This window comes from Pinus tabuliformis, chromosome 8 (genome assembly GCF_031772625.1).
Source record: "Pinus tabuliformis cultivar Carrire ecotype Pingquan chromosome 8, CPIR1, whole genome shotgun sequence".
NCBI lineage: Eukaryota > Viridiplantae > Streptophyta > Pinopsida > Pinales > Pinaceae > Pinus > Pinus tabuliformis.
The window spans coordinates 676,537,169-676,609,257 of record NC_142294.1 but is presented as its reverse complement, the minus strand read 5'-3'; the positions used below and the strand labels follow the sequence as shown (position 1 = coordinate 676,609,257).

Below are 72,089 nucleotides of genomic sequence, written 5' to 3'. Positions count from 1 at the left end.
AAGATGCTACATCTTGTCCTTTGTCACTGCTACCTTTATACTGATTAGAATTAGGACAAACTGCATCATCCTGTTCTTCATCACTGTTGCTCTCATAGTCCTTAGAATCAGGACTAAGAGGACATTGTGATACTCCAATGTTTTGAGAATCATCATCCTGCGCTTCATCACCGCTGCTCTCATAGTCCTTAGAATCAGGACTAAGAGGACATTGTGATACTCCAATCTTTTGAAAATCATCATCCCGTGCTTCATCACCGCTGCTCTCATAGTCCTTAGAATTAGGACTAAGAGGACATTGTGATAATCCAATCTTTTCAAAATCATCATCCCGTGCTTCATCACCGCTGCTCTCATAGTCCTTAGAATTAGGACTAAGAGGACATTGTGATACTCCAATCTTTTGAAAATCATCATCCCGCGCTTCATCACCGCTGCTCTCATAGTCCTTAGAATTAGGAGTAAGAGGACATTGTGATACTCCAATCTTTTGAAAATCATCATCACCGCTGCTCTCATAGTCCATAGAATTAGGACTAAGAGGACATTGTGATACTCCAATCTTTTGAAAATTATCATCCCGCGCTTCATCACCGCTGCTCTCATAGTCCTTAGAATTAGGAGTAAGAGGACATTGTGATACTCCAATCTTTTGAAAATCATCATCCCGCGCTTCATCACCGCTGCTCTCATAGTCCATAGAATTAGGACTAAGAGGACATTGTGATACTCCAATCTTTTGAAAATTATCATCCCGCGCTTCATCACCGCTGCTCTCATAGTCCTTAGAATCAGGACTAACTGGACACTGTGACAATCCATACTTTTGAAATTCATCATCATGCTCATCATCACTGCTGCTCTCATAGTCCTTAGAATTAGGACTAAGTGGACACTTTGACACTCCATTATTTTGAAATTTTCCATCATGCACCTCAAAACTGCTGCTCTCATAGTCTTCAGAATTAGGACTAAGTGGACATCGTGACCCTCCATTCTTTTGAACTTCACCATCACATTCTTCAAAACTGCTACTCTCATAGTCCTCAGAATTAGGACTAAGTGGACATTGTGACACCCCATTCTTTTGAACTTCACCATCATGCTCCTCATCACCGCTGCTTTCATAGTCCTTAGAATTTGGACTAAGTGGAATCTGTGACTCTTTAAATTCTCCATCCCCTCTTTCATCAGTGTTGCTCTCGTAGTCCTTAGAATCGGGACTAAGTGGAAGAATTGACTTTCTATTCATAGTGGAAGGATTCCCACTATATTCATCAATATGAATAGAGTTGTTACGCGATGAAGATGTTGATGGTGTATAAACCGAAACTTCACCATCAGAGCAATCCATCACTTTCAAATAGAAAATGTTGAATGACACAAATGGAGTCTCCTGAGCGTATTATATAGCTTAAAGAATGAAATATTCCCTCCAAAAATTTTCGCGAAAATATTTCCCTCCAAAAATTTTCGCGAAAATATTTCCCTCCAAAAGTTTGTTAGATTTATTTACCTTTATTATTTTATTCTACAATTGATTGAAAAACATAAACTAATTTATTTTTATGAAATAAATCACTAAAATTCAAATTGTAAATCACAACTTGTACATTAATTATTCTAATAGTTAAAGTATATCATATTTACTTAACAATTTCTTTTTTTTCTAATTTTTATAATATATTCTCAAACATATTAATCCCACATTCAATCCGTTGTAAAGCAACTCTACAATATTCTCTCTATACTAATGTAAAACAAATTATCCCACATTAATCGTATGGAAAAACATCTTCGTAATTTCACTTATATAATAAATTTCGCTATCACTATTACTCGCCTCACATCTAGGTTTTCTGAAATTCCTTGAAAGACTCGTGAATTTGTGGAGCAGCGATATTGCTATCAACAATATATACAACGAAGAATTGTCGCAATTGAAAGGCAAGTACAATTATTTTTTCAAAATTTTCATATTAAATTACGCTAATGAAAAATATATTTTTTTTTAAATTAAAAAATTTTCCAAGCCAATTTTTTTTTTTATACCACATGGTGAATCGGTAACTGTGAATCGGGCTGGGTGGGGCGGGCGGGCCAGGTGGGCTGGGTGGGCCGGGCGGGCGGGCCGGGTGGGCTGGGCTGGGCGGGCCGGGTGGGCTGGGCGGGCCGGGCAGGCAGGCCGGGTGGGCTGGGCGGGGCGGGCGGGCGGGCCGGGTGGGCTGGGCGAGGCGGGCGAGCGGGCCGGGTGGGCGGGGCGGGCCGGCCGGTCGGGTGGGCTGGGCGGGACGGGCCGGGTGGGCCGGGTGGGATGGGCGGGGCTGGGCGGGCGGGCGGGTGGGCTGGGCGGGGCGGGCGGGTGGGATAGTCGGGGCGGGTGGGGTGGGCGGGTGGGCGGGGCGGGGCGGGCGGGTGGGATGGGCGGGGTGGGCGGGTGGGCTGGGCGGGGCGGGCGGGGTGGTCACCGTCCACCCTGCCCATCCCCCCCGCCCGCCCACCCGGCCCATCCCCCCCGCCCGCCCACCCGGCCCGCCCACCCCGCCCATCCCCCTCGCCCGCCCACCCTGCCCATCCCACCCACTCGCCCCCCCAGCCCATCCCACCCGGCCCGCCCGCCCCGCCCGCCCACCCCGCCCATCCCACCCGGCCCGCCTGCCCCCCCCACCCGCCCGCCCACCCCGCCCGCCCACACCCCCATCCCACCCGGCCCGCCCGCCCACCCGCCCATCCCACCCCGCCCGCCCGCCCACCCCGCCCACCCCGCCCGCCCGCCCATCCCACCCGCCCGCCCATCCCACCCGGCCCGCCCACCCGGCCCATCCCACCCGGCCCGCCCACCCCGCCCATCCCACCCGGCCCGCCCACCCCGCCCATCCCGCCCATCCCACCCGGCCCGCCCACCCCAGCCACCCCGCCCATCCCACTCGCCCGCCCATCCCGCTCGCCCGCCCACCCGCCCGGCCCAACCCGCCCCGCCCCGCCCAAGCCCGCCCCGCCCCGCCCACCCCCACTGACCGGCCCGCCCACCCGGCCCAGCCCGCCCCGCCCCGCCCACCGCCCCCGCCCACCCCGCCCGCCCCACCCGCTCGCCCGGCCCACCCGCCTGCACAGGGCCACCCCCGGGCCGCCCCGCCCCGCCCGAGGGCGGAGCGTCGATTCCCGGAATCGACGCTCCGCCCTCGGGCGGGGCGGGGCGGCCCGGGGGTGGCGCTGCGCGGGCGGCGCCGCCGGCGCAGCGCCACCCCCGGCTGCCCCGCCCCGCCCGAGGGCGGAGCGTCGATTCCCGGAATCGACGCTCCGCCCTCGGGCGGGGCGGGGCGGCCCGGGGGTGGCCCTGTGCGGGCGGGTGGGCTGGGCGGGCGGGGTGGGCGGGGGGGGTGGGCGAGGCGGGGCGGGCTGGGCCGGGTGGGCGGGCCGGGCGGGCGGGGTGGCCGGGTGGGCGGGGCGGGGCGGGCGGGCGGGCGGGATGGGCGGGGTGGGCGGGCGGGCGGGGTGGGCGGGCCGGGTGGGATGGGCGGGGTGGGCGGGCCGGGTGGGATGGGCGGGTGGCGGGTGGGATGGGCGGGCGGGCGGGGTGGGCGGGCGGGTGGGATGGGCGGGGTGGGCGGGCCGGGTGGGATGGGCGGGGTGGGCGGGCTGGCGGGCGGGCGGGGGGGGCGGGTGGGCGGGCGGGCCGGGTGGATGGGCGGGGTGGGCGGGCGGGCCGGGTGGGATGGGCGGGGTGGGCGGCCGGGGGGGATGGGCGGGGTGGGCGGGCCGGGTGGGCGGGGCGGGCGGTGGGATGGGCGGGGTGGGCGGGTGGGCTGGGCGGGGCGGGCGGGGTGGTCCAGACCACCCCGCCCGCCCCGCCCAGCCCACCCGCCCACCCCGCCCATCCCACCCGCCCGCCCCGCCCACCCGGCCCGCCCACCCCGCCCATCCCCCCCGGCCGCCCACCCCGCCCATCCCACCCGCCCGCCCCCCCCACCCATCCCCCCCCCCCCCCCCCCGCCCACCCGGCTCGCCCACCCCGCCCATCCCACCCGCCCGCCCACCCCGCCCGCCCGCCCGCCCCGCCCGCCCCCACCCGCCGCCCTACCCGGCCCGTCCGCCCCGCCCACCCCGCCCGCCCCGCCCGCCCCACCCGGCCCGCCCACCCCGCCCACCCCGCCCGCCCCACCCCACCCGGCCCGCCCGGCCCGCGCACCCTCCCCGCCCAGCCCAGCCCGCCCGCCCGCCCCGCCCGCCCATCCCACCCGCCCCACCCGGCCCGCCCGCCCGCCCCGCCCGCCCCACCCGGCCCGCCCACCCGCCCCACCCAGCCCACCCGGCCCGCCCGCCCCGCCCAGCCCACCCGGCCCACCCCGCCCGCCCGCCTCGCCCAGCCCACCCGGCCCGCCCCGCCCAGCCCACCCGGCCCACCCGCCCCACCCGGCCCACCCCGCCCAGCCAACCCGCCCAGCCACCTCGCCCGCCCGGCCCGGCCCGCCCGCCCACCCCGCCCCGCCCACCCGGCCCGCCCCGCCCAGCCCACCCCGCCCAGCCCCGCCTAGCAATTTTTTTTTTTACTAATTTATGTGTTTTTTTTTTAAGAAAATGGCATCAAGAAAAATTTCTGTGAATCTTTCTGGAGCAAGGAGTCTTAAAGGTGTATCTTCAAAAAGCGTTGGTGAACGAACTCCACCTGAGCTCATACCTACAAAAAACGTTGGTGAACGAACTCCACCTGAGCTCATACCTACAAATATGTCAACTGTTTTAAGTGATAAGAAGCTAATCTCAGATTGGAAAAGTTCAAAAGAGGTGAAATTTCCATCAAGAGCCTGGTATGTGAAAGAAAGAGAGAGCACAACTGTGAATATATATCTATACATTGATACACGCAATAATACTGAAAATTTGGAGGTGATGGGAAAAGTCATAGATATGTGTTCGGTACCAAACACTGAAGTTGTTTACGTACTTACAAAAACTGCCAAGTCACATGAAAGGATTAAATACCGACTATCATATTCATTATATGATAGGAGAGAGGTATCTACAAAGTTGTGTAAACAAATCGTAAATGATATGACACAAAACACGGTAAGTATTGTTATTTGTATTTTTATTTTGCGTTTTGAAAATGTCTCGCTATATTTTTTAACTTTGATTATATTAACATATGATATTTTGTTTGGCAGAATTTTGTTGAAAGCTGTTCAATTATGGTGGGAGGCATTCATTACATAGAGAATGATATCATGAACGTTGTCAGCCATTTTTACTCAGTGTCAGAGGAAGATATGCAAAACATGGAAAATGTAGTAATTGATGATGCTACAAAACTACATCCAAAGAATCAGAAAAAAAGGCCTCTGGTGGATAAATCTAGCAAGGGTAAACAAGTTACTTTTGAAGACGATGAAGTTGACAATGAAGCATATGTTGCCATTACTGAAGATGACATTGAAATTGTGGAAGGTCGTAAAAGACCAAAAGTAACAATGGCCAAGAATAGATCTCTTCAGAATGTTAAGACGAAAAAAAGTAGAGTTGAAGATCTTGAAGTAGTCATTACCAGCAGTCAAGAACCTAGTGAAACTTCAAAAGAAAGCAGAGAAATCATTACACCAGGAGCTGATTTAGGTGATGGCATTATCAAAACAAAACAAAATGCCATTCGACAGAATTTGACAAAGAGAAACCTAGTTGATGGTGGTCGTACATTTCAGTTAAATGTGACACAAACCTATAAGGCAAGTGAAGGACAATGCCAATATCAAGTCAGAAAGCCGCACCATCTGCATGTTCACAACTTGAAGACATTGATGAGGTACAATCCATATGCTCATGTGGTTAGTTATGTGCTTCTTGTTGATCCACTTCAAGTTCCCAACAAAGAAGCATTTGATAAGTCAAAATGTTTTGAATACAATTATTATGTGCTTGGGGGGAACCATTCTGTTGAAGCTCAAAGACAATTGATGGAGGAATATCCTAATAACCCACGTTTTGAAACGATGAAATGTATCATTTATGCTGGTTTAAATGAAACAGAAGCAAAGCTAGTGGCATGGGATCATAATTCAGATAATGAATATAGGATGTCTATGACTTTGGTCCAAAAGGTTAGATTTATTCATAGTGAATTCCTAGAAAAATGTGGTGGGGATAAGATCAATATTACTACAGATTTCCGAAAGGAATGTTGTATGGAAATAGGCTATCAAATTGAAGATAAAGGCAATTCAAAAAATGGAAAAGACAACAGATCTAGCGATTTATTCAGAGGTGTTGATAACATTTTCCAATTGGCATTTAGAACTGGAGATATTTGGAATTTGATTGATGACATTTTTAGCATGTGGGAAGACATTGGCATTAAAAACCAGAAGGTCAAAAAGTCTAAGCCATTGATATGTAGCAACAATAAATCAGCGCCTGAACTGAAGCAACTTCCAGACGATATGACCATCACGCCTTGGAGGGCGATGCAAGGAGTGAAAGATGAAAAAATTGTCAAAACAATATTATCTCGTGTGAAGTCAGGGGAATTATCATTGGAAGAAATGTCTGAAGAATTTCAAAAGTAAGTTTGCTGAATTATTTTTACTTATTTCCAGGATTATAGTTATCTTTTAACTAAAACATGTTGTTATTGGTAGTATTTGTTATACATATCAGTATATTAACTTTTTCTTACTTTATCTATGCAGTCACAAAGTTTACATGAAAATTCAGGAACAAATGGTTAAATTGTTGAATGAAGATAGTTGGGATGATGTTGTACGCAACTATCCAGATTCAAGTTCTACATCAACATTGAAAGCTTTTTATCTTGCATTTAAAAAGGTAACTTGATTTATACATTCAGTTTTAATCATCTGTGTACTATTTTTAATTTAAATTAAAACTTACACATACATTTGTTTGTTTGGTAAAAGATGAAGAAAGAAGATAATGGAGCACCAGACAGTTTCAAGACTTTTATTGAAAAAATAAAGATTGAAAGACTGAGAAAGCAACGTATTAAGAATGTTGAACTTGATCCAACTCTTAATCATTTCATTTGGAATGGGCTAGACACTATTCAATATCAAGTAATACAAGGCGACTGTGAAGACATTGTGAAACTCATACCAAAAAGGGATTATGCCCTCGTTATTGCAGATATTCCCCATGGTTTCAATATTCCAAACATTTGCTATGATAATGACCCTTATACTTATCAAGCTTTTAATAAAGTGGTGGCGGGATTTAAGGAAGTGACGTCATCACCATTATGGAGATTTGTGACATTTCATTCAGACACACAGTTGGCAATGTTATTGTCAAGCTTCAAGGGGAAAACAAATTCAAGGATGCAGCTTACATGGTAAGATGTTTAAAGGTATATTTGATTAATGTTGAAAAATTAATTTATGTACAAGTTAATTGAAATTTTACTATTTTATGTTACAGGCAAAAGTCAAATTTTCTTGACAATGAAGATCAACAATTTATAAATGACTGTGAGTTCATTCATATTGATAGTTGGGCAAAAGATGATAGCCATATGTCTATGATTTTTAATCGGGTGGACAAAAAGAGTCATAGCCAAATACTGTCTTATGATGCTGTTGTGAGAAAACTAACATATGAAGACAAAGAAATGAAAGGAGAGATAGTTAACATTTATCAGAAACCACAATTATTGATTAACTATCTTATAGACATATGTTCAAATGAAGGAGATTGGGTTCTGGATTTATTTTCTGGCTCAGGTACGTTTTGCCACATGGAATTGAATTTCAATATGTTCTTTTTTTTAATTAATATGTCATTGTACTAATTTACTTCATTATTTTTTTGTGCTTGATAATTAGGTACAACACTAGCATGCTGCCTTCAAAAAGGAAGAAATTGCATTGCAATTGAGAAAGATCCATTACAATGCAATTTCATTCAGCAAAGAATTAATGCTCTCCAATTTCTTCCAGATGCAATGCAAGAAATTGGGTTGAAGAAAGGGGACTTTAGTGAATCACGTGTGGCAAAAAAGGCAAAGGAACCCCAACCACCATTACATGGAATGTATGGAAAGACACATATTGGGGGATTTGCAGACATGAAAGACCCATTAGAAGAGGAAAATGAGCAAAATGAGCAAAATGAAACAGAAAATATTGTGGAAGAGGACAATGATGAAACTCTAGAGGACGAAGAGTTTGGATTACGTGACATTCTTGATTAAATTTAAGTTATGCTTGTAACTCAAGCTTTGCAATGTTTTGACTTTGACATTTTATGAGAAGAATAAACACTCAATTAGGGTTGTTATACGTTCAATATTGGTAATATGTGATTTTTGCATTGATTTTTAAGTTAATCATTTTTTTTTGAAAAAAAAGTAGTTATTATTATCCTTTTGACATGAAATTCATAAAAAAAACTATTATTTGACCATTTTTAGTTAATATTTTTGTATAAAATTTGTGATTTTGACATGTTAATTCTAGCAAAAAATTATCAAAACGTTTAGTTTTTTTGTTATATTTATGTTAAAAATGGTTATTTTTTATGTCCATTGTTAAAAAATGTTGTTTTTTAGAAACAATTATTTCATGTCGATTGAAAAATTAATTAAGGGGGTTGAAAAGATGTCTAAATATGTAGATTATCTAAAATTCAAACTATCGACTTTATAATTTAAAAACGCAAAACAATAACAAGCCCACTAAAAAAAAAAAAAAATTAAGATAGAGAACAAGAAAATATGAATACAATGACGACTTCAAAAACTATCAAATTTAGAAAATAATTTTTTACATTTCACACACTAGAAAATTTAAAGTCAAAAAATAGGTCTTTTAAAAAAAGGGTGTGATGCATAATACACACTTTTTAAAATCAGGATGAAAATCACTACCATTCACCGAGCCTCACCCACTTAATGCACATGAAAAAAATTAAAGTTCCAAAAAGCATGTTCTTAAAAAAACATGTGTATTCTGCATCAACACTTTTGAAAATCGGGTCATTTTTTTGCCACCTCTACAAAACGGGTAACAGTATCAGTTCCCGTTTCAAAGTTTACATTGTTACTCTTAAAAAGTGAAAAAGCAAGTTGTGTCTAAGCGTCGTTCTAAAAATTATTTTAAATGGAATATAATCACCTTCTATTCCCGCGTTGATGTGTAGGTTGAGAACATGGAACGCCCCAACCAAGGAATTCCACATGATGGAAATCCTAGTCCTTTCTCCTCTTGGGGAGAAGTTGGTGCGCCCCACATGGCCACAGTGTCGCTTCCAGGACTGACAATTGGTCTGCCTATTTGGCTATTCTCAACTAATGTAGTTCAGAACACCATGGTTCCTGAACAGTCGAGTCAACAGTTAGATGAGTCTAGAGCTGCCCACTGGCCTTCTACTTCCCATAACTCTTCCTCCAATCCTTCATCTTCGAAAGGTGGGTCTGGAAAAAGCCAAGCTCCCATGGAGAAGAAGGAAAAGAAGAAGAAAGAGAAGAAGAAGAAGGAGCCTAAGGTGACTGGGGGCAAGCAAAAGACATCTAACAAAAACCCACACACAGCACAGATCGGGCCTAAATCGCCATGTGTCATATGTAGAGGAGATCATTTCCATAGAGATTGTCCCTGTATTCCCCGGATACTAAGGGACTGGTCCCCTCGGTTGCACAATTCGGGAGCATCAACCTCTGATAGTCAGGTTGAATGCTTACCGTCAACCAGCGAAAGTGAAGGTTCAAGACAAAAGGGGGGAGAAAAATCCCCCTGTAGACTATGTGAAGGCGATCATGCCATCCACCGTTGTCCCTTCTTAGACGAAGCGAAAAGAGTTTTGGAAGATCGTCCGGTTTCACCGTTGAGAATTCCTCCTGGATACAAAAAACTCGTGCCAAGTCCTTCGTTGGTTGAAAACACAGCTGGCCCGCTCAAGTGGTCAGCTGAAGCATCAGTCATTGAAAATGAAACTACTGAATCCAGACCAGGCGAAATTCTAAAGGTCGATACGGCAGTTGAACCGGTTCTTCCTTCAGAGGTGTCATCATCAAATGACACCGTCACTGAAGATTCATCTTCAAATGACACCCTCACTGAAGAGAATAAGGATGACACCATCCAAATTCTTTTCATCAACACAGATTCTGATGAGCATCAGGGCAATGTGCCCATTCCTTTGTCGCAGGAAGGAACATCGTCAAGATCGTATCCGGCCGTGTATTCGGTCCCACCACCAAGCAACCTGGTTGTGTCCTTTGATTGGAGCCAACTAGGCAGACCCCGGTTGCCAGCCAGTATACCATTCAGAATCATAGTCCAAATCTACAGAATGGTAATGGCTGGAACTATCATTGATGAAGGGGCGTATGTGAGTATCCTTTCCTCTGTTGCTTGGAAATCACTGGGTTGCCCGGCGCTTTTGCCTGAGATAAGAAATCTCTCAGGCTTTGATAAAGGAACCAGTCGACCGTTAGGGATCCTCCCCAATGTGCCTGTTACATTGAAAGGGAAGACCGTTCAAATGAACGTGATGGTCATTCAAGGACCCTTGGATTATAACCTACTCCTTGGACGAGACTATATATATTGCATGGAAGCTATAGTCTCCTCACTCTTTAGAGTAATGTGTTTTCCACACGAAGGAAGGGTGGTCAAGCTCGTAGACCAACTTTCATTTCCAGGATCACGCATCGCAAATAGTCAAATACCAACCCTCAATGGTCTATTCACTCAAGAAATGTCTCCACCCCCAGTCCTCCTTCCTGATGAGTGCGAGTGATTCAGAAAGATGGGACTGGAACCTAGGGGGCATGCATCCTGGTCTGCTTCGGGCAGAGGAAACCCTGGGTATAAGGTAGAATTTCCGCGAAAGAATATGACTAGTCCATACCCCGTCCGTATGTGGAAGAGGGGTTGTTCTGGGATAGGATTCTTTTGTTAAGGTTACTTGTTTGACAAAGGTCATTCACCATTGTCTACTATGGGAGACAGTGCCGAGGAATGTTTTCGTTTGATGGTGTTAACAAAACAATCTTTGGGTAACCAGAAAGAGGCAAGCCTCACCCTTTAAAACAAAGGTTTTATCGGATAAGTAGGGGCAGCCTTGAAATTATATTTTATACCTGGGGGCATGCAAACCTTTTGGAGTGCAAGCTAAGAGTGGTTATTTATCTGTTTTTGGGATTAGTCGTTTCCGAACTTGCATGAAGAAAGGATGAGAGGGAGCATAGCTTTGGTAAGGCGCAAGCTCTATAAAAAATGGGATCTTTCAGGAGACATTTCTTATCTTATGATTGGTATATCGAGCAGTTTTACCGTAGAATTTATGCTCATTAAAAAATAGAAAAGCGAGAATCGAGTAGTTTTAGCATAAAGTTCATGCTCGTTAAAAAATAAACGCAAGATTCGAGCAGTTTTACTGTGGAATTTATGCTCGTTAAAAAATAGAAAAGCGTGAGCAAGGGTTTCCACCAGAGTTCAAGCTCATTAAAAAATGAACCTATCCCGGTAAATAACCATTGTGATCGTAAATTTATTAGCCATAAAAAGCCTTGGTCGTGTTTGTACTTGCCACCTCCATTCCATTTGGCTGATCGTTCACCCCCATATGATTGTTTACCCATTTTGAGGAACAGCTGCGAAGAGTGATTTCATTTAGCCATCCTTGTGACACTGCCGTGATTGGAAAATTCCAACCTGTACCTGGAATCTGCTGCTATCCCTGTTTATCACTCGTTCCTCAAAAGACGAGTCTTCTTTGAGCTCTTTTCAATTGACTCGTAAAATATGAAAATTTTGCCGAGTTTTGGCCTTCCAGCTCGTTAAAAGGACCGGAAGAGCTATCCCTTCTCTAGATTTTAATCTTTTTGGACCTGAGGGATTATTGCACAAAAAGGTCGAGCGCTTTTTTTATTCGGCTCGTTAAAGTTATCGAAAACTCATCCCTTCTGTATTGTTTTATACTTTTTCGGACTTAAGGGATTAGATGACGAAAAAGGAATTTTGGAGTTAACTTTCTGTACCTTTTCAGACTCTCTAAAAATGAAAAGGACCGAGTTGTCTTTGTCGCTAGACTCGTTAAAATGATTAAATAGCGACAAACTTGTCTTTAGACGAGAACGAGTTTCCCTATCGCTAGGCTCGTTAAAACATAGCGATGGGCTTGCTCGAAGGGCAGGTTATAGAACAAGCATATGTTATCCTCCTCAAGCTTGACAAAAATAAAGAGGTACTGGTCAGAAATGACTGGGGAAAAATTGGGAGAACCTCAAAGCTTTAATGGTAGAAAGTCGCTCTTGAACATGACACTTTGTCCTCCATATCACATCGGGTTGGGTTGTTTCATTCACCGGTCTCATCACCATGGTCTTCGCCAAACCATCCGTATTTGGGGTAATGCTACCGATCCATCACATCAGTGTCGTTATATGTTCAAGAGATTTTGTTCAGAAAGAGTCAACCATGTCCCATCCACTGCCATACATTATCCTTCATCCACCCATGATCGCCACCCTGAATCATATCTCACAGATTCTTTTCACCTCCACTAAAATCATTAGCTCCGTTCCGTGTCATTGATGTGGGATTCATTAAGGCCCTCCTTTGACCGATCGCTTCTTGTCAACTTCAGCTCATTATCCAAGAAGTTGATCTAGGAACACCCCCCCCCAGTACTTTGAAGCTTGCATGCCTCAATGGCAAGTTTCTCACTTCCGGCGACAGGTATACATCAATGACCTTCGACCAGAAGATTTTGTGTGGTTTTCGACGCCAAATCCTATATTCATACCACGTGAATTGTACTGTAGTACCTTGAGGGTCATTATCATTATCGGTGATTCCTCTCGCGCTTGTTAACGGTTTACATTATTGACCGGTAATCAAGCGATGTCTTTCCATGTTCGACTTCAGTGCAATTCTCACATGGATCGACTTGTACTTAGAGTGAAGATCGAACGAGTTTGAAGACCCCGGATCTAGTTTCATCCATCTGGGCTGCGATATATATTCAGGAAATATAAAGACATTTGATATGTACATCATTGCAACAGATGATCATCCTACTCAAAGGATGATAATTTCAGCAGAGAATTATCAGTCTACCATCAGACGATCATCTGTTATATGTACCAAAATGAATTTATAAAGCTGAGCATGGGAACGCCCGCCTCAGCTAGATCATGAAATCAGAATGAAAAATAATGTATTGTATTGTATTTTATTGCAGGACACCTCTCAGCGATTGAATGAACTTCGGATCCTCTTGATAAAGCATTTCACCCGATAAACGACCTCATACTTTAGGGGGAAACTGTTATAGAAATTTTTGTGCCTAACAGCATGAAGCATGAAATGTCAATAATCTGAGGGATCCAAAGTCCCTAAACATGTTGTTCCTACCCCTAGAGGAACAAGGTCAGCAAACCACGGCACTGAAAATCAGTTCTCCACCTGAAAACACTCAAAAAAAAGCTATTTCTGGATCATGTCAGCTGCTCCACTGAGCATCTGCGCTGAATTTCAACTGCTCCACTCTGTACCTGCGCTGAATGTCAAAAACAATGAAGGCTACCTGCGCTGGGCGAGATTGGCCAAGTGGCACAGTCATTCTGCAAGGTGTCAATTGCCCAGGAAGCTTCCAAAATGACACTTGGATCAAGGAATTCGCCTTGTGATGAGTAAGAGGGTCTTGATCTCCAAGTGGAAGCAAGAATCTCCAAGTGGACTCAAGAACTGAAGAATAACTGAAGTGGGAGAGGACACTAGTCAGCTTCATGCCAGCCTCAAGCTGACTCATCCTTTCTCCAAAACTCCTATATATAGAGCTCTCTCATGAGGTCTAGGGAGGCTGGAATTTTGTGCAAGTAAGGAAGTGCTGTTGGTTTGAGTATAGAACTATTGGGTGATTTGCTTGAAGGAGGTGAAGAGGAGATTTCTTTCTGCTGGGAGGTGTTGCTGGATTGGGCCTATTATGGTTGTAACACTCTCAGAACTTTACTTCTTCCATTAATAAAGTATTTGAGGTTCTTCTATATGCATGTGTCTCAATGGTGAATTGATACTTGTATATTTGATTTATGCTAATCCCTAAATCGATTATGGATGTATGCTTCTTGTAGTTTCCTTTTCTTGTTCTTTTACAGGATCTTTGTGTAGTTGGGCCGGTGAAAGGGCAAGGAGCTAGGAGCAAGCAACAAAGAGGGAAGATTGGATCAACCATTATCGGAAGACAACGGTTAGTGGATCCCCTTTCTCTTCTCTCTCTCTCATCTCATAAAGAAGTAATCTTGAATAACTTTGCATTCAGTTGTTGCTGAGGTACTATCACCCTTAGAGTGGGATAGGGTCATTCCATATTGGATACTTTTCCCAACAACACCTAATAAACATGAAACACAACCTATTATGTACATTTATTCATGCCTACATCACCTAGCCTAGAAAATAGTTCCATTACATAGAGAATCTTGACTTTGACTGAGTCAGACTAGAAACTAGAAATTTACACAGTGACATTTTCCAAATAAAACACAGAAAAGTGAAGAAGTGTAGCGCTGACTTTGAGATGATTTTTAGGTGCCTTCCAGGGATCAAAATGCACAACTTAGAGAACAATAGACTATCCCTTCAAGACTAGTTTCTAGAACAGTTTTAATTTCTTAATTTGGACCAAGGGAAAGCCTTCAAAAACCCATTCTCCCAAGATCACTCCAAAAGCGTAACACCTATCAAAAAATGGTCCAAAATGCTAGTTTTTTGTCACTTTTTTGCCTTTTTCTCCAAAAATAAGCCAGATCTACAAAATATGAGAAAATGGGTTTTTTGAGGATGGCAAGAGATTTCCAGAAATGTAGACCTTTCCTCAAATGGAGGCCTGAGGAAAAAGCGCAGTGCCAAGGCGTTGCGCTTTTGGCAGGGTCAAAATTTTGGGTTTTTCTGGACAAATATGGCTCAAGATGGAGTGATATGTATCTAACCATAAGGATTTTTGGAGACTGAGAGAGGTTTTGTATATAAGGATGTTTCGAATACAAAAATCTCACAGTTTCTGAAAATTCATTTTTATTTTCTCGGAATCCGTGCCACCAAATCATGACTAAAACAGGGAAGTAACTTGAATTTTTTTTATTTTCTAACATAGGTCTCCAAGAAAGTTTCATATTTCCCAATATATGATAGTTGTGTAAAACATGAAGGAGGTTTTTGTCCATTGGTATATTATTGACAAAAACCTCTTCCAATTTTGTCAATTTCATCTACATTTGTTCATAAACACACTTTGAAGAAAAACTGTCCCTATGTGTCGCAAATGACCTCTTGATGAGTTTGTGAGGCACTAATCTCTTTGATGTTAGATGTATCGACTCTTTAGACATGTCCTCAATTATTTTACTTCTTCTTTCTAGTATGTGTGGCCTCTCCTTCCAAGGTGAAACCCTAGCTCACTAGGAGGAAGAATTAGGGTTTAGTTTTAAGAAAACAGGGTATTTGAGACAGTCTTGTAGATGGAGGGGAATGAAGGGGTTAGGAGATTTCTAAATTCTTGGGAAAATTTTGTGTGGTAGGGATAGATTTTAGGCAGTGTACGAAGTTGGAATTTCTTGAAAAGAGTGAGGTAAAGGTGTGAAAAAGTCCAAAACACAATCCTAACCTAGAAATTTGCAAAAACGCAACATTGAGCTAGGATTTAGGGAAAATGAGGGGAAATGAAGGGAATGGGTATGGAAAATGGTTGGGAGGTTTATATAAGGTATTTCTGGGGTTTATGGAACATAAAAACTAGGAATTTTCTCACTGCAATGAAGCAAAAGCATTTGGAGACCAAAATCACAGTGAAACCCTAAGAGAGGGATTTTCACTGAGTTCTTCGAAATGAAGGATGCATAAGAGGTGCCAGATGTTTATTTACTTGCCAAGGAGATGCTTAATATTTTGAATGGTGAAACGGAACCACTTTAATGCTTTGGATGGTCCTTTGTAGCTTGAAAGTTTATTTTTTCTTTGGTAGTGGCATGACATCATATGTCCCTTTGAGAAATGATCAGACGAGGTAGTGTACTGCAACATTGTCTTATATGAAATAAAACATTACCTTTACCTTTATTTTTCTTTCCCTAAGTTGCTAACTCCCTTTACCCACTGAATCACATGACGGACATTTTTTTGTTTTGACATATGGTATCATGATAACACATGGAGTGAAACCCTAGACCATGACCTAAAATGAGGAATTTAACCATTTCATGACCCAAGACACTTAAATGAATATATGATACCTCGAAGAAGACAATGACCATGATGAGTGATGAAGACCATGAGTAAGTGAAGGGAGTAGCAGTGACCTAGACACAACAACCAGTGACCAAATTTTGATTTGAAGATTCATTGAAATGACAAAAATTTGACTTGACACGTTAACAACACCTTGTAAGAGCATATTTGATCACTGGTGAGAGGCTGAACTAACTGACACTAACACCATTTAAATAAAATAAGACCAACGTCATGGGACATGTGTTCCAAGCTGAATGGTGGGAAAATATTTTACTAGGCATCACTTGTGGTTTATTAATGTCGATAGAAAATGGAAAAGGCATTGGAAATGGAAAAGAGGCAATAAATGGCATTTAATTTAGAAAATAAAGGAAAATAGGAGAAAAGGAAGGTGAAGAGACACAAATATGCATGCAAGGGAAATTACAGAGAAAATGAAGGAAAACGAAATAAAAATGAGACATCAATGATAAAAAGGCATCATAGAAACAACTGGTAGTTTCTGGACGACTTTTGATCATTTTCAGAAATAGGGCTCTAAAAGAAGAGAGAGGGAGCACTTAGACACAAGCAAGGAAGCAAGCAAAGGACAAGTAGAGGAAAGCAAGGGAGCACAATGAAAAGTGAGAAGAGTAACTACCATAGGAAGACATTATAGGTAACATGTTGCATATGTGATTTCATTGCTGAGATTTGGATGCATGGTCCGTGCATGGGGTTATTTTATTATTTTATTGTCATTAGCATGGGGTTTGCCTAGATTGATAGAGGTTTCAACCTTGCCTTTCCATTTCCTGGATAGCCATGATGTAGTGGGTTCTCTATTTTGATTAAGCTTTGGATGACTGGTAGACTTGGATCTTGGTTGAGGTGGTCTCAGGAAAATTACCAAGGGTCAAGGGTGGATATGGGATTTCTCCTTGAAATATTCATGGAGGGACTGAGACATGAAAATTCCTCTGGAGTTAGTGAAGGAAGTCAGAAGCATCCAATCTTGTTTTTGTATTAGTGATTTATGGATCAGTTTACATGAAATCGTTGTGGCTAAGGGTTGAGGTATGGTTTGGCGTCTGGAAGCCCTACTTGGTTCTATTTTTGTTTAACCCACATGATCCCACATCCATGCTTGGAATATGTCATGGGGATGATTGGATAAAACAAAGATTTGGTTTAGCCCAATATATGTTTGTGTGGTATGTGGAAGTTCCTGACTTGGTAGGAATTTGCATATGTTAATATGAATCATTTTCATATTTTGATCAATGAACACACGTATTGGTTATTGTGTTGATCTTGTGGATGGTTTGTCATGGATTCTATTCTAGTTATATGTTGGTAAAAGGCATGGTTGAATGATGTGCTTTTCTATGGATCTTGTTCATCATTTGATAAGTTATTGAATGGTTGATGTATGCATGGGCTAACAAGTGTTGTTGCAACTAGTTTGTGAGGGCATTGAGCCTTCTTGATGATTCTCTCATGAATTTAAGAAGATCATGATCAAATATGCATTCATGAACTGTAGCTACTATGTTTACCATGTGTTTGAAAAAATGTTTATCATGTAATTGACATGTCTCGGGTAATATCTAGCTTTAGTATTGGTTTCTTAGACTTCTTTTTATCCTAGACTTGATTTTGAAAAGTTCTGGGTGGTGGCCTGTAGGGTATCCTTGAAAAAGTAGCACTGATTTCACAACTGCACCCTCATAAATGCAAAACTTCGGCTGTAAGCACATGGAGGAAGGCTCATGCATGCAGTTGAAGCCTTCCAACCACATGCACAATGTGCCAATCCTGTGGTTTTGGTGTAAAGCCTGAGAAAATGAAGTTCCAACTCAGGGATTGATCAGTAGTGGTGATTGTTAGATACTTGTGTGATCTGGGGCCCCTGAGGGATGGCAATAAGTTTTCAGTTAGTAAACCCCACTTCCATAACTGAAACTTGGAGGATGGGTCATATCATAGTAACACTCACCTCATGTTTATCTTGAAGAGACTGTAAAAGTAGGTAAATATGGGATGGGGTGGTTACACCATATACCCATATTGGAATTCCTTGTTGCTTAGAAGTCACTCAGTTGATCACTATTCATGTCCATTACATGTGGCCCTCTTCAACTATCTTTCACCAAATCCTTGCCACCTTCAATCGAATTGACCCAAGACCCTAAGCCTTATGTACGTAAATCAAAGGCTTGTTATAACATCGATAAGCAGTGCAAGAGGAAAAATAAGAGATAAAACTGTAAAAGAATAAAAACCATGATTCCAATCACAGAGGAAACCCACACAAAACAACATGGTCATGTACAAATCTAAAATTAAAATTATTTTAGTCATGAAAACAATAAATTAAAACCACCTCTTATAGGAATTAACATAAAATAGTCCCCAAAATCAATTTATGTCCCCATGAATCTAGTGTTCATGGCACTTGCAGGCATCACATAGGTGCACATAAGTATACATGTACTTATGTACAATGGGGAAGTAAATGCTAAAAATTTGGATAATTGGCTTCGCCCGATTGAAGTCTTTTGCAAGATTTAAACGATTAAGGATGAAGTGACCAAGATCTAACTTTCTTCTCTTCATTTGGAAAGTGTAGCTCTCATCTGGTGGGAGGCCAAAACTCAAGAAGACTTGAAGAAAAGTGGTAAAATTATCTCTTCTTGGAATGATTTTGTAGCTACATTAAGAAGGAAATTTTATCCATTAGCTTATATGCGAAAAGAAATTATGGATTGGAGATTTTTTAGACAAGCTAAAGATAAGAGCATTCAAAGTTATACAAATGAATTTAGAAGAAGATCTTTAATCTTGGTTGTAGATTTGTCTTCACAAGGCACTCTCCTTAAATACATAGGTGGATTATATAGTTATTTGAGACATACAATTCTTATGTTTAATCCCACAAATCTATATGAAGTATGAGTTAAAGAAACTCATTTAGAAGCAAGAGGGATGAATGTTCCTCAAGAGAATAGAAAGAATCCATTCAAATATAGAGACAAAGAAAAGGAGAAATTTAAAGGCAAAGGAAAAAATAATTCTACAGTCAAGAAAGAAGGAGAGAAACTCAAATGCAATCATTGTTCAAAAGAAGGCCATGATGAAGACCATTGTTGGAAACTACATCCATAAATGAGACCAATTAAGTTTAACAACAAGGGGAAATAAAAGAATGCTGCAACAACTCAACAAGATCTAAGATCTGATTCAGGTAATGAGACCAAAATCACAACCATGGGAATGAAATGTAAAACCGCTATTGCAAGTACTAGTTCTTATAGTAATCCTATTGAGCCTCAAAATGATAAAGAAAGAATTGATATTTTCCATATTAGATTCATTACAAAACGTACCAAAGTTGATTCCTTATTTGATAGTGGATCCCATGTTAACCCTATTTCTGAAGCTATTGTCAAGAAACTAAACTTAGAAACTACACATCATCGTAAACCTTACCCTTTGGGTTGGGTATGTGACAATGCCAATTTGCAAGTGACAAGAAAATGTAAACTTAAATTCATCATCACTCCAAACTTTATTGATTAGGTAGAGCTTGATGTTTTACCACTTGACATATGTGGAATTGTTTTAGGGAGTCCATACTTGTATGGTTGAAAAGACATTCTATCATCATGAGAAAAAATATCATATTATTAAACATGGAATTGAGTATATTTTTAGAGCACATTGCAAGAAGATGAATTTATCTCTTGTAAGTGATGGTCAAATGAAAAGGCTTGTAAATGTTAGTAAGATTTTTGTATTGATGATCAAATCCAAAGATATTTTTGAATCTGAAGCTTTCCAAGGATGTGATGCAAAACTCAAGCATGATTTGTTTGAAGTTGTTAACACATGATAATATGTTTCAAGAACCTGAAGGGGACCCACCTAAAAGAGGAATGCAACATGAGATTCAATTGCAGTAGGATGCACCTCTTCCAAACATTGGCATGTACAGAATGCCAGTTTTGGAGAATGAAGGAATCCAGAAGCAAATTCAAGAACTACTTGACAAAGGGGTCGTTAGACCAAGTAAATCTCCTTATGGGTCTCCTATTGTCTTGGTTCCAAATAAGGATGGTAAATGGTTCGTGTGTGTGGGTTTTAGATCTTTGACAAAAATCACAGTAAAGAATCACTATCCTCTAGACCAATTGAAGGATGTTGTTTATTTAACTAAGTTAGATTTGATAAGCGGTTATCAACATATGAGAATTTTTGAAGGTGATATCTGGAAGACTTTTTTCAAGACAAAAAAATATTTGTTTGAATGGTTATTTATGCCATTTGGGTGTTGTAATACATTTGAAACATTCATGAGAGTTATGAATGACGTGTTGAGACCATTCCTTGATGATTTTGTCATAGTCTACTTAGACGATATTATGATTTTCAATAAGACTCATGAAGATCATGTCAAGCATGTTAAACAAGGTTTAGATGTCTTAAAGAAAGAGAAATTTTATTTGAAGATGTCTAAGTTTTATTTTGGGAAAACCTCTTTAGTTTATTTGGGTCATATTGTTGGAGGGGGTGAATTAAAGATTGATCCCTCAAAAGTTGAAGCCATTGTGAATTGGCCTAAGACCAATAATGTAATAGAGGTTATGAGCTTTTTGGGAGCATCCCAATATTGGAGAAAGTTTATTGCTAACTTCTCATCTATTGCAGCTGCATTACATGCTTTGACAAGTGTGAAACAGGTATTTCAGTAGGGAGGCAAACAACAAAAATCCTTCAATACATTGAAAGAGAAGATCAGTACAACACCAATTCTTGCACTTCCATATCTTAAGAAAAAAATTGAGATTCAAACCGATGCAAGTGATTTTGCCATGGTAGCAGTTTTGATGCAGCATGATAAGCCTTTCGGTTATAATTTTGAAACCTTTACCAATGTAGTAATTAACTATCAATTTATGATAAAGAATTGTATGCTTTGCTACAAAGCGTGAAGAAGTGGAAGCATTATATGATGGGAAAAGAAACAATTATTCATATTGACCATCAATCTTTGAAATATTTACAATTGTAAACCGAGCTACAACAAGCAAGGCATTTCATATGGATGGGATTTCTACAATAGTTCCATTTGGTAATTAAGTATAAGAAAGGTATATACAAAAAATTTGCAGATATGTTGTCAAGGCCTATTGTTAATGCATTTGTCATTCTTAAGCATAACTCAATCATGCATGAAAGTTATATTGAACAATATGCTCAATATGACAATTTTAAATATGTTTATGCAACTTTGATTCAAGGCAATCATGTTGAAGAGTTGGATTATCATGTTCATAACAAGTCGTTGTTTCATCTTGGAAAGTTGTGTATTCCACAGGGTGAAAGAGTCAATAGCATAATGGAAGCTCAAACTTCTCTTATTGCTGGCCACTTTGGTGTAGGAAAAATAGTTTCACAATTACAAAGGTATTGTTATTGGCCTCACATGAACAAGAGTGTTTCAAGATATGTAAGAGGATGTTCCATGTGTGCTACTAGGAATCCTAGCAATAGAAAGTTGGGTTTGTATACTCCACTTCCTATTCCTTCTCGTCCTTGGGAAATTATTTCTATGGATTTTGTAGGAGGACTACTTATGTCTAGAAAAGGCCATGATTATATTTATGTTGTTGTGGATTGTTTTAAAAAAATGTGTGTGTTGATACCATGTAAGAAATAGGTTACAGATAAACAAACCAAAAATATGTTCTTCCAAAATGTATGGGTACACTTTGGGTTTCCTACTTCTATTATTTTTGATCGATATTCACAATTTATCGGGAAATTTTGGTAAGGTTTATGGGAACTCATGGACACCAAGTTGAAGAAGAGCACAACATTTCATCTACAAACTGATGGCTAGACATAAGTGGTGAGAAAAATAATAGCACATATCCTTTGTGGATACTGCAAAAAGCATCCTAAGCTTTGGGATGAACACTTACATTACATCCAACATGCCTACAACAGAGCTAAGAATTCGTCAACTCAAACATACCCATTCAAAGCATGTTTGGGATATTTACAAAAATACCCCTTAGATTTTAGCTTTGGGAAATATGTTGCAGTGGATGGACACAATGATATGGATAAGTCCAAGCACTTCATTGAATAGATTTAGTTGGTGAATTAGATGGTACAAGAACAATTGGAGAAGAGTCAAGCCAAGTACAAGGTGAGAGATGATAAGGATTGTGTTGACCACAACTTCCAAGTGGGAGATCAAGTTTGGCTTAATATAAATAAGGAAAGGCTCCAAGGTGAGGGTAAAAATATCAACCCAATCAGATATGGTCCATTTAAAATCTTGAAGAAGATTGGTAATAGCGCCTTCTGATTAGATTTACCACCATATATGCAAATTTATATTGTTGTAAATGTAGAAAACTTGAGATTATATGACCCTACTATGATTGAATATCAAGGAGAGAATGTTCAGATTCCAACAATAGAAGATTTATCTCCTAAATACTTAGAATAATTGTAGTAAGATACTATTATTGGCAGGAGGATAAGGACCCCACACAGAGGAAATGTGGAGTACCTTCATGTGGGGCTCAAAGGAACTAATCCAAGTAAGGTTATGTGGATTGAGATCAGAAGGGTGAGGGAGCTATACCATCACCTAATTGTTGACTAAAAACAACCTTTTGGTGGTCCAAAATATTGTAGTGGGGAGGAATGATCTAGGGGATCAAGGAAATGCACAAAACTGAAAGTGATCTAAATCACTCAAAACTAGCACCATATCGTAGTTCTCGTCGTCTTGAATCCAATGTCGTTTGAATCACCCCAAACCAATATCGTATGCTCAAGCTACCATGTTTTGAAGTTTTGGCCAAACAACTAAAAAGCCAAGCAATAAGGTTGACTAAGATATTGACTGGGCACTCTGTGTGTTGACGTCAACATATCACTGGGCATGCTCAATGATCGGTAAAGACCAATCCCGTTCCACAATGTGGTAGTACTATACATGATTGGTTGGTGCATTTTTACTAATTGAGTGTACATGGTACGGGGCAATCACAGAGTGACACGTGGCCCAATCCCAAGGTGTCATGGTGGTAGTACTATACATGATTGGTTGGTGCATTTTTATTGGTTAAATGTACATGGTACGGGACAATCAGAAAGTGACAACAAAGTGACACGTGGCCCAATCCCAAGGTGTCACATGACACTCCAGGATAGGCCAAAATGGGTTAGTTGTGACCAATGGACCTCGTTAGAGTTGAACACAAGACTTCATCCGAACAAACCAATGACTAAACCAACAGACCACATAATTGAATTTGTTATATTATATTTGACGATTTTATTTAAAGTCTTGTCAGTTGACCGGTGGCAGGAGGGGCAGGGAACATGGCCCCAACCCCTGTCCTATTAGCGTAACGTGGCCAACACTAGTGGCGGAGGGGGCACGGAAAGAGCTAACCAGCCTGCCATAGGGCATTAAATGCCTGTTTACATGCAGGCTGGTTAAAAATTTTGTGGTGGGCAAAAGTCACAGTCATTCTTCCACAATATGTATTTAAACAGCCTGCAATTAACCAGCCTGCATGTAAGGAGGCATTTAATGCCCTATGGCAGGCTGGTTAGCTCTTGCCGAAAGGGCACACTAGGTGGTACGTAGCCACATCAGCCCCACTCCCATGATCTATCATTAATTAATCACTATTTCACAACTAATAGTTAATTATCATTATTTCATAACTAAATTATAATAAATTATCTCAGTATTTAAAAAAATAAAATAAAATTATATTTACAAATATCATTATCAACATTTTATTATAAAAAACACATATCCATAATTTATTGATCATTTCACACGCTCATGGTTTAGCTCTAAGGTGCATTGCATCGTTAAAGATTTCCAACCGAACAGACTTAAAAAGCTCAAATAACTTTTGTCTTCAATGATATCTGAACCAAGAAACTGTTCTCCAAGATTAAAACGCGAAATAAAAGAGAATGGGCGTGTGATGTGAATAGATTTGATAAGTATGGAAGTTAGATAAATAGCGTTATGTGAGAAGTTGGATGACGATGTTCAGAATTTGAATCCTTCAAAGTCTAAAAAGAAAACTAATGCCTTCCGCCGATCAACGCAGCATTGATTGAGTTATCTAAACGCAGCATTGATCTTATCCACTAAATAAAGATTCCTCAATTGATACTATATTTAATGATATCATTTTCACGCAATAAAAATTCGCTTGATTGATGCTGCACTTCAAAAAAATACCAAGTCAGTCAATATAGATTCGCTGGACTGATGCCGCCTTTGAAGATTTGAAGTTTTTATTAATGGCTACAGAAGCTACTCAAAGTCTCTATCGCTTCGGGAGCTATTTTAACCATTTTCAACTCTTCTTTGAAAGGTTTTAGCTTCATGGGTCTGGTATTTACCTAGCGAAAAAGATTATAGATAAAATTATGAAATATCAAAAATATGTTTTTTCCTTAACTATTATGGATAAAACTTTATACTACGTAAAAAGACAGAATCTCGATGAATACGAAACTTTGCTCTGAAATTTTTATTGGTTGCATATAAACTCCGTAACTGGGAAAACAAGATTCAACAGGTATATATCAACTTTCGCTACTGTATTGATGGTGAAGTCATTTTCTTACCATGATTTCAACAATAACGTGAAAAGTCTAAATGAATGAAAATGAAATAAGTTAGAATTATCTTACCTGCTTTAATAATCTATTTTCAAATGGTTTTAGATGTCGGAAACAGGATGAAAATAGTTCATTCTTATATTATAGTGATGACATATTTTAGAATATTTTAAAAATGGTCTATCAACTTAGTTTTATTGTTAAATTTTCAAAATATTCCAAAATCTTCAATAATTTAACTCATATACTAAATATTATAAGTTATATTTTTTTTTTCTTATTTTCAAATGTTACCTTCTGTGTTAGCGATTCAATGTACATGGAAAAGTGTACGGAAGGCAAATGATTTTATTTAATGTAGTGGTTAATAATAGATTTTATTATACAGAAGAGACAACATCAAACTATATTATGGCATGTTAAAAATAAATTTATAGGAGTTGAGTTCAAATTTGATATTATCCCAGCAAAAGATTTCAATATAAGAGGAATATTAATTTTATGATGTCCACTTGTATTGTGATGTACTTTAAACGGAAATCTCAATCATATTATAATTTAAACGGGAATCTCGCTTCTTATGCTGATTGTCTAGAGTGTGCAAAATTATATTTGCAATTATTATTATAAATTAATATTATTTACGGCATTTAAATTTATTTGTCAGCAAATATATATTTTTTTATGTTGTTGTGTTTATATAGGAGATTATAAATGAAAAGTATTTTGTAAATTAAAATTTGTTTTTTAGAGAAGAGTGTTTGGTGAAAATCACATTATAATTCATTTAAGTGTGGTTCATCGTCAAGACAAGTTGAAGACCTAGATCATGGGTACAGGTTAAATAGAAAGAGCATATCATCCCATCGGCTATATTTGAGTGGGTCAACGACTATATGTGAATGCGTTGGGTGATTAGGTCGGACCAAAAGATAAAGACAGAGAAAATTTAGTTAATTAATTAATGAGTAATTTTTGTTATATTTATTTCTATTTATGATTAAATGTAACCTTTTGTATTTAACAAAATCAATAACTAATTAAAATTATATAGATGTATTATTATAAGAAATAAGGAGAATTAATTATTATTATTATTATTATTTTTAATAATAGAGTTTTTAAAATTTTAGTCTAATTATTAATAATTATTATTGAATAAAAGGAAGTTAATCTTTTTAAAATATTTTTAATAATAATTATAAATTGAATGTTAAAATTTAGTTTGAAAATAGTGTTTTTAAAAAAATTAAATTAATTAATTAATTAAAATATTATATGAATACAATGTGTGATTATTTTGGCAAGTGGTTTTAGTAATCAATAATATTAGTGTGGGATATTGTATGAAGCTTAAAAATTTTCATAAAAATTTTGTTACATTTTTTTAAATCAATTTAGATTTATATCATGAATTAAAATGGATCTAGGATGGTTCAATTATTATTTACAAATATAAATATAATTCTTAATTGCATGTTTTTTATTTTATTTTATTTTTATCATGTCAAAATGTTAAAGATTACATCTTTACCATAATAGGATCAAATGTTCACATAGGAGTTAAGTTTATTCATGAACTTCAAATATAAATAATTTTTTAATAAAAAGTTAATGGAGTGAGGGAAATCTTGGATAAAACACAATATCACAATGTTAGATGTTACCTAATATTTATTACCATCCCCACTAAATAAAAAGTGGCCATGGGTGGGGGAAATACTAATTAAAATGTAATATTAATACATTTTACCTAATATTTTCCCTCACACCCTAACTTAAATATTACATTTTAGTATTATATTTTAACAAATATAACCTACTAAGAAGTGGATGGAGGTAAGCAGAAATATAAGATAAAATGTAATAATTACATTTTCCCTAATATTTCCCCCACCTTGGATCATATCCAGACAAATTTCCAAAGCTAACATATCCATAATTTTTTTTTACTTTTATAGACTACATGGATTCAATGCCATAATTTTCTACAACTAATTATGTATCTAAATATAACATCAAACTAAGAATTTGCCCCTTAAATGGGTTATATTCCACATGAATACCATGGGTCATTTTTATTTTTTATTATTTTATTTTTTATTTTTTATAAGGTTATTTTTATTTTATTTTCACAAAATATTAAAATGTCTACATTACTTTATGTTACACATTTCTAGCATATTATAGACATTGTATCTCAACTCAATGAAGGAATTATGTATATAGCTGGTACTAAAAAGTAATTTTTAATTTCAATTATTTTATCTCACTATATAAAGTCTAATGTAAAATAAAGGTGAAAATTGAAGTATATTGTTTATGACCAACATTGATTTTTAAAGTAATGTTATTAGTTTTTTTTAAAGCAATGTTACACACAACATTTGTCTCATATATATATGTATATATATGAATGGTAGATGTTGTGTGTAACGTTGCTTAAAAAAATCTAATAACATTAATATCCCTAGTACTAAAAAGTAATTTTTAATTTTTAATTTCAACTAATTTATCTCACTATATAAAGTATGATGTAAACTAAAGGTAAAAATTGAAGTATTTTATTTACAATAGACATTGATTTTTAAAATAACTTTATTAGTTTTTTTCGAAATTTACATTCAAATTTATACCCAAAATTTACATTCAAATTTATTTAAAGTCAATTTGTAAAGAGTATTTTGACATATAAATATATCTATAAAAACTATTTTTTAACTTTGAAATTTGACCTAAGAATTGGCCTTTATTTAATGTTTTACATATAAAGATGTAAAAAAGACATTACTGACGGACAAACATATGACAAAAGCAAAAAAATAAACCCAAATAATATAGTTTTCATTAAATAATATTGATAAATTTACTTACATTGATAGATAATAATTAATAATCACTATTTCTATCAATAATTAATAATCACTATTTACTATTTCACAATTAAATTAGGACAAATTATCTCACTATTTAAAAATAAAAAATAAAACTGTATTTACAAATATCATTATAAACATTTTATCATAGAAAACAGATATTCATCATTGATCATTTCACACGCTCATAGTTTAGCTCTAAGGGGCATTGCATCGTTAAAGATATCCAACCAAATGGACTTAAAATGATATCTGAACCAAGAAACTGTTCTCCAAGATTAAAACGTGAAATAAAAGAGAATGGGCGTGTGATGTGGATAGATTTGATAGGTATGGGAGTTTGATAAATAGCGTTATGTGAGAAGTTGGATGACGATGTTCAGAATTTGAATCCTTCAAAGTCTTAAAAGAAAACTAATGCCTTCCGCCGATGAAGTTGCTAAGTAACTTAAATTCATATATATATATATATATATATATATTATTTTTTTTATTCTTTAATATTTATGTGAAAAGCTCTATGGGGCTGCGAGTAATTTCTCTAGTGGCTTTCGAAATCCTTTCAAAATGTCTGCTAAGTAGATGGTAGTAACACGCACCGCATGTTGGGATGTGCTTTCGCAATGTTTGTATAGATTGCTGGGACGCTGTTGATTGACGCATCATAGGTCCAGATTTATCTCAATATAATATAATGTATTATGATTTATTATAATTTTTTTTAAAAGAGATTTTTCTCGAAAAAAAAGTGTTGTTTTCAGATAAGAAAATTATTCTGTACACATAATTTGTTGGTTAAGAAAATATCTCAACTACACATAAATTTATAAAACAAAATAAAATCAAACTCTTATAAATAAAAAAAATCACAACTAAAACAAGTAAGAACTACTTATTAAATTATAGATAAAATTATGAAATATCAAAAATATGTTTTTTCGAAAAAACTTTCTTTTAAATAAAGAACCTGAAAAGACAGAATCTCGATAAATACAAAACTTTGCTTTGAAATTCTGATTGGTTTCATATAAACTCGGTAACGGGGAAAACAGTCTTTTCCTATAAGATTCAGTATGTATATATCTACTTTCGCTACTGTATTGATGGTGAAGTCATTTTCTTGCCATGATTTTCAGCAATAACGTGAGAAGTCTAAATGAATGAAAATGAAATAAGTTAGAATTATCTTACAAACGAAAATAATTGACCAGGTTGTATCTCACAACCGAGCATTTGAGCTTATATAACATAATTCTAACTTATTTCATTTTCATTAATAACGGTCAAGGCACCTAGTGATATTTGTTGCATTCCCTGGAGATCAATTTGTTTGATAACTATCTTGGTTTTTAACGTGTTTTTGTATATGTATTCTTCTACTAGGTTCTTTTTGTGAAAATATATTATAGTTGTCTCATATTTCTTAACTGGTTAGTCAGTCTCGGAGATTTATACTTCTTTGAAGATGTTTTTATTGTTTCATATAGTAAATGTAAATGTAAGGAATCTTGACCCTCTCCTAGTTTTTATTAATAAAAATGCTACCATATGTTCTGTTGAAAATAAATAAATATTATTAATCAATCCATGATAGAATGAAAATTTAGAAGTCTCCCAAAAACACTTAATAACTAAAATTAAATATGCAAAAATTTCTAACAAAAAATAAAATTTCATATCATCAAATGATTTTGAACCATGCTTATCTTAATTATATATCAATATTTGTTATAACAATTTATACACATTTTAGTGGAACAACTAACTTCTGCTATCAAGGTATCTATATTGCTATGAATGAAAATGAAATAAGTTAGAATTATTTTATTGGGTGGATAAACTTATTCTACAGTTTAGTGTTACAAGTTGTCTATTAGTTTTTAAAATTGAATTGAAATTTTGCTATGTTCGCCAAAATAAAAATTATAAATAAAAAGAATTAAATAACTATACAAAAAATTTAAATAATATGTAATCATAAAAAAAATTGAATTGAAATTTTGCTCATATCCACCAAAATAAAAATAATGAAATTATATCCCTCTCTATTCATGTTAAATCAATATTTTAGATAGATCTATATTGATATAAACTCAAATTCTCTCACTTGCTGTCTTCTAGGAAATTTGGAAATGACCCAATCCACTTATTTTTGGAACAAAAAAGTGGAGAGAAGATCTGATTTGTGATTACATAGAAGGATGGATCAATTTTGTTCAGGGGAATGGAACCTTGCAGAAGAACAAGGAAGACAAAAGGATGGCTCCGGGTATCACTTACCCAACAGGGTTTTTTGATGGGGCTTCATAAGGACTGTGGATAAAATTTTCTAAAGATCAAGAATTCTCGATACACTGGTATGGCAGAGAGGGATCAAGTATGAAAGCGGAAGCTATTGCCTAGTGGGGGTTAATATGGTTTACTAAATTCATGGATATCCCACAAATACAAATCTATGGAGATTCCACATGTATTATAAAACATATTTTGAGAAGGAATAATATACAATAGAACACCCTCCAAGGCTGGTTAAGTCAAATACAAAGGCTATGAACCACACTCCAGCATTCTACCATACAACACATCACCCCAGACTACAATAAAAATGCAAATAAAATGTAAAAAAAAAGCTACTCGATATACAAGATGAAATGCATATTCAAATAAAAATGAAGACAAGAACAATAGAACAGTGCCTAGATAATGCACTTCACACTTTGTCTTAACACATAATTATTTTTTAACAAACTTTTTGAATTTTTTTTTTTTTTATATATTTTGTATATGGTCTATGTATTAAAAAGACATATAGATGACTACTGTATATGGAGACAATTTTAGATACAATACTTGGAAATTAGCAATTTCTGTTTCATTCTGTGATTCAGATACGATAATATAGGGATTGGGAGAAGCAGTCAATAATGGCATATAGTAAGCTTCCCGATCAGCCAGAGATAAGCTGATCAGTCAGGCATATGGTGCTATTATTTAATCGTAGATATATAGTGTTTTATATAATACAAAATAAACAGTTTTTTCCTGCTAAAAAAGAAACTCAAATGCTCAGATAATAAATACAACCTGGTCAATTATTTTGGCTCCCGACTCACAAGTAATACTATGTTGATACATCTATAAAGGTGTGAAGCTCGTGTGCACGTTGTGATCTAACAAATAAACTATCATCCCCCGGATTTACCGCCTTCTTAGGTCAGACGCCTTCCAAATCACGTTCGCAAGTCATTGTCCAGCAAAACGCCATAAGAGGCACTCTAATCATTCGTATATATGTCAGACCTATATGATCTATATGTCTTTCGTATTTTCCTTTTATGTAGAGGGAATAACGTTATATGGATTACGAGTCTGAGACTCTAAATGAACGTATTTTCAGGTTTGTTTATATTTCTTATATAAATACATCATGTTTTTTCGTTTTGATGACTTATTCTTACTGTTTTTCTTCAATAATTCACCAGCTTTTAACTTCTACCACTTCAATGTACTGAAAGAGTGTTAGACCTGAATCATGAATTTTTATTATTAGTAAGATTGTTTGAAAGTTTTTCAAGTAGGTTTTTTTTTTAATTTTTCTAAAATCTTTCAAAAATTTATTGAAATCATAAATTTGATGGATAATCCATGAACAATCAAAGTGCTCTATAAATTTTGAAATGCACTATATTTATACATACAATTAAAAACTAATTTAAATAATACAAATGATAATTTCAACTCAATTTTTTTCACAAAATTTTAATACCCTAAAATCCAAAAAATCATAATAAAACAACTCCATTTTTAAATATTACCGTCTGTGTAACGATTCAATGTACATGGAAAAATGTACGCAAGGACCATGAATTTATAAAATTTTCCTTTTCCTTATTTCAAATGTTTAGAATAAAGGAAATTGACTGAACATATGTATCTTTAAGTTTCCTTTCAAACATGAGGTTTGGTCGTCAACATAGAGTATTATATTCTCGTATATTAATTATTTTTCATGTTTGTTTTTTTATTTAATGTAGTGGTTAATAATATATTTTATTATATAGAAGAGATAACATCAAACTTTATTATGGCATGTTAAAAATAGACTTAAAGGAATTAAGTTTAAATTTGATATTATCCCTACAAAAGATATCAATATGATAAGAATATTAATTTTATAGTGTCCACTTGCATTATGATGTACTTTAAACGGAAATCTCAATCATATTATATGTGATTTAATTTAAACGGAATCTCGCTTTTTATGCTGATAGTCTAGAGTCTGCAAAATTATATTTTATTTATTATTATAAATTAATATTATTTACAAAGTTAAAAGTTATTTTTTTTTTAATGATGTTGTGTTTATATAAAAGATAAGATTATTATTTAGGTTATAAAATAAAGGTATTTTTTAATTTTATTTTAATGAAGTTTTTTTGTTTTTTTATAAATAATTATTATTGAATAAGAAAAAACTAATTTTCATAATATTTTTTAATAATAATCATAAATTAAATGTTGAGAATTATTTTGAAAATAACTATGTTTTTTTTAATTAAATTAAATAATTAATTAATTAAAAAAATGTTATATGAATATATGCTATATGAATATCATTTGAGCATATGGTCTTAGTAATCCAAAGTATTAATCCAAGATATTGTATGAAGCCTAAAAACCTCTATAAATTTTTTGTTACATGTTTTTTAAATGCATATATGTTTAATTGATAATAAGCAGGTCTTTCCCCTATTGAGAGCCTAGCTATGCTTAGGTTTCTGTTGTACAAGCACAAAATTAGTAACATAAACGATCATAGACTTCCTAAGCTAGCTTTAAATTCTAGCCAAAACCACCTAAGGCTCAATCGAGGGTGGCATAAAGACACAAGGGCCTGGTTAAACTATTGGGAGATCAACAAAAATGATGCATTGCAAAACATAAATAACATTAAAGATATTGTTACTTCTAAGTTCAAAGAAAAAATGTGGTGTGAGAAAGACTTAGCGGCTAAAAGAAAATTAAGTTATTATAAGAAGGTCATCAACCCCACCCTAGAAGATCAAAAGTATCTCTCTATTTTAACTAGCTCAAAGAAGAAAATGAATATAGCAAAGATTAGAACGAATTCTCATGAGCTCCATAGTGAAACAGGTCGTTGGGCAGTTCCTAAAACGCCATGGACGGAAAGGATCTGCCATATATGTAAGAATAGGAACATCGATGATGAAAACCACTTCCTCTTAGAGTGCCTTGCGTATAACCACATTAGATCTCAGTTTCACAATCTTTGTTACAATACTGACCTTCCTAGCCTTTTACAATGTCAAAATTATAGTGAGCTCGGGAGGCTTCTCTCCAAGCTTTTTGAGCATAGGAATAAAATCTTAAATCAAAATAGATAATTTGTTTCTTTAGGTCCGATAGACCATTATTTGGTCTCAGCGGACGTTAACCATCATCATCATCATCATCAATAATAATAATTTAAAATAAATTTATAATTTAGTTAAATTTTGGCAATGTGAGATGTATTATGAGGTCAATTCTATGATGTCTAAATACATCTACCAACTATTTAATTTACATGAGTGCGTTAGTTATTAGGCGGTGTTGTCACTCATCATTACATAGTGTAATTATTTAATTTTTTGTGTTAAAACCTATAAAGAATCCATAAATGATCAAATAACTAAAATTTAGATTCAATATTGCTACTGTCTAATTGTTCTATGTTTTGGAGGTTTTCCCAACATATTTTTTTGGTTAAATTTGTCAAAAATTTGACACGAATGTGTTGAAATCAAGTTTGATTAGTGAACTCTGTACAATCTAAATGTCCTATTTTTTAACTTCTCAGTAGACTATATCCATTTATATATTAAAATAAACACAATATAATTGAAAATTATTTCACAAAATTTCAACTAAAAATTTAAAAACATCTCCAAAACATAAAATAGTTAGGAGAGTTCATTGCAGGAATTTCAAAATTGGAACACTGAGTTTAGAGTGGGAATTTCAAGGGTAAGAATTTCATTTATTTTTTTTGTAAATAGACCACTTCTATTAATTCATGAAAAATTTACATTGTGGTGAGCACAACTTCAAATCAAAAGAGGCATCACTCCAATCTATTTTGTTGTCCAACATATATAGACAAAAAAGCATAGACATTAACAAAAGAAAAATAGAAGACCCAAGATCGATGGTCCAGATGGACCAAAACTGCCCAAGAATTAGAATACATCCCATGCTCATCATTAACTATCCATGGTACCTGGAGCTAGGTTATCAGTCTCACCACTGCCAGGGTGATGAAATGATTCATGTACATGGGACTTCATATGCGCCATTCTCCCTTCAAAATTTTCCAACCACTCTTGGAGCCAGTTATGACCTCTATGAAGGGAGAAAAGTTGGTTTAGAATATGCCACTGATTATGTTGTATTTCATTTATGAAACTAATCACCTCATTGTGGTCATTATGTCTATCTCGAGCCATTTTTTCAACTGCTATTATCACTTGATGAATTTGGGCCTCCAAGGAATCAAAGGGCGGAGGGAGGTCCAGATGCCTGGGGGAGGCATATTGTCGCTGCTCCAACTCCTCCCCATTATCTTGCGGTGCAACATGATGAACATCTCCCTGTACCCTTGAGTCCGCCCCTCTCCAGGGATATCCTCTTTGACGAAGCATGGCCTTGCTGTTGAGGATATCTTTGGGCCCCCACCTCCTCATCCAACCAAAATATGGACTAACTGCACAGATGCGCCCTCTGGTCTAGAAATATAAACCCCTGCAACAGCCATGCCCCACTTCAGTTTTCCACCATAGACTCTCTGAGTAAGCCAAACACTATTATCTGCCACCTTAGGGGCACAAGTATCTCCCCCCTCCAAGCTGTTAAAACAATGCCCCTCCACGAACAAAAAAACACCACCTAATAGCACATTCTCCCGCCGATAATGTTGAATGATACAATTGACCACCTTTACCTTGTCACATGGCTCCTTTCTCTGCCCACCCTCCTCTACAAGGCCCCAGAACGATAGAAACCATAATTTAAAAACAGGACACCAGGAAATCGAAACCAACAAACTCAAGTGAAAGAAACTACTACTTGAACAATGTTGCCAAGGCGACCGAGTCACAAAGACCCTCTTATCCACACCAAAACCTAGAATAGGGCCCAATCCAAACATAACATAAAAAACATACCAACAACTAAAACCAACAGAGAGTAACAAAAACAGATATACTTGCGAGAAGGCAAAGGTTGCTAGCCTAGTACCCAAGCATAATAAGAACCCAACTTTGCGCATCACAAACCACTTAACTAATATGAAATTTGTCTTGTGCTCTGTAAGTCGTCACAAACCAAGGTACCATATAACGATCTACATTATTTTAGGAGCGAACACCACACTAATCTTCCCCCATCCATTGCTTGCTTTACACAACGATCAACCACAGAACAAGAGTAGCTTGAGTGCAAATCCTCCCTGCTCACTTGACCAAACTACATATTGAAAATTTAACAAGATGATGGAGCTTAGTGAAAAGAAGTCACCTTCACTAAGTGGGCCCGCAGGCTATTTTTGGCGCAAAGTCTAGTTTTAGACATATGGATCATGGTCTATGAGTTGCAGGATGCTATTTGTGGATGATTGGTCATGTTGGTAAAAATAGATGGACTTCTATTTCTAGACATGTGGGCAGAGACTATTTTTAAACTGCCAGGTTAAAAATAGAACAGTCGAATATTATTAGCTCTTAATAATATTTGGACTATAAACATTATCTTATCCTCTTGTAGCACTTCAGTTCGAGCTACAGATGTGGAACATGCAACTGCCAGAAGGAAATACGCTTTTCTTATGGGTTAGTTGAGCTATTGCATGATGGACTTCAGTTAGAACTCAAGTGATTGAGTTTGGTGGAGTTGATTGAGGAGTTGATGGAGTTGTGTTTAGTTTGACTTGGTTAAACTAGTTGTATTTAGTCTAACTGCAAATACACTAGTGATGAGTGATGTGACTTAATTATTAATTAATTCACTAATTATTAACTCATAAAGCAACGAAAGAATACATCAGTTAACTCAGTGCATGGACAGTTCAGTGGAGACAGGTGTTAGAGGTGTAGACTACTATAAATTGTGACTATAGCTGTGCATGAGATTTGCACAATCAATGATGGAGATTGCCAATGACGATTGCACAGTACAAGCCAAGGAAAACGAGCTTGGATCATTCCTATTCTCATCTTGGATTGCGCAGTAGAGGCAAGAAAACGGTGGAGGAGATTTGAACCTGTGACTTGATTCAGATCTGAGCTAGTTTGTGTGTAACAGGTGGAGATAGTACTGAGTACTTGTGGGGAGTATTGTACTATGTATTGTTACATGTTCTATATCATTATAATATACAGATAGTTCGGCGTTTTCAGCTGTATGCTTTCCCCATTATATACTGTGTTAATGTGCGCATGCGATTGATGTTTCATTGTTTTTAATTCCGCAAAATTGATGATCAACGTAGAGGAGGTTATGTATTATGCATGCATTCCGCAAATAGTGTATAATCAGGATAATCTCTGTGAATAAATGTTATATTATTCAAAATTTCTACATGGTATTAGAGCGAAGTTGATCATCAGATCTATTATTCAGAAAGTGATTACATTTTATTTCTTTAGGCAGAGTCTGTAATCGGGCCAGGTAGCCTCTGGATTCATCCTTATTTTGGAAGGTGAGATATTCGGTAAAAGCCCATACAGTCAATCTATGTACGAGAAATACTTTGTTCTCACGAATTTTAGATCAGAAGCGGTTGAGTTTTGAGTTGGTGGAATTCGAATTTGCAATAGTGTTTTCTTGGTGTCGAAGTTGAAATGTCTTTCAACGGATTGCGATTGGAGTATGCTCTTGAAGACAGCTCGAATTATATTGCATGGAAAGACAGGATGGAGGCAGTGTTAGATGACAATGGGTTGAAGGAGTTCATAGATGCTGAGGTCCCAAAGCCTACTGATGCTACTCACGTTGAGGTTTGGCAAAAGAAGACAACAAAGTGTCAAAGGATTCTGTTGGAGGGCGTGAAGGACCAGATTGTATCCAGCCTTCATGGAAAGGCTTCTCCATACTTGATGTAGAAAGCGTTGACAGATTTATTCCAAAGCAAGAGCGACCAGAGGAAGTTGGTGCTTAAGGATAAACTCAGAAACATTAAGTGTGAGAATGGAGACAGTATGCCCAAGTATCTCACGAAGTTCACCCAATGCAGGGATGAGATGGGAAGTGTGGGGGTGACTGTTGATGATGAGGACTTGGTGAGCTTGGCTCTCCTTGGTCTTCCAAAGAGTTGGCATTCCTATTAGGACTCTGTCAATGGTCAGGAGAAATTGCCAGGATGGGAGAGACTTGGTCGGATCTTGTGCAAGAGGAGATCAGGCGGAATACCAGGGACGGATCTTCATCAAAGGCATCTCATGAAGAAAATTGCACTTTGGCTGCCAAAACAAAGAAGGGGAAGGAGAAGGTTTCTCTCTCCGAATCCAGTTCTTCCAATGATGGGAAGAAGGTTGACAAATCGAAATAGGATGCTTTCGTTGTCATGAGGTGGGCCATTATGCTTCAAATTGTCCACGAAGGAAATCCAAGAAGGGATCCGGGGAAGGATCTAAAGGTGAGGCACTTGCTTCACAGTTTGAGTTGGATTTCACACTCTTTGCATGCATGGTTTCATCCATGGTGGGAATTGGTTGGTTTCTTGACAGTGGAGCTTCTTTCCACATGAACGGTGACAAGAGTTTGTTCAGTACTTTGGAGGGGAAAGATCCCTAGATACTCATAGCGATTGGTAATGATGAGAAGTATAGTGTCTCAGGTGTAGGCACGGTTATTTTTCAGAGGGAGCATGGAGCTCGCCTTACCTTGACCGATGTCAAGTATGTACCAGGACTGAAGAGAAACTTGGTGTCAATCGCGATGCTGGAAGACAGAGGTTATGATGTAGTCTTCAGTAAGGGAAAGGTTTTCCTTAGACACATCATCACTAGACAGGTGAAGCAGATTGGTTCACGGGTCAAGAACCTGTATGCTCTTGAGGTTCAAGATGCATGCAAAGCCTTGAGCAGCGAGGCAACTGATGGAGACTTGGTGGTTGAGAGGGAGCGTATATTACCTCTCAACATCCAGAGCCAGAAGAAGTCTCAGATGATTGTGGAGGAGCCACAATTGGTGCAGCAGCTTCAGGAGGTTGTGGAGCAACCACAACAAGGGAAGCTAAGAGGAGATCGAGTAGAGACATCTACTCATGCAGAGACCTCCAGTAGGGGGAAACTTCGAGCCAGGTGGGTTGAGGGATCACATGCAGCCATACCTCCGAGTAGGAGGTGGGGCGATATAGAGTGATCGTCCTAAGGAGGAGGGGCAGGATCCTTGAGGTACCCAACCTCTTGGATGAGACCTTGCTATGGGAGCCCCGATGTGGAGTAGAAGGAACTGACTGATTGGGTAGAGACAGATGTGGATGGAGCGGCAGAGAGAGCGACAATGTAGGGAATCCCAGGACAGCGCATAGCTAGCAGGCTGTAGCAATGTGAGAGGCACAAGTGTTTTGCACAGTGCTATGTGGCACAAAGAGGTGTGCAATGGTGTGAGATGCATGGAGATGTTGCAGTAGCGCAGATGTCAGAGAGGGAGAACTTGTTAGTAGCAGGTAGAGCTTCAACATCAGAGTATGTTCCTAGCCCAACAGGGTGGTCAGTTGGGAGTGTTTTTGTTCCAAGTGTTGTTGGAGAAAGTGGACCGGGCAAATGTGTTGCATGCAGAACATTCCAGAGTTACAGGATAGGGGTTGCAGATAATCCATATCTTGTTGAGAGGGAGTGTTGAAAATGCAACAAGATGATGGATCTTAGTGAAAAGAAGTCACCTTCACTAAGTTGGCCCGTAGGCTATTTTTGGCGCAAAGTCTATTTTTAGACATATGGATCATGGTCTATGAGTTGCAGGATGCTATTTGTGGATGATTGGTCATGTTGGTAAAAATAGATGGACTTCTATTTTTAGACATATGGGCGGAGTCTATTTTTAGACTGCCAGGCTAAAAATAGAATAGTCAAATATTATTAGCTCTTAATAATATTTGGACTATAAACATTATCTTATCCTCTTGGAGCACTTCAATTCGAGCTACGGATGTGTCACATACAACTGCCAAAAGGAAATACGCTTTTCTTATGGGTTAGTTGAGCTATTGCATGATGGACTTCAGTTAGAACTCAAGTGATTGAGTTTGGTGGAGTTGATTGAGGAGTTGATGGAGTTGTGTTCAGTTTGACTTGGTTGAACTAGTTGTATTTAGTCTAACTGCAAATACACTAGTGATGAGTGATGTGAATTAATTATTAATTAATTCACTAATTATTAACTCATAAAGAAACTAAAGAATACATCAGTTAACTTAGTGCATGGACAGTTCAGTGGAGACAGGTGTTAGAGGTGGAGACTACTATCAGTTGTGACTATAGTTGTGCATGAGATTTGCACAATCAATGGTGGAGATTGCCAATGAGGATTGCATAGTACAAGCCAAGAAAAATGAGCTTGGATCATTCCTATTATCATCTTGGATTGCACAATAGAGGCAGGCAAACAGTGGAGGAGATTTGAACCTGTGACTTGATTCAGATCTGAGCTAGTTTGTGTGTAACAGGTGGAGGTAGTACTGAGTACTTGTGAGGAGTATTGTACTATGTATTGTTACATGTTATCTATCATTATAATATACAGATAGTTCGGGGTTTTCAGCTGTATGCTTTCCCCATTACATACTGTGTTAATGTGGCCATGCGATTGATGTTTCATTGTCTTTAATTCCGCAAAATTGATGATCAACGTAGAGGATGTTATGTATTATGCATGCATTCTGCAAATAGTGTATAATCAATATAATCTCTATGAATAAGTGTTATATTATTCAAAATTTCTACACTACATCCCCTTCACTCCTATCTCCCCATCTCCCAACACTTGCAAATATGCTCTACTGCCAAGGCCAACCCGGTTATACACAAGACCTTCTCCATAATGTTCACCCACGCTGTACCCTATGAGGCTTGCCTAACATGCTTCATAGTCATTAATGATGTGTGGAATTAACATTAACGCCCATGTCTTCGGCTTCCATGTGGACTTCCACTTGTTCATATGGCACCCCCATTGTTACGCCCCTACCCTTATGGTAGTCTTTTAACCATGCATAGGGGGTTGCGTCACTGCCATACTTTTTCTTTTCATCAATACTCAAGTAATCTCACTACGCCTACGTCAACACTTAACCAATTTTACCACAAGTGTTTATTATGTAGCAGAAAACATTCAATTATTTTTCATGAGTTTATCTTCAACGGAAATAAAACATAACAATCATAAACACATATACCATATGTGGGAGGGGAAACTCCCATATAACTTGAGCCTTCCCAATATAAATAAATCCTGTAATTCAAATTTTGCAAGTCGTGTAGTGTTCAAAATCTCAACCTGCACACTTCTTCCCCAAAATTTGCACCCATCGTACACACCTGCGAGCTTATCATGCATCTCGGCACACCTTATCTGAATTCCCACTGTTGTCGTGCAATGATTTGCACACTTCTACCTAAATATCGTGTCGCACTACCCAACTAGCCATGTCGACCTGCCCACACCAACATGTCACAAAGCCCACACTCTTTGGTCAGGTCGCAGTGCCCTTGGGGTCACCTGCACCCACATGGTACCTGACCGCTTCACCAACGTGTGCTGAACAACAAAACATCACTCGACTGTCTGTCACGCCCTTCACACTCACTTCAGGTCTTCCGATCCGACCGCACCACTTCTGTAGCAGCGTTGGGTTTTGGTGTTCAAACGGGTCTGTTATAGCAACCTGCGCCCAAGTTTATGTCCACGCGACTTGTAATACGTGCGCCCAACGAAACCTCAAAATTTTTTGCCAACAATACTTCGAGTCCTACGTCCTACACCCCGCCTGTATGCCTCAGACCCTTGCTCGATCGTCCTCACTCTGAAATCTTGTGTTCCTTTGCTTAGTTGAATGCTTGATGATGCCTTCTCCACAACTCGTCGATATGTACTTATACGCTAACGTGCGGTCCCTAAATGAAAACTAACGTGTCCCTTCAGTTTCCTCGATGGGTCAGCTCTCCTATATGAGTGCAGTCGACCTGCCATTGTAATTTCTCCATTGCTGGCCGTCGTATGTTGTCATTGTGTTGCTTAGGTGGGTCACACATCAACTCATCCATGTTTCTTGCCTACTCACCCATGCCTGTGTCATGTCATTCATCGCATTTTCTCATCGCACTAACACATAACTCACCCATCGTCCACCGTTGCAACTCAACTTGCCCAGTGCGTCGCAGACTTGAGCACTTTGCCTGCCCAGGCGCTCACCTACCCGAGCGGCCAACTGGGGTTGCCCAGTGCACCTCGCTCATCCTTCCTGCTACAACGTGCACACCTGCCTGTCACCTTTAACGTAACCGAACTGAGTTGCCTTTAACTGATTGTTCCAACCCGAGTTGACTTGTACCAAACACGGGCGCCCATCACACATCTCGTGCGTGCCCGCATGCCTTTAACCGTGGTTGAAAATTTTTCTATTCTCTCGGGCACTTGCCAACTCGAAGCCCTGACATCCTCGACCACTTTAAAAATGTTGTCATCCTCGACAACACCATCTCATCAACCTCCATCTATAAGACATATATTCATATTTCGGCACCCAGATAGCTCTGTCCCTGACCTACTCTATTCTCAAATCTTGTCAAACTCTGCAAGAACATCATGTGATGGATCCCCTTGTGATGGTGATTAGTTGGGTAGCTAATACAACTGTAACATCTCCTTCACAAGAACGCATGCATCTCAAATCATCATGCTATCATCACATCCTATTTTCAATCGCATCCATCTCGCCTCAAAGTGTATGTTGATCATGTCAAAGAGAGGACTCACTTCCATGAAAAGAAGACAATGAGCCTTATCCCCATGCTAGTCTAGAAAGAGGGAGGGGATGGGAAAGACGAATGCTCTCCATCCTCCTTCTCTAAGAACTCAATCCATTTGTCAAGATCCTCCTCTTCAAATCCTTGCATGTATACTTCTCAGCTCTCCTCCCGAGCCTCCAGTGCCGCATCTCTTCTATCCTCCATTGCCTCTAGCTGGTCTGTCACATCCAGAATACTATCAGACACTGTCCTCATAATTTGTCCCTGCTTCATGAGATTTTCCTCTGCATAGTTCAACCTCTCATAGACCTCCTCATCTCAGTCATTGTCTTCCACATTCATTGATGACAATTTACACCTAGCTGTTACAGTTGCCAAGTTAGGTACCCCAATGGTTCATCATCCCGTCCATCGTAAATATATAGCTTCTTCATATGTGGCACCATCATAGCTTCATATTTCTTCATAAATTCCATCCCTAGAACTTCTTCATAGTCATCCATCTGCACTATTGTGAAGTCGATCTTCCCAAACCACTCACCAATGCACACATCCACATTCTCTGCAATGCCAATGACCTTGTCCAGTGGAAAGTTCATTGCTTTAAGACGAGCTTGGGTTGGTGAAAAATTCAACCCAAATTTCCTCATAGCTTCCTCCTTGATGAAGTTATGGGTCATACCACTATCCACCATAGTGAGTAAGGTGCCTTACCCAACCTTCATGCCCACATACTCCAATTTGTTACTCTCAGGATCGCACCCTGGGATAACCTCTATTGCTACTACAACACCCAATATCTGCCTCATACCAACCAATGGTTACCCCTTATTTCCATCAAATTGTGCCAAAGCCTCCATAATCGGTCTTCTTCTTCTTTTCTTCAGTCCCTTCATCATAATGGTCCACCAACCTATCAACCACAACAAATGCCTCATGTGTCTTGATATTTTGCCTCTTCACTTCATTGCATGCCCAAGGTTTCAATCCAATGATGAACTTGAACACCTTGTCTTTCTCCGCCATATCAGGTAGTTCCAAGATCACACTCGCAAATTCCCGTTGATATGCTTTCAAACTCCTTGTTTCCTTAATGTATTTAATCTTCATCCTTGCATCCAAACTCTCATCTTGTGGACTAAGGTGAGCTTGCAACACTTCCTCCGTTTCTTCCCAGGTAGAGATGTCCTCAACTTCACCATGTGCAATGTGGTCCGCTTTCCTTCTCCACCACATCTTGGCATCCTTTGGAAGGAATTGAGAAACTACCTTCACCTTGGCCTCCCCATTAGTAAGTACCAAGCATTCCAAGTGTTGCTCCATATCCCATAAGAAATTACCAAGTGTCTTTGCACTCCTTACCCCATCATATGAGTTGAGTTCCTTGACTTTGATTTGGGAAACTCCTCCGACTAGTCCTTGCCCAACTGCTTTCTTCAAAATGGCTATCTCATTGAAAGCCTCATCAAGACTCTTCCATAGCTTCACGATCTCTTCTAATCCTTGATCCTTCACAGCCTCAAAAGTTCTTGACTTCACCTGCAGTTTACCATAATCCCACTCAAGATACTCATAGCGTACCTTAAGGTTCTCATGAGCATCTTCCTGCTTCGTGAACTTATCTCTAAGTTCATCATTCTTGGCTTCTAATGCACTCATCTTTGAAGTTATCTCATCCAAATGATCCAATATATTGTTCATGAAAAATGTCTCGAGACTTATGCTTGACTCACCTACAACTTGTGGTTCCTCCATGTCGTCTGCCATAAACTTTTCCTTAGAACATGTTAAGACCATACACTTCCTCTTTCATCTTCAGCCCTAACCTATAGTCTTGCCCACGCCGAATTCCCTAATGTCACACTATGACAAACTACATAGTTCCCAAGCTTCAATACCAATTGCAACCACTGCCTGTCATATTCTTGCTTCTTCTCCAACCAAAACCCACTTTCTATAAAACAGGCTATGATACCAACTGTCACGCCCCTACCCTTGTGGTAGTCTTTCAACCACGCATAGGTGGGTGTGACACCGTCGTACTTTTTCTTTTCATCAATACTCGAGTACTCAAACTACGCCTACTTAAACATTTAACCAATTTTATCACAAGTGTTTATTATGCATCAAAAAACATTCAATTATATTTCATCACTTTATATTCAAGGGAAATAAAACATAACAATAATAAACACATATACCATATGTGGGAGGGGTAACTCCCATATAACTTCAGTCTTCCCAATATAAATGAATCCTATAATTCAATTGTACAAATAATTTTAGAAGTTGTGCAACCTTCAAAATCTCGGCTTGCACACCTCTGCGCCAAACGGTAAACCCACATTGCACACTTGCCATCTTATCATGCAACCCGACACACCTTACTTGAATTGACACCGTTGTCGTGCAACGTTCTACACACTTCTGCTTAACTGTTGTGTTGCACTGCCCAGCTCGCTGTGTTGACTTGCCCACACCGTTATGTCACAGCGCCCACGCTCTTCGGTTGGGTCACAATGCCCCTCAGGTCCCCTGCGCCCACCTACTACCCGACCACTTCACCATCGTGTGTCGAATAGCAAAACAACACTCCATTGTCTGTCGCGCCCTTCACACTCACTTCGGGTCTTTCGGTCCAACTGCGCCACTTCTGCAGCGGCCTTGGGACTGGGTGACCCGCAAAACTTTTACAGTGACAGGCGCCCAAGTTTTGTTCGTCCGACCTGCGATACGTGTGCCCAACAAAACCCCAAACTTTGGTGCCAGCAATACTTCCGGTCTTGCGTCCTACAACCCGTTTGTATGGCTCAACCCCTTGCTCGCTCATCCTCGCTTTGAAATCTTGTGTTTCTTTGCTTTCTCCACAACTTGCCCATCCTTATTTATACACTAATGTGTGGTCCCTACATACAAACCAACGCATCCCTTCATTTGCCTTCATGGGTCGACTCTCCTATATGAGTGCAGTCGACTTGCCATTGTAATTTCTCCATCAATGTCCATCGTGTCGCTTGGGTGGGTCGCAGTTCGGCGTGGTCATGTTGCCCGTTGACTTACCCATGCCCATGCCGTGTAGTCTGCCACATTTTCCCGTCGCACTACCACACGACTTGCCCATCATCCAACATCGCAACTCGACCTGCCTAGCTCGTCGCACACTTGGGCGCTTCGCCTACTGTGCCGCTCGCCCACTGAGGCCCCAAACTTGGGCCGCCCGATGCGCCTCTACCTGGTGACTTGCCTGCGCTTGCCAACTGTGCCCACTACAACGTGTGCTTCTGCCCATTGCCTTTAACCGACGATGAGTCCCCTTTAACCTACGACATAACCGAACATCCACCTCCGAGTCGCCTTTAACCAAATGCTCCAACCTGAGTCGCCTTTCACTAAATACGGATGACCATAACACATCTCGGATGCGCCCCAACGCCTTCAACTATGGTTGTAAATTTTTTGACTCACTAAATCGCTCGCCAACTTGAGGCACTAACATCCACCATTCCATGGGGGACAAAACGAAATTTCTTAGAAGAATGTTTATTGACAATTTACGTGTGAAATTTCAAATTCCTTTTCAAATGGAGTTCATTCATATAATTTGTGTTACAATTCCACCTCAGATGGAGGTGGACGTCGTTTTCATTCCACGTGTGCATTTCCATTCTGGAATGGTTGTGTGATGGCTATTGTGCTTGCAAGTCAACTTATCGATCAATTTAATATACCGTTGTCCGTGGTGATGAGCGCTCCTCCAAAATTTAATAGATGTCAAGCAACTTGTGTGTCGTGTGTCGTTTAGTGATTAGAATAGATGCAAGTTTCGTACGATTTTGATTAACCTAGATGCAAATTTCGTACGATCTTGACCATGTATTCTGCCTTCCATCTACCGTTTGTATTTAATTTCATATGCAATGAAAATATTGACATAGGAGATTACATAGGCGATTTCCGTATTTAGGAAGACGATATTCGAGTTCTATCATTAACGATTCGTTTTAAAACACAGAAATCTCTGAGAAGAGTGGGAGAAGAATATGGTAGTAGGTGGTGGTAGTAATGAACGTCCTCTGGAGCAAACTCCTACTTGGGCAGTAGTCGTTGTTTGTTCTGCCTTTGTGCTCATCTCCTTAATTATTGAGCACACTATTCATCGTGTTGGAACTGTAAGTTTTTTCCACCACACTCTTCAATTCATTATCCTACCTTGATTTTGGATTTGGTATTCTGGCAGGACTTCAAGTTTTGAATTGAAATTATGTTCTGCAATAACAAAGTTTTCTGTGAATAAAATTTCGGTGGCTATACAGAAGACACAAGAATGCCCTATATGAAGCACTTGAAAAGCTGAAAGCAGGTAGGCTTGTTGTGGGTTATCTGGATATTGAGGGTAGATTGGTCAAGTCTAAGCTTCATGTAATACGTTGGGTTCATAAAATAAGTCTCAGATTAAACTGTATTGATTGTACTGCGGCTCGCAGAGCATTACAATGTGGAATTTAATGTAAACAAAAAGATGTAGCAAGTTTATCTTTTACCATTTTCCCAGAATTTGTTCATGAGATTCCATCTCGGCACATTGGCTGACATTATGCATCTGAAATTTACATTTTTGTACGACAGAACTGATGCTTATGGGCATCATCTCGCTTCTACTGACAGCTGGACAGAGTCCCATTTCTAAGATTTGTGTACCAGAACAAATAGCCTATACGATGCTTCCCTGTGAGAAGAATGTCTCAGGTTCTAGTGGTAGCGATAATTGTTCCAAACAGGTAAACGCTGCAATTAGGGATCGTGTTGTCCATTTGATATGAATTCCAGATATTTATGTTACATTGATAAATTTTTCCTTGCCCTCTTAATTCAAGGGTAAGTATCCTCTGGTCTCCCTAATCGGTATGACCCAGCTCCACATCTTAATCTTTACATTGGCGGTTCTCCATGTGTTATTTAGTATCCTAACAATCGCCCTAGCAAGAGCAAAATTAAGTTACGATTTTCTCCAATATGATTCAGTTTCAATTATGGCTTGGGTATCTTCATGTACTCGAATCATGTTTTGCTGAAACATTCAAGTCGTTCTCGTCTCTAGATGAGGCGTTGGAAAGCATGGGAGAGGGAGATAGAAACATTGGATTATCAGTTTTCACATGGTAAGTTGTTTCCAATCTTCCTTACGTATGCTATGTTGAAAAGTGATTACTCAAACCAGGTTGAGTAGTTTGAGTAATTTACAAATCTTAACTGGGGCATTCTGGAAAATGATTTAGGGTTGAAATATTAGAGCGCACATCAAGAATAATTGGGAATTGGGAAACGTTTTGAACAGTGTTAAGAAAATTGTTTCTAATTGCAAGCAGCTACCTGTTTGCTTTTTGGTGCAAGCAGATCCTGCAAGGTTCAGATTTGCCCATGAAACTCCATTTGTAAAGCGTCATAAGAATTTCTGGAGCAGAACACCAATTCTTAAATGGGTGGTAATTGATGACCAGATCTTACAGGAATATAACTTAGTTTCCCTTTTGGATGCAATCTGATGGATATTTATTTCCGGTTTAGTATTTGACTTTTCTTGGATTTGCAGATTTGCTTCTTTAGACAATTCTTTCGGTCAATAAGGAAAGTTGATTACCAGACCTTGCGCCACGGCTTCATTATTGTATGCCTGGATATCTTCAAATATTCTTTTTGTAACTCATCTTGGTTATGTGAGCACCAATTTCATTCATCTGATTAAGGCTTGCAAATTTTCTTTGGTTGAACTGTACACAGGCTCATTTGTTAGACAAGGACAAATTTGACTTTCGTAAATATATCAAGAGGTCAATGGCTAATGACTTCAAGAGGGTTATTGGAATCAGGTTGGTCTGCAGAAAACCTCTGGTATTCCCCACGATAATGTGGTTTTTTCTCTCGTGGTTGTCGTTCCCAACCAAACATCGCTTTTTTACCTAATACACTTTGTTTATTGCATTATCTGCAGCGGTCCTATGTGGGTTGTTGTTATGATCTTTTTGCTTATCAATGTACATAGTAAGCCTTCACAACTTGATCTCTTCCCAAAGTTTCATTTTGTTTCTGCCCCTAACGTTTCTGGTTTGATGGAATGTGTTATGTGTGAGCAGAGTGGCATGCATACTTATGGCTCTCTTTTGTTCCCTTGATTGTAAGTGTGTGAAAATCTTAAACTAATCTGAAATATCTTGGAAAGTTGTCTGGTTGACTTCTTGAGACTTATAGCATTTACATGATTCATTCTGCAGATAGTTTTGATCGTTGGAATGAAGCTGCAACTTATTATATCAGATATGGCTTCAGAAATTGAAGGAAGTCAAATTGTAGTCAAAGGAACTCCAATAGTGCAGCCAACGAATAAGTTGTTTTGGTTCGATCGCCCTCAACTTGTCCTTTCCTTGATCCATTTCACTTTGTTTCAGGTATCAAGCGGTTTTTCATTGTCAATTTGTACTTCTGGAAACTGGTAGAATGAGTATTCATTATATTAACGATGACTTGATGGTTATTGCAGGACGCTTTTCAGCTTGCTTTCTTATTGTGGATATGGGTAAGCATTATGCTAGCATCATTACGTTTACAATGGCATCAATCAGCACACTTTATGATTGCAGTGGCAGTTTGGCTTTGGATCTTGTTTCCACGAGAGCTTTTATGGCATCATAATCAGAATCGTCATTGGGTAAGTCCGTGGACTATTACTTAAGAGCACATGATCAAATCCTGTTTTCATGTTGATTTGGCATAGTGCTATGACTATTTTGAATTGATGTCAGTCATATTTTGAATTGTGTTTTATGTTCAGGGTTGTTGTGCAGTTGGTATGTAGTTATGTCACCCTGCCACTTTATGCACTTGTGACACAGGCAAGTTTTTCCATCCTGAATTTAAAATAATGTCAAATTTAGCTGTTCCAGAATACAAATTGAAACTGAAACATGCTAAAAACTATACCTAATGGCCCACTGATATTACTGAAATATATTCTACCGCTGTAATACTTTCTTTCTTTCTCCAAAAAATATATCTAAATAATTCATATCACTTTTTATGCTAAATTTCGTGCCTAGAGTACTTATTTTTTTGGATTATTCAGTAAGATTTTGCAATAGACAGCAATTATGATCACTCTGTTGTCACCCTAGCTTAATTGGGGAGACAATAGATACCTTGAAACGTAGTTACTTTTGGTGTAATATTTTTTACTTTATATACACCGAAATTTAAATTAAGCTTTCGCATAGTTCTTTTTGGTGAAATTAATGATGCTATTATTAAACCGGAAGTACAGAGAATTGTTTTGTCAAAACTGATTGGATGAACTATGTAGATGGGGTCTCACATGAAGAATGCCAAATCTCAACAACAGATAGTGTTGGAATATTAATTCCAACTGCACGGCAGTTTTCGAACGAAACCGCCCCGGTCTCCCCGCACCACCATTCGCAGAAGGCGGTATCCGTAGCAGGGGCCCCGACACAATCAAATGGCGCCACGCGTCCCCTGTACAGCAGCCAAAACAGCTTTCCCCGGACGCTAAAGTCCTTTTGTTTTGCCCGAGGTTGGTGTGCGAACCTCGTTGGATCAGCCAAGTGATCAGGGCGCCCGATCTCAGCCGTTGATTTCCGAAGTTGCCCTCCGCCCGCATCAAATCGATTTTTGCGTGGATTGAAAGTTTTTTTGCATTGACCGTTGTAGGTGATGAAGTTAATGGTTTTTAATGTGCCTACGTAGAATTGGGTGGCGGTCTTTATTATGGTCATGGGCATATGTTTAATATGGTGATGGGCGCACGTCCCATTTTTGTATGTTTTTATGTATGTTGTAAATGCATGCCTGCGTCCTGTAGTTGATAATGTTGGCGTGGTGTATATGGTGCCTGCGCACGCAGAGAAGTTTTTTTTGTATTGTGATGTATGGTGTGCATTGAGGCTGCGCACGGTATTGCATACAAAACAGAGGCATAGTAATGGTGTTGAGCCCGTGCACATTTTTTTTGTTCATGGAGTTGTATTTGAACGCACAACAGTGCGAGATATTAGAGAGAGGGCTGTAATGTTTTGACTTGGCCATTGAAGAACAGAGAGCATTAAAATAGGGGATGTAATGTTGTTTTTGCCCCCATTGTAAAACAGATGACTGTGTAAATTTCCACAGCAGTGGAGTAACCAGTGAGAGAGACAGAGGTCTCCCAGTGAATCCCTCTCTGCGCAGAGGATGAAGTTTGTAACAGTTTTTTTAAATCAATAGATATGTTTTATACTGTGTAATGGACTGTGTTCTGAGTTAATTTTTTTTTAAAAGAGGTTCTTTGCAAAAGATCCTGGATAGAGTAAACAGAGCATTGTCTCTGTGGTGGTTAGTTTGTTGGTTTTTGGTATTTTCCCCATCAAAAATACCCAACAGTGGTATCAGAGCTAGTCCAGGCTCTTTGAAGACTCAAAGAAGCTGAAGGAAGGTGTGGTTGCAGCAGTCAAACTTCTCCAGCAGTGTGAAGACTCAGCCAAAAGAGTTAAGGTATTTTTCAAAGCTTTCCTTTCTGTTACTGTTAAGAGAAATAGTCAGTGATTAAAGAAAACACAGTCAAGTATTTAAAGTCTAGATAAGAATGGCAAGGTCAAAGAAGAAAGCCTCCAAGCCTGCTAAAAATGTGTCTCCCTCCTCTACTAAAATAGAAGGCAATCTATTTGAATACATTTTATTTGAAACCCCAAAGTTTGATGGAAACTTTGATGTATGGGAAATAAAGATGAGGGTTTTCCTAATGTCTGAGGGGATTGAAGTCTGGGAGTCAGTGATTGATGACAGCAAGAAGGATAAAGAATCCATGGAGTATGATGCACAAGCAACAAAGACTATCTTGAATGGACTCCCTGATTCTGTGAAGAGGAATCTAGGAAAATATACATCAGCAAAGGATATATGGGACAGACTGCATGACCTTCATGCAAAGGGAGCACTGACCATGACAATGAGTCAAGAAGAAACTTATGAACCCATCATAGACGCTGAGAATGAAAAGCTTGACCTCATCAAGCTTCAGGTAAGAGAAAGGGATGAAGAGCTTGCCAAGCTTAAGAAGGAGCTTGACCAATGCAAGAGGAAACATCATGAAGAAGTCATATCCATGACAAATCGGCTGAACAAAGCAAAGAAGCAGGAAGATGCCTTGTCAAGTCAACTTGAACAAAGACACAAGAGAGTGAATAAGCTTGTGGAAGAGATTGGACAGTACAAGGTAGAGGTCTCCTCCCTTAAGTCCGAACTACAAGAAGCCAAGAAGCAGGCACAAGGAGCTGAGAAGAAAATGAAGAGCAGTCAAGCAAAAGATGAAGAAATCTCCAAAATGAAGACTAATATTATCTCCTTTAAAGTAGCAGCAGCTGAAGCTACTTGTAGCAAGGAAGAAACTGAGGGACAACTAGCAAAGAAAAATAATGAGTGTGAAAAGTTAGAAGAAGAGATTGTCCTCCTCAGGAAGAAGGTTGAAGGGATGAACAAGATCATGAAGAGCTCTCAAGCTTTGGATGACATGCTCAGCTATCACAGATCTCCATTTGATAAATCAGGACTTGGGTATGTAGGTGAACCCTCAAACAAGGATGAGGATGCTTTAAGCAAAGGAGATGTGAAGAAGCCAGAAAGAAGGTGTGAAGCTCCTAGTTCCAGCAAAGGCAAGGAGAAAAATGAAGGCTGCAATAGAAGAAATTCTGCTCCAAGCAGAAAACCAGCTCCAAGAAGAAATGTAGCTGATGGAAAAAAGGCAAGAGGCAATGGTGATCATCAAAGGATCTCAAGGCAGCAAGGCTTCAGAAGTACATCAAGAAAACCTCCATCTCCCAGGTACCAAAGTTCATTTTATGGTTATTGTTATGCTTGCTCAAACTTTGGTCATATGGAAAAAGACTGTAGAGCCTTTCATAAAGATAGATGTTGTGGTCTTCGACAACCTCCTAGAAACAATTTTAGAGGAAATCATGAAATGTTATTCATGAACAATGTTGAATGTTTCAAGTGTCATAACATTGGGCATATGGCACGAGATTGTAACTTAACATGGGCTCCTATGCAAGCTAGACTCATGCAAAAGAAGAAAGTTACACAAGTATGGAGAAGAAAGGAAAGGCAACCTGAAAACCTCTTAACTCCCCAATGGATCTAAATTTATTTTGAGAAGAGTCTGCCAAAAGAAGACAAGCATACACTAAAGGGGAGCTTGAATTTTTTTTTTGTTTGCTGAACTGTATTAACAGTCATTTGTTGATGGAGGATGTATTGCAGTGCAACAGTTGCAAATGAAATCTTTGTTAATCCCTTTGAAAGGTAATATGCAGCAGTGATGAAATCAGCAATGTTTTTGTTTTGTTTTTATGCAATATGCACAGAAATGCATAAAGAAGAAAAGATGGCAACGCTGAAATGTAAAGAGCAGCAGCGAGATAAGAGAAAAATGCAAAGCATGGAAACGCTCACAGCAGTGGGAAGACAAAATACAAAACAACAGTTTGGAATTTTTTTTTGGAGCACATGGATTAGAATGAACAACATTTTTAAATTATTTTTTTTATGGAGCACATGCATTGAAATGCATAGCAATGGAAGGTAGTTTCCTTCTATGTAATGTGAGAGAACATACTCACAGCAGAGTGAGTGTAATGCACAGCAGATGGAAATGTTTTATATTGGGAATGAAAATGCAAAGCAGTGAGAAGAAAATGAGAAGAAGGCAAAATGCAGCAGAGCATAAATGCCCAGTGGCTGAGAATGCAATGAAATTTTTCATACAACAGTGAAAAATGTAATATTTTTTTTGTATGCAATGCAACATGCACAGAAATGCCTAAAGAAAAACAGGGACATCAAATTTTTAATGCACACTGGATGTATAAGAATGTGTGTGGCAGCAGAAAGCCAAAGGAATTGCACAGTAGTGCATTGTGTAAAAAAAATGAAGTCTAAGATTGTGTGAAGCAAGGGTGCATAAGAAAAGGCAGCAGCCTGTGTTATTTTTGTGTGGAGAATGAAGTGCCAAGAGTATGGGCACAGCAGTATGATGAAACAACAGGCAGCGACAGTGCAAATTGCAGAGGCAATGCAGCGGCAAGAAGTTATGGACAGCAGCATGATGGCAAGAAGGAGAAGCACACAGCAATGCAAATAAAAAAAATGCAGCAGCAAGAAGTTTTGAACAGCAGCACATGCAAAAGAAATTTTCCTTACAGCAGTAAAGGTAAATGTAATGAATTTGTTGTTCATTGAATTGAAATGCAATATATGCAACAGCAGTGAGTGTAAGAAATGTTTACACACAACAGTGTAAATTTGTAAATTGGGACAGTGTAATTGTTCCAGAAAAGACAGAGTATTTTGTCTTTGAAAAGTGCAGAAGCAGTGCAAGTGTAGACACAGCAGTGTGGGATAGACACAGTAAAGAAGATGGCACAACAGTGCAACAGAGAATATGCATCAGCATAAAAGAACATTGTAATGAGTTTGCACACACAGCAGTGCAATGGTTGTTTGTTTTGGAACTGCATTTGAAGCAGTCATTTGGTAAATCCCTCTGTTGAGAGGAAGATGCTCTTTAGCATTGTTTGGTAAATCCCTCTGTTAAGAGGAAGATGTTTTTTTATAAGAAGTGAATCCCTCTGTCATGAGGAAGGTGCTCTTCAGCACATTGTAATGGTGAATCCCTCTGTCATGAGGAAGGTGCTCTTAAGCTCAGTTTCAGGTGAATCCCTCTATTAAGAGGAAGACAACTTTGATTTTTTGTGAACTGCATCAGAAGCAGTTGGTGAATCCCTCTATCTGAGGATGATATTTTTGTAACAGCAGTACTGAGGAATCCCTCTATGTGAGGAGGTGTTTGGGTATATCCTAATGCCCAGCAGTTGAAATTAAAGGGGAGTGTTGGAATATTAATTCCAACTCCACGGCAGTTTTTGAACGAAATCGACCCGGTCTCCCCGCACCACCATTCGCAGAAGGAGGTATCCGTAGCAGGGGCCCCGACACAATCAAATGGCGCCACGCGTCCCCTGTACAGTAGCCAAAACAGCTTTCCCCGGACGCTAAATTCCATTTGTTTTGCCTGAGGTTGCTGTGCGAACCTCGTTGGATCAGCCAAGTGATCAGGGCGCCCGATCTCAGCCGTTGATTTCCGAAGTTGCCCTCCTTCCGCATCAAATCGATTTTTGCGTGGATTGAAAGTTTTTTTGCGTTGACCGTTGTAGGTGATGAAGTTAATGGTTTTTAATGTGCCTACGTAGAATTGGGTGGCGGTCTTTATTATGGTCATGGGCATATGTTTAATATGGTGATGGGCGCACGTCCCATTTTTATATGTTTTTATATATGTTGTAAATGCATGCCTGCGTCTTGTAGTTGACAATGTTGGCGTGGTGTATATGGGCACGCAGAGAAGTTTTTTTTGTATTGTGATGTATGGTGTGCATTGAGGCTGCGCACGGTATTGCATACAGAACAGAGGCATAGTAATGGTGTTGAGCCCGTGCACATTTTTTTTGTTCATGGAGTTGTATTTGAACGCACAACAGTGCGAGATATTAGAGAGAGGGTTGTAATGTTTTGACTTGGCCATTGAAGAACAGAGAGCATTAAAACAGGGGATGTAATGTTGTTTTTGCCCCCATTGTAAAACAGATGACTGTGTAAATTTCCACAGCAGTGGAGTAACCAGTGAGAGAGACAGAGGTCTCCCAGTGAATCCCTCTCTGCGCAAAGGATGAAGTTTGTAACAGTTTTTTTAAATCAATAGATATGTTTTATACTGTGTAATGGACTGTGTTCTGAGTTAATTTTTTTTAAAATAGGTTCTCTGCAAAAGATCCTGGATAGAGTAAACAGAGCATTGTCTCTGTGGTGGTTATTTTGTTGGTTTTTGGTATTTTCCCCATCAAAAATACCCAACAGTGGTATCAGAGCTAGTCCAGGCTCTTTGAAGACTCAAAGAAGCTGAAGGAAGGTGTGGTTGCAGCAGTCAAACTTCTCCAGCAGTGTGAAGACTCAGCCAAAAGAGTTAAGGTATTTTTCAAAGCTTTCCTTTCTGGTACTGTTAAGAGAAACAGTCAGTGATTAAAGAAAACACAGTCAAGTATTTAAAGTCTAGATAAGAATGGCAAGGTCAAAGAAGAAAGCCTCCAAGCCTGCTAAAAATGTGTCTCCCTCCTCTACTAAAATAGAAGGCAATCTATTTGAATACATTTTATTTGAAACCCCAAAGTTTGATGGAAACTTTGATGTATGGGAAATAAAGATGAGGGTTTTCCTAATGTCTGAGGGGATTGAAGTCTGGGAGTCAGTGATTGATGACAGCAAGAAGGATAAAGAATCCATGGAGTATGATGCACAAGCAACAAAGACTATCTTGAATGGACTCCCTGATTCTGTGAAGAGGAATCTAGGAAAATATACATCAGCAAAGGATATATGGGACAGACTGCATGACCTTCATGCAAACGGAGCACTGACCATGACAATGAGTCAAGAAGAAACTTATGAACCCATCATAGAAGCTGAGAATGAAAAGCTTGACCTCATCAAACTTCAGGTAAGAGAAAGGGATGAAGAGCTTGCCAAGCTTAAGAAGGAGCTTGACCAATGCAAGAGGAAACATCATGAAGAAGTCATATCCATGACAAATCAGCTGAACAAAGCAAAGAAGCAGGAAGATGCCTTGTCAAGTCAACTTGAACAAAGACACAAGAGAGTGAATAAGCTTGTGGAAGAGATTGGACAGTACAAGGTATAGGTCTCCTCCCTTAAGTCCGAACTACATGAAGCCAAGAAGCAGGCATAAGGAGCTGAGAAGAAAATGAAGAGCAGTCAAGCAAAAGATGAAGAAATCTCCAAAATGAAGACTGATATTATCTCCTTTAAAGTAGCAGCAGCTGAAGCTACTTGTAGCGAGGAAGAAACTGAGGGACAACTAGCAGAGAAAAATAATGAGTGTGAAAAGTTAGAAGAAGAGATTGTCCTCCTCAGGAAGAAGGTTGAAGGGATGAACAAGATCATGAAGAGCTCTGAAGCTTTGGATGACATGCTCAGATATCACAGATCTCCATTTGATAAATCAGGACTTGGGTATGTAGGTGAACCCTCAAACAAGGATGAGGATGCTTTAAGCAAAGGAGATGTGAAGAAGCCAAAAATAAGGTGTGAAGCTCCTAGTTCCAGCAAAGGCAAGGAGAAAAATGAAGGCTGCAATAGAAGAAATTTTGCTCCAAGCAGAAAACCAGCTCCAAGAAGAAATCTAGCTGATGGCAAAAAGGCAAGGGCAATGGTGATCATCAAAGGATCTCAAGGCAGCAAGGCTTCAGAAGTACATCAAGAAAACCTCCATCTCCCAGGTACCAAAGTTCATTTTATGGTTATTGTTATGCTTGCTCAAACTTTGGTCATATGGAAAAAGACTGTAGAGCCTTTCATAAAGATAGATGTTGTGGTCTTCGACAACCTCCTATAAACAATTTTAGAGGAAATCATGAAATTTTATTCATGAACAATGTTGAATGTTTCAAGTGTCGTAACATTGGGCATATGGCACGAGATTGTAACTTAACATGGGCTCCTATGCAAGCTAGACCCATGCAAAAGAAGAAAGTTACACAAGTATGGAGAAGGAAGGAAAGGCAACCTGAAAACCCCTTAACTCCCCAGTGGATCTAAATTTATTTTGAGAAGAGTCTGCCAAAAGAAGACAAGCATACACTAAAGGGGAGCTTGAATTTTTTTTTTGTTTGCTGAACTGTATTAAAAGTCATTTGTTGATGGAGGATGTATTGCAGCGTAGCAGTTGCAAATGAAATCTTTGTTAATCCCTCTGAAAGGTAATATGCAGCAGTGATGAAATCATCAATGTTTTTGTTTTGTTTTTATGCAATATGCACAGAAATGCATAAATAAGAAAAGATGGCAACGCTGAAATGTAAAGAGCAGCAGCGAGATAAGAGAAAAATGCAAAGCATGGAAACCCTCATAGCAGTGGGAAGAGAAAATACAAAATAGCAGTTTGGAAATTTTTTTTGGAGCACATGGATTAGAATGAACAACAGTTTTAAATTTTTTTTTTTATGGAGCACATGCATTGAAATGCATAGCAATGGAAGGTAGTTTCCTTCTATGTAATGTGAGAGAACATACTCACAGCAGAGTGAGTGTAATGCACAGCAGATGGAAATGTTTTGTATTGGGAATGAAAATGCAAAGCAGTGAGAAGAAAATGAGAAGAAGGCAAAATGCAGCAGAGCATAAATGCCCAGTGGCTGAGAATGCAATGAAATTTTTCACACAGCAGTGAAAAATGTAATATTTTTTTTGTATGCAATGCAACATGCACAGAAATGCCTAAAGAAAAATAGGGACAACAAATTTTTAATGCACACTGGATGTATAAGAATGTGTGTGGCAGCAGAAAGCCAAAGGAATTGCACAGTAGTGCATTGTGTAAAAAAAATGAAGTCTAAGATTGTGTGAAGCAAGGGTGCATAAGAAAAGGCAGCAGCCTGTGTTATTTTTGTGTGGAGAATGAAGTGCCAAGAGTATGGGCACAGCAGTATGATGAAACAAAAGGCAGCGACAGTGCAAATTGCAGAGGCAATGCAGCAGCAAGAAGTTATGGACAACAGCATGATGGCAAGAAGGAGAAGCACACAACAATGCAAATAAAAAAAATGCAGCAGCAAGAAGTTTTGAACAGCAGCACATGCAAAAGAAATTTTCCTTATAGCAGTAAAGGTAAATGTAATGAATTTGTTGTTCATTGAATTGAAATGCAATATATGCAACAGCAGTGAGTGTAAGAAATGTTTACACACAACAGTGTAAATTTGTAAATTGGGACAGTGTAATTGTTCCAGAAAAGGCAGAGTATTTTGTCTTTGAAAAGTGCAGAAGTAGTGCAAGTGTAGACACAGCAGTGTGGGATAGACACAGTAAAGAAGATGGCACAACAATGCAACAGAGAATATGCATTAGCATAAAAGAACATTGTAATGAGTTTGCACACACAGGAGTGCAATGGTTGTTTGTTTTGGAACTGCATTTGAAGCAGTCATTTGGTAAATCCCTCTGTTGAGAGGAAGATGCTCTTTAGCATTGTTTGGTAAATCCCTCTGTTAAGAGGAAGATGTTTTTTTATAAGAAGTGAATCCCTCTGTCATGAGGAAGGTGCTCTTTAGCACATTGTAATGGTGAATCCCTCTGTCATGAGGAAGGTGCTCTTAAGCTCAGTTTCAGGTGAATCCCTCTATTAAGAGGAAGACAACTTTGATTGTTTGTGAACTGCATCAGAAGCAGTTGGTGAATCCCTCTATGTGAGGATGATATTTTTGTAACAGCAGTACTGAGGAATCCCTCTATGTGAGGAAGTGTTTGGGTATATCCTAATGCCCAGCAATTGAAATTAAAGGGGAGTGTTGGAATATTAATTCCAACTGCACGGCAGTTTTTGAACGAAACCACCCCGGTCTCCCCGCACCACCATTCGCAGAAGGCGGTATCCGTAGCAGGGGCCCCGACACAATCAAATGGCGCCACGCGTCCCCTGTACAGCAGCCAAAACAGCTTTCCCCGGACGCTAAAGTCCGTTTGTTTTGCCCGAGGTTGGTGTGCGAACCTCGTTGGATCAGCCAAGTGATCAGGGCGCCCGATCTCAGCCGTTGATTTCCGAAGTTGCCCTCCGCCCGCATCAAAACGATTTTTGCGTGGATTGAAAGTTTTTTTGCGTTGACCGTTGTACGTGATGAATTTAATGGTTTTTAATGTGCCTACGTAGAATTGGGTGGCGGTCTTTATTATGGTCATGGGCATATGTTTAATATGGTGATGGGCGCACGTCCCATTTTTATATGTTTTTATGTATGTTGTAAATGCATGCCTGCGTCCTGTAGTTGATAATGTTGGCGTGGTGTATATGGTGCCTGCACACGCAGAGAAGTTTTTTTGTATTGTGATGTATGGTGTGCATTGAGGCTGCGCACGGTATTGCATACAGAACAGAGGCATAGTAATGGTGTTGAGCCCGTGCACATTTTTTTTTGTTCATGGAGTTGTATTTGAACTCACAGCAGTGCGAGATATTAGAGAGAGGGCTGTAATGTTTTGACTTGGCCATTGAAGAACATAGAGCATTAAAATAGGGGATGTAATGTTGTTTTTTCCCCCATTGTAAATCAGATGACTGTGTAAATTTCCACAGCAGTGGAGTAACCAGTGAGAGAGACAGAGGTCTCCCAGTGAATCCCTCTCTGTGCAAAGGATGAAGTTTGTAACAGTTTTTTAAATCAATAGATATGTTTTATACGATGTAATGGACTGTGTTCTGAGTTAATTTTTTTTTAAAAGAGGTTCTCTGCAAAAGATCCTGGACAGAGTAAACAGAGCATTGTCTCTGTGGTGGTTAGTTTGTTGGTTTTTCGTATTTTCTCCATCAAAAATACCCAACAGATAGCGGATTCATTGAAGAGATGGCAACAAAATGCCAAGAAAAACCAGAAAATACGGAGAAATTCATATTCTGGATTTCAAAGGGGGTCAACAACTGCAAGCCATGGATCTTCCTCATTGTATTTTCTTCAAAGAGACGATAATACAGAAGACATTGAAACTGCAGAAATCTCAGCAGGATGTTACTACTCACAATATGAAGCATCACATGTAGAAATGGATGCCTTGGATAATTTACAATCTACAAACAAAAATCCCATTTCAAATCCTGTAGCAACATCAAATCTGGAAATTGTTGCATGTTCTTAATATCCTGTGCAGACCAGTGAAACTGTTTTGATCACTGACACGCCGGGAACAAAGTAACTACTAAAAAATTCCCCACAGTAAAAAGTCGCTGACGTAAGTAGTAGAATTTTTTCATTTCTCGGATTTTAAATGTTTGTTCCATATCATACCATCTTTGATTTACGGGTGGCTAGGGTGAACTAAAGAGATTGGTCCTCGATGGCATGCAAACTGTTCTATTTCTTCCTCCTAGAGAAGGAATTGTCTTTATAATGGATCAAACAATTTGTTTGTCGAAGCAAATTACTTTGAGTGCAGTAGTATGCAAATTAGCAATTGTGATGTCAAAATACTTTCAATTGAAATTATTAGAAGAATTCAACACAATTTCGATAGAATTATAAGAATGAGTTAAAAGAGATCAGAAGGCCTACACATAAATTTTAAAATGGTTGAGTTGCAGTAATACTTGGTTAAAAATATAACCCTAGTCGTAAAACAAGAATGACATAAAGGGTTTTGTTAGGAAGATAAATAAGCAATTGTTTTAAAGGGACAATAAAAATATTTTAATTTTTTTAATATGTTTGGTGAAAATTCATTGAAATATTGTGAAGCTATAATTTTGATGGAATTGTCCGTGTTCTGTGCAATACAATGATGTACACTAAAGAGTTTTATATATTACAACTTGATTGCATGATGTAAAGGGAACTCAAATGAAATTTTAACTTTTATAGTCTATAATCATAATTTCAACCAATTAACTTGGCTAACCATCTTTTATATGGAAAACATAACATAAGCTATTTTAAAGTGCACCTAGTTTGATAACAAACACAAAACAATTAACCTAAAACAATTAACCTAAGCCATTTTGATGTGCACCTAGTTTGGTAGCAAACACAAAACCATTTTGCATTAAGTCAAAATGCATTGTTGTTTTGTCATTGACACCATTCTCTCATGGTTTTTCTACATGCCTCCTTATCATAGACATGTTGAAAATCTAATGCCTTGATCGTAATAGAAATCACAAGATCTCATCAAACAAGGTAACATGGTTGTTGCATCATTCAACATTTGATATTTTTATCTCGTCCATGTGTTTAAAATGTGTTGGGCCAATGAAGCTCATTTTGTTAATGAGAATGTGTTAGATATGCTTTAGGTCTTCTTGGTGCCTAGAAAGTGATTTACCTTCTAGAGTGAGGAAATGGTAATTTTAGTAAAATAAGTATTTTTATTCAAAGAGTTTAAAGTGGGATATGCTTGAATTGAATGATGTTTTTGATTTAGGTGTAATGTTAATTTTCAATAAAGTATCATTAAAAAAAACACCTTTTTTTACTATTAATTGATCAAAATATACACGACATTTTATACAAAAAAGAAGAAGAAGATATCATTAAATTATGTTAACAAGTTACTTAGATAATTTTAAAATAAATAGGAGAACTTGAAAAACAAATATATGATTTAATTTAACAATGTTAAAAACTAACTACCCAACATAGCACATATATAATTAAGTATAACTTAAGCATTAATATGAATTATCACATTGAATGATTGGATATCTTAGGAATAATGCCTATTGGTCATGCTCAGGGTTGGAATTAGTAAAAATATTGGTCACGCTGAGGGTTGGAATTAGTAAAATATCTTATTAACTTTTTCTTAAACCAATTTAGCCTTGTTTAACTATATTGTGTTTCTTTGATGACGGAAAAACAGGAAACATAGAGATACCAAATTTATTACCTCATATGCAAATAATGGATCTGAGACTTGAAATTGGATTGCGTTAGAACAAACATTACATTACATTGAAAGGGGGTGAACTGGTGGTGTGGCAATTTTATTATTTAGATACATTTTATCAATAAGTATTTATATAACAATGTACTATAATTATTTCCAACATAAATAATATCACAATGTGTCAACAAGTCATCCCATTAACATAGAAGGACAAGAGTTTTTACATGGAAACTTTTACAAGAGAAACTCACAAATTCTTCTTCTTCTTCAATTCATTACATAGATTTTCAGGCATAGACCTGATGGAGGCACCCACCCCCAAGATATTAAAACAACTACTTGTGGAAAGGATACAACCTAATTGAGGCACCAACCTCAAAAATGTGCAAGTAGATACTTACTATAGGCTACAACTTGATTGAGGCACCAACATCAAAGACATGCAAGCTTCACCTTGTTGTAGGCTCCAACCTCATTGAGGCACCAACCATAGAAAATTTTAGGGGTGAAATTTCGCCCATGGGAGAAATTAAGGGTTTTATTTATTTATTTTGGTTAGGTGAATATTTTGTAAAGAGAGGTTTGACTATGGATCACCCAATATTTATTTAAATAAAATTAGTTTTAAAACCAAAAGCCCATGGAAATTTGATATGGGAGAGTTGGAAATTTTAATTCGCCTTGTAAAATTCGAAGGAGACACCCTCATTTGCCCTACTGTTTTGGTAATGGTAATTATCATGATATATTTCGCCCTAATTTTATGAGAATATAGATTATTTAGAGTTGTTTCACATTATGGAAATCATTTTCACTCTATAGTTTTTTCTCATGCCTAAGATTCATTTAAATGTAGTTATTTATGGTAAAATTTAGCCAAGACTTCACCATAATTTTAAGAGAATATAAATTATTTAAAATTAATTCACATTATAGAATTGGATGTAGTTATTTATGGTAAATTTAGCCAAGATTTTATGAGAATATTGATTATTTAGAGTTATTACCCATTATATAATTCAATTTCACTCTATTCTATTTTTTCATGCCCTATATTTGTTTAAATGTTGTTATTTATGGTAAAACTTAGCCAAGGCTCACCCTAATTTTACAAGAATATAAATTATTTAGAGTTATTTTACATTATAGAATTCATTTTCACTCTATTCTAATTTTTCATGCCCCAAATTTGTTTACATGTAATTTTTTATGGTAAAATTTAGCCTACTTCATGGAATATAGGTTTTATAGGAGAGAAGTTTCATCCCTATTTTAAAGACCATGAAAAAGAAGTTTGAACCAAAATATAGATTAGTTTTGCAATTATTTGTGGGTTATTCAACATCTAGTGAACACAGGTCTAATTTGGTAAGCACCCACATCCATGTACACATAACACCAATCTTTCTCTATGTTCATTTGTAACTTTTTGTTTTTGTAAGGGTTATAATGCAGGCATCATTCAAAAGTTGTGTTTGCATAATTGTAATAGCACTAGTACTTGTAAACAATATCTACCCTTTTGGCTATTGGTTTTGTCTATAACTAATAATGTTCCTAAACTTGACGTCTAACAAGACACTATTTTGTTTTGACTATGTTATTAAATAAAGTATGTATAAGAAATTTAATTTGCACCTTTATGTATTATATAAGCTCTTGTTCCTTATAAATTCGAACCCTTGAAGTTCTTACCATGCTATTATTCTATGTTCCTTTCTCGAGGGGTAATGTTTGTAATGGACACAATTTTATCCTATTTTGAATGTTGCAAGCATCAGACTAGCTGTCACGCCCCTACACTGGCAGTAATCTTCCAACCGCACTATAGGAGGTGCGGCACCACCGACCCTTTTTTTTAACAATACTAACGATCGTGGACTACGCCTTACGTCTAATACTTAGTTTATTTTTCAATAGATAAGCATATCTTTCATTAAACATACATAGTGGAAACTTTCACATTAACATATTATCACCATTAACATTCAAGTGCACAACGAAATATCATGGGAGGGGAAACTCCCTGTAATTATGAGTCTGCCTATATTAAAAATGATAATATTCAGAATTTACATATAAGCTTACAACGGAGGGAAAACCCAAGTTTCACCTTCAGACTTATATAATTCACCTTCCTGCACTCATCGTGCAACCTTGCCTAGCCACAGGGCAAAGTCACCTGAACTGTCGTTCAACTCGTGCACTCATCACACCTTCGTGTCATTTGTGCCATCCGTCGCCTTTTCACCACGCATGACTCGTCGTTCCACCAACGCCTTCCACCTTCACACAAAACTTGTCTTCGTTCCAACGTTTGGACGAGCCCACCACGTTCACCTAATGTTTCGTCATTCGCCCATGCATCGTCGCACATTCAAAGTCACCTGGGTGCGTTCACCAACTCACTGACTCATTCACCGACTGCCCAACACTTCACCATGCCATCATGCCATCGTGCTAGGCGCGCTCACACGACTCGCACGTTGGCACTTCCACATGCCTTCGTTCACACTCGTTGGCTCACCGTTTAGCCTCACCCGAAATTCCTTCCATCGAGCCCTCACACATGCGCTCACATCGCTCGACTCGCCCTTCGTCGTGTGTCGCACCCGCTGAACTACCAAACCGTTCAGTTGAATGCCCACCGTGTGCGCTCGCCCTCCTGCTGCCCAAACCGCGCCCGCCGAATTGTCCACCGTTCTCCCTGCGCCCTACGGCCTGAACACACCTCTGCGGCACCCAAAGCTCGACCTGCAGCTCGAGTGCTTCAGCCCCAATGTTCGCCTGCACCTCTGCCTAGATTTCAGACTACTAAACTTTGCACCTCGCCTTAGCTCGCTCGCTGGTTTGTTTGCTTGAGTTTAAATGATTAATGAATGAGCTCTCCCATTCACCTTATTTATATGCATTCACTACCATGGTTTAACACGTTGGATCGCCCTGCTGACCCATCCATTCGACCTTTCGTTTAACATTCTTTCACGTCGGCCTTTTGGTTGGGCGCCCCCAGCCGGGACCGCCTCATCCTATATACCACCGTCCAATCCAAAACTTAGCCATTTTCTCCCATGGCCTCCCGTTTTCGTCTGCGGTCGCGTTTTTCCTACTCAACTCGCCTGCTCTCTTTGTCGTGCGACCTCACCCAAACGAATCGCAGCTCAAGGTCCTCACATCCTCCTCCACTCGAAGTCATTTTCGTCCTCGACAATCTTTCATCCCAGCAACCACCTATCACCAATATATCCATACCAATGCCACATATCCACCGGTATGTGTCCTCCATGAACAACAACGTTCTTGATCCATAACTTCAACCAATCCATCTATTGCAAACATCCCTGCAACATATATAGTACAACAGTATCCATCATGTGTCGTTTCATCATGTGAACTTCTGCATATTACTCCAGCCAACACAACATCTCAATCGAAACCAAGACATCTAACTGACACAAACTCAGTGCACTGCATGCCCCCATGTCATCGAACTAGTTGGGTAGCTATTCCAACCATAACTCTCAACGCATGAGAATGTACCTTCTCCATGCCACCATTGGTTGTTTCTTCAGCATCGTGTCACAATCTCAAACTCAATCAAGAATTTGTTCAAAAGCCATGCTCAGGTCCATGGTGTGTCCATCCCATCTGCAACATGCTGTTCATGATGCTAATGCCAATGTGCTACCATGAAGTCACATTCATTCCTGCATCATTCATCTGTCAACATAAAGAAGCCTCCTCCAAGGCCCCTTATCAAGGTGGTGCAACCCCTTCCAAACGAGGTCCCTACACCAACCCATCTCCAAGATTGTCTACTAAGAAAGGAGGGCCAAGAAGTTTCCTCCATGACTCTCATCCACCCATGTATCAAATTGATGTTGTGTCCTCAAGTATCTGTGCACAGCCTCAACCTCCTCACATGTACACCCAAGCTTCTCAAGATTGTCTTTCGTCAACTGAAAGTCATATATGCCCATGGCATACCTGCAAAATTCCACTATGGTAGCTGGATCCCTACCTGCATAATCCTCCCCAACCACTGGAATTGAAGAAGTATTCAAACTTCCTTTTTTTGCAACTCCATCATAAAGATCTTTGGTCGAAGATGCTCCTGCCAAGTGCTCCAAGATTCGTGAGATTGATCTCCCACTTCCTTCTTTCTTTTTCGCTCTTGCAACGAAGTCAACTAACTTCTCTTCCTTTGTTGTTTGAGTCATATTCCCAAGTTCTTTTTTCTCCACATCCTCATGCTTCACATTCGGGTCTTTGGGATACAAAGTCATAGAAGCCATCCTTGGTCTATACACGAAGAAACTTCTTCTATTCATTGGAACCAACATGGTTCTCCCTTCAGCGATGATCAAGAGAATGTCCCGGTCCACCATTGGTATGGCTTGTGCAAACCTTAGAAAATCCTGCCCCAACACCATAGAATGATCATCCAAGTCCACGATCCTCAAGTCCAACTTTCCAAACCACGAGCCCACTCTCACCTGAGTGTTCTCCATCACACCAGCAACAACTTTCATGGTAGAGTTGACTAATTTGAAAGCACACCAGGAAACTATGAGTAGCTCCCATGTCCACCAAAGCTGCAAATCTCTTGCCACATACGGTCACTTGCACAAAACTAAACTTCAAGGAATTACCATCTTCCTTTGGCTTGATCTTGCACGTTACATCAACAACCTTTTTCAGCAACTCGACCTCAGAAGAGTCTATCAGCTTACGCTTTGACCTGACTTCCTTCTTAAGGTACTTCACTTCCTTTCTTAGCTCCTTTAAGCAACTCGACCCTAGTTCGGCTTGAATTCTTTCAAGATTACCCTCCATCGTGTTCTTCTCAAGTGCACTAACCAAGTGTCCATTGACTCCTTCTATCCACATTGAACGAAGCCTCGGAACATCCGTCTGATTGTTTCAATGGTAGACCCCAAGTTTTTCAATGTAATTGAGCTCATCCTGCTCTATCACGACGGTGTTTCTATCAAGAAAGTCCCTCTTCATCGCATCCTCAAGCTGCTTGACTTCAATCTCCACCATGGCACTTTTATCCCTTAGTCAAACTCTCTCATCCAAGAGTTCTTGAAGACTAAGACCATTCCACTGGATCTCCTCATCAAGTTCCTTGAGCTCATCAACTTCCACATGAAGGTGATTCAAGTCTTCTCGTAAATCTGCCATGCTTCTCCCTATCTGCATCAAGGGTTCACACACTTGAATTATAGGTTCATAGAGTTTCTGCGATTCATCTCTCCAATAATCACCCATGCTTTTCATCCATTGAAGTGCTCTTTTGACTGAAAAAGATATTTTGTACAATCTTTCCTTCTCTTACAGTAACGAATGTTATATTTTATTCTATGTTTTGCTATGCTAATAATATCAAGAAGGGATATTTCTACTTGCATGTAGTTTCTATCCAACAAAACATTTTGTTAGTAACACATTCTCTTTGGTTATCTATAGTTATAAAATGATGAAATAAATTGTTTCCTTTCAGTCAGTAGCTAGATATTTTCTTTTCTTTGTACCCTTATACTAGGGACTATGGCAAGCATTTGGACTTGTGGTATGATAGCAAGGCACAAACCCTTTCCTTTCTAGCCAATTATGTATTTCACATACCATTTTCCCTGAGCATTTTTTTTAAAAGAAGAAAAACTAAAGAAGATAGGGTAACAAGTCACCCATGAGCATTTAGAATTATAAAAGGTCTGTAAAAGAAACATTTAGTTTAACTACAATTTCCTTTTACAACGTCATATAAACTATCTTTTACAACTTCTCTGGGCATTTTTCATTTGTGCCCTTGTTTTAATCTTTTACCTTTATTTTTGGTACTTGTATATTATCTGCCTTTTCCTTCACCAAACAAAATACAAGACATACAATGCATATATCTTCAGAATTCATCAACTGATAATCATACACAGTAACTACAATATCTAGATAAAACATACACAACAAATCATACTTCTCTTCCTTTCAGTTATAAGGTTTATAAACTTATCTTAAAGTTTATGTTAAGTTTAAAATACCTTCTCAGGCCTCCCAACCTTGAGTTAGATGCTTATCTAACTACCCCCAAGTAGTGTTTCCTTTTCAGTCAAATAGAAGTACTTTCATAGATCAAGGAAGTTTATACTTCCACCCCTGAGTAGTACTCTGCTCAGCCAAGTGTTTTCATCAGTCCCTATCTCCAAATGGTGTATTGGTGATCACTGTATTTCTCTCCCACGGTAACCCCAATCAAGAGTTAGAATAACGATATTTATCTCCATCCATTTAATCTTCTAGACTCTTTGAGGTAATTCTTTCTTAACCAATCAATGGAATTTCTCTCCAGCCATCTCTCTGGTGCCCTCCTATCTCCCCACCCTTTTTTATCAGGTTCCCCAAAAACAAACCCTCAGGAAAATGAGAAACTGCCCCTTTTCTCTTATTTGGGACATGACTAACTCTTTGTAACTTTTTTCCTAACTAAAAATGGAATTCTTAACTCCCTGAGTGGCCTTTTTCACATTTTCGAAAATAAAATATTTTATCTTTGTTGACATAAAATATTTATACATATTTTACTTGTATAATAATTTCTATATACAGTAAACAAACATCTTCATTCAAATATTCTAAACTAGTTAATCAAAATATGTATGTATCTCCTATCATTTAACGTGTCCAGGTCTATTTAAGATTCTAGTCTTAAATCATAAGGTTTCTAGAGTCTTTCACTAAAGCCATTACACTAGTCCTCGTTAGCCCAAGTTTCCCCCTTATGCGACCTTTTGTGGCTTCTGGGAAGAAACCCTATGGGCTTATGTCACCTTGGATCTCTTATGAGTCTTCGATTTCCCCACTCAACCTTGGGCATAAACCACAACTATGCACTTGGTCACGGGGACTAGAGGAAGGGATCACTAATGACAAGGAACTAGATATTCACAGTAATGTGATTAGCTTAGTTGTCAATAGGATAAGGGAAACCATCCCATTCACGCAAGTGAATATTCTTAGCCGAAGCCATGGTGGTTTTGCCCAACAATTGGGTCATATAAGCTTCTTAAGGCCCTTTGCGTAGGGTTCAACCATGGCTCGATCATGGTGGTTCTTTGGGAGCTTGGCCTACACCAAAGTGTGACTCCTACCCTTAGGGTTTTATGGAGCATGCATAGGTGCTATCCCTCCAAGCCATAAACCTTTTCCACTTAGACTTGCAGAGGTATATGACCTCCCAAATGATCAAATCTACATACCAAAACCTTTGTATGTGATTAGAATCATACAAAGGTATACAAACCCATGAGGAATAAATCTCAGTAATGCCTGTGGCTTGAAGGTAGTTTCATTCCCATTCAAGAAATATAAAACCAAATCCTCCAACTCTTGAGGTAATCTTATTGTCAACAAGGAGAACAAGGCTCTTTCAGCCCTATGCTTGAAAAGAGTGAATACACTAATCCAAAACTGAGGGTCTGCATTAGGAGAAGATCTAGAGAAACATATTTATAAAATGAATAGGTTAACAAACCAACGAGGATAAAGGGATCTCTAATATGCTACCCCAAATTGTATGCAGCGAAGATCAACCTTATTATCAAAACACGTTCATGTTCTACCACTAAGGAAGGAGCTTATATATCTATATATATATATATATATATATATATATATTCACGCTAATAGAGTATGAATCTAATTGAACACCATGACCATGACTAGCCATTAAAACATGGGTTTATGACATTGCTCCATCACCATGACAACACATATAATGTGAACCCTAGCATGGAGGAATTCAACATCGCCATGTGCATAGTAGAGATGCAACTTTTTGTGAAGTGTAGGAACTTAAGTCAAATCATCGAAGCTCTTCAAGAAATGCCATCCATAACACTGAATGGAAGATTCATTCTATATCGAGCTCTTTGTTATCATGGAAATATAATCGAAAAACCAAGGTATACATTACTGAAGACATGGAGGAGACCACCATATAAAGTTACAGGTTGATAAGGATAAAAGAGGAGGAAATCCTCAATGTCATCACATCGCAACATAAGAAACACTAATGAAAGCTTGTTACTAGCGAAATCAACATTCTGCAATAAGAAGGAATCCCATACTAAACATTGCTATTTGTAATATAGTTAATATTATTGCACATTATTCCAGTGCCTTCTAGCATTAACACATCACATCAGTCAATTTTATAAAAAATAATAATGTAGACATGCCTCTCATAGTGATATCAACATCTCAACCAGGAATGTAAACATATTTTATTATGAATAAAGAACATAAGAATACTTATCTTAAACAATGTCGAAGTGTTTTAACATAGAGTGGGAATCTAAGTCTCCATCCAACCGTAAACAAGCTACAACCACTATTACTTGTGTCTATCATCCCCAAGCTAGATTCTAGAGCTTGAGGTGGAGTGCTTTCAGAGAGAAGCCTTCAATGAATGCATAACTAAATTAAAACACCACGAGGCCACCCTGCCTTCATCCCCAAGTCAAGCCATTTCTCTTTTGTAATTTTTTTCCCAACAAGTTTCAATAGGGCACGTTAGTTGGTTTGTAGGTCTCTTCAGAGCCCAAGAATACAAGTCAAGTTGCTACCTTTTTGCTTCTTCTACGAAAGTTATAAAATTCCATTGTCTCTGTATCTTTTGTAGCTTATACGTGCTAGGAAGTTATTTCCTCCCTTTGTGTATTTTGTGTGTGTATTGCTCTCTAATTCCCCCCTGAGAGCACATGTATCCATGGGTTGAATAACATATAGTTCCTCCTCACGACTGGTTGCCCCCCCTCTGCTCGATATTGTCATAGAAGTACCCTACTCATGGGCAGGGCAACTCGTGCTACTTTAATATTTTTTCATGTTCTTAATTGCTAAGGAAACCAAAGGACACCTCCCAAATGATCAAATCAACATACCAAAACCTTTGCACGTGATTAGAATCATGAAAAGGTATACAAACCCATGAGGAACAAATCTCAGTAATGTCGGTGGTTTGAAGGTAGTTCCATGACCATCCAAGAAATATAAAACCAAATCCTCCAACTCTTGAGGTAATATTATCATCAACAAGTAGAATAAAACTCTTTCATCCCTATGCTTGAAAAGTGTGAATACACTAATGATGCGAATTGGATCCATAGAGGACTGTCAAAGAACCATGACTATATCAGGTTGAACAAATCTCTAAAGAAATCCAAAATAGCGATCAAAGACACCCTGAACCAGTGGCAATGGCAGCCGACGTGGAACGACGAGGACCTCGGTCAAAGCGCGCTGACCGAGGCCCATGGAGACCATGCAGGAGGTCAAAGTAGCCCCTGGGAGCCCCGAAATGGGAAAAAGAGGTGATTTTTGATGCGTGATTAGTGCATCATTGGGCGAACAGGGTCGTGAAGGAAAACCCTGAGCACCTGATCGTGTGGGGGAACCGGAGGAATGTGGGTGGAAAAGGAAAAAGTGCTAAAACACAATGGCGAGACCCACGCTCTGGAAAACCAGTGGTATTGATTGGGGCACCCTTAAATGGTAAGAGGTTTTGGACGAGAGCGGAGCGATTCCATACACCGATTGATACGTGGTAGGTGGAGGTGAGAGAAAACCAGCATTGATTGCGTGCTATCGGTCGAGAAAGTCAACCATGCTAAACGTGCGTATGGTGTCAGATCTGGAGGGCCCAGATCGGACGGCTGAGATTGCGCCCGATGGGGGAAGCGAAATCGACAAGGGAATACGCCACATTTTGGAAGGGATTTGGAATCCGTTTGACCACAATGATGGAGGAAGAACACATCCATGACGTAACTGAAGAAACGAACCGACGAAGCAGGCTAGCGCCGTTTAGAGGAGGACAAGTGGCCACTCCCTGAGTGTTCATGATGACACTGAATAGGGAACTCCAAGCGCAACTACAGAAGGTGAAGAGATAGAGGCGGAAGAGGAACTGAACAGGGATAGAGATCAAATGGCTAAAGCCATGAACAAAGGAAGAAGACAGTCAGTTCAGTTGAGCTAGTCGAAATCAAGAGACGAAAAAGTGGAACAGTGAACCCCAAGAGGAGGACTGAACACAGAGAACAATAAAGCAAAGCAGAAGAGGCAGAGGGTCGAGATGACCAGAGGAAACATCGAGCACCAGAGAGCTTAAAGATTTAGGCCATCCCATAGAGGAATCTGTCCGGACTGAGCATCACATTTGGCTCTTTCCACTATAGACCACAAGGTCACAGAGCTAGTAGGAAGAAGAAGAAGTTTGTGTACTCAAGTGGCTTGGGGAATCCAAGAACAACCTTGCCAAGAAAATCTGCTTCAGGAGAACTCATATTGAGTCCCTGTATTGTAATTTCTCTACTTAAAGGCAAAATAAAACAAGGCCACCACTGAAAGCTGGACCGGAGATGTAGCCCTGGAGAATAGGGTGAACTCCTTATTAAAATTGCTTGTGTTTTTATGTCTGCTTACTGTATTTCTCTGTTGTGTTTCCATTTTATTGTTTGTGTAGTTGGCATTCGGATCGATCCGTTGCTTCAATAACACAGAACACACACCAGCACATGAGTCTATACTATGTTAGTTTAATAAATCTTTAACTAACGTCACTCATAGGGTGAATATCAGATCAAGTGGTATCAGAGCTCTAGGTTGTAAGGTTAGACAAACTTGTGTGTTGGTTTAGCTATGAATGCTCACAAGATCAAAGCTCAAACTAGGAGAAGGAGAGT

At 39.1% G+C, this 72,089-nt stretch overlaps 1 protein-coding gene across 1 annotated transcript; it reads left to right on the top strand.

Annotated features, from left to right (window-relative positions):
• Positions 1-45,842: 45,842 nt before the first annotated feature.
• On the top strand, positions 45,843-59,598 carry LOC149237388 (MLO-like protein 6). Its single transcript, XM_089369255.1, has 16 exons — positions 45,843-45,967; positions 46,101-46,162; positions 46,429-46,580; positions 46,677-46,791; positions 46,899-46,961; positions 47,197-47,285; positions 47,393-47,467; positions 47,581-47,669; positions 47,792-47,841; positions 47,934-47,974; positions 48,072-48,245; positions 48,338-48,373; positions 48,438-48,505; positions 48,629-48,689; positions 49,154-49,195; positions 59,290-59,598. The coding sequence occupies exons 1-16, from the start codon at positions 45,843-45,845 to the stop codon at positions 59,596-59,598; spliced, it is 1,551 nt and encodes a 516-aa protein (XP_089225381.1).
• Positions 59,599-72,089: the final 12,491 nt, after the last annotated feature.

What these genes read in the sequence shown, in the direction of transcription:
- LOC149237388 (XM_089369255.1), top strand. Translation starts at nt 45,843, where the DNA reads ATGGTAGTAGGTGGTGGTAGTAATGAACGTCCTCTGGAGCAAACTCCT. An exon ending in TCCATTTCACTTTGTTTCAG is followed by an intron (nt 48,246 to 48,337) that starts GTATCAAGCGGT and finishes TGGTTATTGCAG; the next exon opens with GACGCTTTTCAGCTTGCTTT. An exon ending in ATAATCAGAATCGTCATTGG is followed by an intron (nt 48,506 to 48,628) that starts GTAAGTCCGTGG and finishes TTTTATGTTCAG; the next exon opens with GGTTGTTGTGCAGTTGGTAT.